The sequence below is a fragment of the Hemiscyllium ocellatum genome, chromosome 11 (genome assembly GCF_020745735.1).
Source record: "Hemiscyllium ocellatum isolate sHemOce1 chromosome 11, sHemOce1.pat.X.cur, whole genome shotgun sequence".
NCBI lineage: Eukaryota > Metazoa > Chordata > Chondrichthyes > Orectolobiformes > Hemiscylliidae > Hemiscyllium > Hemiscyllium ocellatum.
Genome location: NC_083411.1, coordinates 12,580,314 through 12,652,402, shown reverse-complemented (window position 1 = coordinate 12,652,402; position 72,089 = coordinate 12,580,314).

Sequence of the window (72,089 nt, the reverse complement as noted above, 5' to 3'; positions counted from 1 at the left end):
ATCCATGCCTCTCATGGTCTTATATGCTTCTATAAGAGTCCCCTCAGTCTCCTATGCTCTAAAGAAAAATGTCCTAGCTTGTCCAACCTCTCCAAGTAACTCAGACCCTTGAGTCCTGGCAATATCCTTATAAATTTCTTCTGCATTCTTTCCAATTTAATAACATCCTTCCTATAACAAGGTGACCAAAACTGAAAACAATACTCCAAGTGCAGCCTCACCAAAATCCTGTACAACTGCAACATAGCTTTCCAACTTCTATACTCAATGCCCTGACTGACGAAGGCCAGTGTGCCAAAAGCCTTCTTCACTGCTCTGTCTATGCATGACTCCACTTTCAGAGAACTGTGAACCTGAAATCCAAGGTCCCTCTGTTCCACTACACTCCTTAAAATTCAACCAAACACCATGAAACGCCTATCTTGATTTGACTTTCCAAAATGCAAGACCTCACACTTATCTATATTAAACTCTATTTGCCATTTCTTGGTCTACTTCTCCAGCTGATTAAAATCCTGCTGTAATTTCTGAAAACCTTCCTCACTGTCCATGATAATGCTCATTTTAATGTCATCTACAAACTAATTAATCATGCCTTGCACATTCTCATCCAAATCATTGACATAGATTACAAACAGCAATGGGTAAAAAATGAGGTCTGCAGATGCTGGAGATCACAGCTGCAAATGTGTTGCTGGTCAAAGCACAGCAGGCCAGGCAGCATCTCAGGAATAGAGAATTCGACGTTTTGAGCATAAGCCCTTCATCAGGAATGAGAGAGAGTAGCCAAGCAGGCTAAGATAGAGAGGGACTCACTGAAATCCTTGTAGAGGGAGGAAGAGAGCTTCTTCAAGGAAGGCATCCTTGTAAGAGGATTCACAGTAGGTTAAAATCTTCGAGTAAAAAATGAGGTCTGCAGATGCTGGAGATCACAGCTGCAAATGTGTTGCTGGTCAAAGCACAGCAGGCCAGGCAGCATCTCAGGAATAGAGAATTCGACGTTTTGAGCATAAGCCCTTCATCAGGAATGAGAGAGAGTAGCCAAGCAGGCTAAGATAGAGAGGGACTCACTGAAATCCTTGTAGAGGGAGGAAGAGAGCTTCTTCAAGGAAGGCATCCTTGTAAGAGGATTCGCAGTAGGTTAAAATCTTCGAGTAAAAAATGAGGTCTGCAGATGCTGGAGATCACAACAGCTTCCTACCTTAAAGGATACTAGTGAACTAGATAGGTCTTTCTCTTGACAATTGATCTTTTAATTCCAGATGTCCAATAAATTCAAATTCCACCATCTGCCGTAGCAGGATTTGAACACAGGTCCCTGGGTGTCTGAATTCATCGTCTGGTAGTAGGACCAGTAGGCAACTGTTTCCTTTTATACTCAAGGCATGGTGAATGGGATACACTCCATGAAAAATCTATCACTTCATGGGACCAAAGATTGAAACTGATATATTCCAACTGGAGTTAATGTTACAAAGATGAGTCAGATATAAGAGCTTAATTTACAATAATGAGTATACCCAAAAAGTATGAATTGCTGATAACACTGGCAACACCTGTGGAGAGAGAAACAGAATTAACGTTTAAGATTAGTGTCAAATCATCGGTTCTCCTACACCTTTCCAACATTTTAGATTTCCAGCATCTGCTTTATTTTGCTTCTTACTGCAAAAAGCAGGGCTGGCCTCATAGAGATACATGACAGCAATTAGTCTAAGAACTGCTGCAAGAACATTTGTGAAATGTTGGCAGAGTAAACTGGAATGCTACACAAGATCCCTGACAAGACTGCACAACTGTGTTCCAACATACTCATCAAACGTACTTGACATGTTTTTAATTTCAGGAACTTCATTTTCTGCTCAGCCCTGGGCATGTTTGTTGCTCCAGGCAGTATGCTTTGTTGTATATGTTAATCGGTATACTGATTTGAATGAACTATCAAATCATTTGAGAGTAATAATTCACCAGTTTCTTTTCATCACTGAAAATGTTCAAAAAAAAAGGTTGCTCAGTTTTTGAGTTTTAACAAATCCTACTGCTCAGGAAGAAATTGGTGGGACAACATAGAAATGTATGGGTTACGTATTGCACACAAATTGGACTAAACTTTAAATTCATCACTTCTAAGATTCTTATTGTTTTGTCCAAGATGGTCATTATCTTGTTGCTGCTTGTGAAATCTTGCCACACACAAATTGGCTGTCACATTTCCAACATTGCAAACCAACTTGGTCGAACCACCTGTGCTTGTTAAAGTGCTATTTGAACGCAAGTTCCTTCTTACGTTCTAAAGCAGCTCGTTTAGTTATTTAAGCAAAATGCAAGTAGTTGCTTCATAGAACGGAATGTGAAATGGCAAAAGTGAGGCAGGAATGCAAAGTCTTTCAGCTTTTACTCATCAGGATGCCAGAAATAAACTTGAAAACGGTGGCACCACTTTTTACAGCGTGAGAGGAGGGTACTAATTGGTCGGACCATTGGTGGCTTGTATTTGCAACAATAGCAGCCACTGCCAATCTTAGTCCTCAGCGCAAGCAGGTAGATTTTAATGGATCAGGCATGTTGCCATAGGAACACAGCAGAGATTGGCACTCTTCATCACCCCTTTTCTTTCCATGAGAAAGGTGTAATGAATGCATGAATTCCTTTTGCAGATAGAAAACAGGATCCTATTCATTCATGTAAGCAGTTTCTCGTACACACAAATGTACCATACAGCAAGCCCAAATGATAATCTTGAATTGGTTTCTGGTGTAACTCTTAGCAGAGTCCAGTCTATTTAATAAATGAATTCAAGGTATTGGTTTTTCAGGGCTATTGTTTATGATGATGATCAAGAAGCTTTCAGCACAGCAGCAGTAGCCCATTCAGTCTACCCTGTGTTAACTTTTGGAAAGATTCAATCAATTAGCCCCGTACTTTTGTTTTTACCCCATGGATCTGCACCTTACTTTTTTGGTTTTGAAGTAAATATATCTAATTCCTTTTGAAATTCGCTATTGAACCAGCTTCCAAAGCCCTTCAGTTAAATGTTTCATCTGAGAATAAAGAAAGCAGAATTTGTTTTATGCTCATAAATGGAAGAATGATTTTCAAGCTTCTGAGATTGTTTAGAAAGGCAAATATATTTTGGATATAATAGTGCAGTGGAGATGGTGTTGGGATAGCTTCCCTTAAGTCAGAGGAAGTGGTGGATGCAGGTACAGTTACAGCATTTAAAAGACCATTGGATAAGTACACAAATCAGAAAGGTTTGGAGGGATATTGGCCAAATGCAAGCAGGTGTAACTAGTTTGGTTGTCGGCGTGGATGAGTTGGATTGAAGGGTTTGTTTCTGTGCTGTATGACTCTATGATTCTATTCGTCTTGATTACACATCCCATTCCAGCAAGTTGTAAAATTGGGTTCCACATTAAGGAAGTAAGTAGGATTTTGAACCTGCTATATTGTTTGTGTTTTAAAAAGCCTATCCGGACCACAAATTGCTTTCAGACAACTTGAGTGGCTGACCTACCTTTTCTATCCTCTGTGTGATTCCAGTCCTAGTCTCAGTACTTGTTGAAGTGTCATCACAATCACTGTCATGTATATCATGCTGATTCAGGCCCACACTTTGACTGATTGTGAGCTGACAGTTTGAAGTGTCAAAACAATTACTGGGGTTTACATTAGAATATTCAGCTTTGCAAAGAAATGTAATTTGCATTAAAACTGTCAACCAGCCAATAAAAGGTAATGTTGCCATAGCACTCCTGGACCGCAGAGCTCTCTCATCAGCTAAAAATGACAGGTTGTGAGTTTAACCTTAGAGTCACCATGCCTCAGGTGAAAGGAGAGGTTGAGAAGGAGAATCCTTCATCATAACCTTGGCTAGTGTGGGAATTAAACCCATGCTGTTGGTATCACTCTACATTGCATGCCCACCATCCAACAAACTGAGCTAGCAGTCCTAGTCAACGTCATAAATTCAAAAACCTGACGGAACAGCATCCCTGTAGGCTACTTATCCTGGATTTTTATTTTCCCAAAGAAACGGAGGAATCTTATCAAGTGACCATCCCATACCAAAATCAGTTACAGAGCGGGATTAGTGAAGGTTGAGAAACAGATCATCTGAGCATTACATTGATGATTGAACCTCCATTGTTCTTAACTGAGGTGGGAGGAACATAATGTAAGGGACCAGAAAACATTTGCTTTGTAATGTTGGAATTTATTACCAAGAACAAACTAAGCTTCGGGTACTGTTATTGAATTTAAAAGTGCCTTTTTAAAGATGGTTTTAAGCAAGTGTCAACCTAGACAATCAGGCTTTGCGTGCACAAATGGAATTTCTATTTAGCTGTGAGCTCAGATCCTGATGGGAATGATCTAATATCTAATGCAGTCTTAGTCTGTAAAATCGACAAAAGGATCCCTTGCAAAACAGAAGCTGCTGGAAAAGCTCAGCAGGTCTGTCAGCATTGTGGAGAGAAATCAGAGTTAATGTTTCAGATCGAGTCTCCCTTCCTCAGAGCTTCCACAGTTTCCACATTAACATTTTCCTTTTTGTGCATTATTCAATTAATTGTTTTTGATAATTCAATGCCTGAAAGAACTGTTTAAATATTCTGGGCCAGTAGTCATGATGTAAACATGGATGTTCATTGATAGGGCTGAGACAATGCACTTATTATTTCTGCTATCTTATATGAGACATGTAGACAGGAATGACTCCCTTCTCTTTGTCGTATGTATGAAAGTTGCTCTGAATCCTATCATTGTTTTTTCCAAAAATATTCTTTAGTATTACAAGCAGGTTTTATTGCCATGTGAACTCAAGTACAGGATTACAGTGAAAAGTGCACGGAGTTGCCAGTCTTTATTGGTAAAATTTGCGCAAGTATATTTCAATTGAAAATTACAGGAAATGTAGTAAAATTCAACTTTTGAGGGGAAGAGCGTATAGCCTCAAGATAAGAGGTTGCAGATTTGGAACTGAATTGAGATGAAGCTTCTTCATCCAGAGGGTTAAAAATCTATGGAATTCCTTGTCCAGCAAAGTAGCTGATGCTACATCCGTAAACATTTTTAAAGCTAAGATAGTTTTTTTTAAAACAATAAAGGGATGAAGAGATTCAGTGAGAGTGCAGTTAAGTGGAGCTGAGTCTATGAACTCTGGTCTCCAGCATCTGCAGTCCTCACTTTCCTTATGAAAAGGTCAGCCATGATCTTATTTAGTAGAGGAGCAGGCTCAAAGGGTCAGATGGCCCACTCCTGCTCCTAGTTCTTATGTTCAATTCTGATGTGCCTCAATACAATTTCAGTGTTCCTGATATTCATAATGTTCATTTCATAGCTGGTATACCGTCCATGAAGATTTACATGGTTTCCAGCCCCTCAGTGTCAATGGATGGTCTCAGACAGTGATCTTTTCCCCCATTGAGTGAAAATTTAGAAACTTTAATTGATCTACGTTCCATCAGGTTCAACTACCTTCAGATAACGATAGTTTCACTGTAACTAAGTTTGCATGAATAACCTTGAGCTCATCATTCTGATAATTATGAAGAGAGAAGCCAATATTTCTCTAAAGTCCTCGTGAAGAAATGAGTCACATTGCCTTGACATCACTCTGCAAATTATATTTGCACAGACCCAGTTGCAAAGCTATTGATAATTAATGTGCTGAGAACTGAATGGGTTTCAGTTATAGTCTGACATTGTAGTACAGAAGATATAAAATAATGTTGAATCTGCAAAGCAAAAACCCATGACAGTGATAAATGAGTGTGAGTTGCACATAATTTTATAAGAGTGTGAATATTAATAACATTTCTAAAATAAAATATTAACTCAGTCAAATCAACTGATGAGCAACAAAACTTAACAAATTGGTTGCCAACAGAAATGTCTCTCTGGGATAGAGATTGTAATGTAACACGATTCACGAAGGAGTCAAAGATGGTCAAACTTTAGTTGAAACAAGGATTTTACAAGGAATTTATGTAACATTACTGATCTGTTTGAGCTATGAGCTCTGGACTCCATCGCTGATTTCTGTGGAACATTTGTCCAGGTCCAAAACAAATAAATTACAACTGGTATGCACAATCCATGGTCACGAAAGAAAACGAAGGATAGTCATTCAGTAGAAAGGAGCTTGAGTATTGCTAAAACGAAAGGTAAATGCTGAAAAAGCTTTCTGAGTTGGATTCACCAGGACAACATTAGTCTCTGAGAAAAGCCAACATTTACACTGGGAGGAGAGTGCTGAGTTGATGGAGAAAGGCCCTTTATCTACATGTGCACAGTACACTGGCCATGACCAGCCTGCTTGGAGTCAATCCCTGAACTGAGGAGATTCTGTCCCCTGCTTATATTGGGGCTTCCTGATTGGCCCAGGTTTCTGATCCCTATCAGGGATCTCATAATCAACAAGATCAACCTGGTTCCCATCACTGCAGATGACACGTGGACTCTGATTGTTTGAAGCATTGCTTTAGTGAATGGACCAGTTAACACTTCAATCAGGCTTTGTATTTATTTGCAAACCAGATAGATTAACTTTGATTGGCCACATCATGGCTGTCAGTATTTTGTTGAAACACATTCAGAACATATTCATGTTCTTTCTATCTGCAAATATAAGGGCCCCATATATTAATACATGTAGCTTCCAGTCTTGCCAACCAATTGTCACTCTTTTCTGATACAATGGGGTTTCTCCTTAAATCGATATTCTTGTAAATGGTCCTGATGAGCAAGATGTAAAGCTTCAACAAATAGTGTCATTTCCGACATTGATTGGAAAGCTAGTCCAATCCTTCCTCATCCATTGTAATGTCACATTCGATCTGGACTCCAGAATCCAGCATTCTTGCAGGGGAAGCATTAGTTGAAGGATATCATCAAACAAGGCACTCGCTCCACCACAATTAGCTATGCAATGGAAAATGTGGAAATGGGTGAAAAATTATGAGTACAACTGCTTGTGTTTTCCTCGCCCTTTAAGTCTCCTAACGGCAAAATCTGTAAATGCATCTGAAACAGCAACATTTTCATTGAAACCACTTAAATATGCATTCTAAGAGATATGTAGAAAGACATCCACAATTACTGCATGAACTGCGTAAAATTTGAATTGAGACCAAGTTTTCAGGCCAAAAGTAATTGGGATTAACTCTTATACAGGTCTCATTTTTTAAAGGTTTCCATGCAGGCCAGGGAGGAACCCAATAAAGACTGTCATGATGGAATGAATTAAAAACCAACGTCAATAATGATTTTGTATTGAATATCATTCACAATCTGTGATGTGGTGCTGCTGGTGTGGACTGTGGCGGACATGGTTAATAATCACACAACACCAGGTTATAGTCCAACAGGTTTATTTGGAAGCACTAGCTTTCAGAGCACTGCTCCTTCTATTAGCTGCCTGATGAAGGTGCAGCGCTCCGAAAACTTGCACTTCCACATAAACCTGTTGGACTATAACCTGGTGTTGTGTGATTTCCAACTTTGTTCACAATCTGCTCAGCTTTGATAATTTGAATAAGTAAAAACAAAACTTAAACATGGATAGATTTTCAGCAATTACCTGCCAATGTTCATGTTTGTTACTATTCATAAACATACAATGAACTTAATCACGAGGAGCTCCAGGAACACATATTAATTCTGAGTTTTTTGGCTTTGATCCCTAAAACAGTACAGTTGACTTTCATAAGTTATAAGATAATTTAGAGATTTCTATAGACCAATCATCATTGTCTTTTATATGAGATTGATATAGACACGTATAGGATTTTATGTGAGATAGGATCAAACTCAACATCTTACACTGAATATAATGCATATCGAAGGATCCCTACAGTGCAAAAAGAGGCTATTCGACCCATTGAGTCTGCACTGACCCTTTGAAGAGCATCCCATCCTAATGCTGTGTTGCTGTCTGCACATTCCTGGAACTATGGGCAATTTGACATGGCCAACCCACCTAACCTTTAGACTGCAGGAGGATATTGGAATGCCCAGTGGAAACCCATGCAGACATGAGGATAATTACAAGTTCCATGCAGATGGTCACCCAAGGCTGGAATCGAAGTGGGTCTCGGGGGTGCTGTGAAGCAGCAGTGTTAACCACTGAGCCAACATGATGTCCTACTCTACAACAGCAACTTTCATTAATAGAAACCTTACAGGTTTTGCGCCTCTGCTGATCTCCAGCCACCCTGTATACATGGCCCTGCACCTGCCAACCTTTCCCCCTCAGCCTTTGGCGTTTGGGGCGAGCATGCCAAGTGTGGCCATATGCTGTCTCCCCCTTGAAACCACAATATTCCCAATCACGAAGAAGCTCCCTTTCACATGATCTCCTTCCCACTCATGCTTTACCATATTCCACCTTTCCAAATTTGGTTGTCTCCTCCTTCAGAATTGCCACATTCCCTTCTCCCCAGCCTGGAACCCCATACCTTGAATGATAACTTGCTGAGACTGTCTCCCATGGCAGTGCTCCCTTTGTTCCCGAGACCCTTGCTTCTCTCATTTTATGTGGACACGCCTAACAGATTGACCTTGGACTAGCAGCCCAGCTGGATGGTCCCAGATCAGAAGAGCTTAGGGCCCTGACTTGGGGCTGTACATGTACCGAGGAGAAAGTGAGGTCTTCAGATGCTGGAGATCAGAGCTGAAAATGTGTTGCTGGAAAAGTGCAGCAGGTCAGGCAGCATTCAAGAAACAGGAAATTCGACGTTTCAGGCATAAGCCCTTCATCAGGAATGAGGAAAGTGTGTCCAGCAGGCTAAGATAAAAGGTAGGGAGGAGGGACTTGGGGGAGGGGCGATGGAGAAGTGATAGGTGGAAGGAGGTCAAGGTGAGGGTGATTGGCCAGAGTGGGGTGGGGGCGGAGAGGTCAGGAAGAAGATTGCAGGTTAGGAGGGCGGTGCTGAGTTCGAAGGAATCGACTGAGACAAGGTGGGGGGAGGGGAAATGAGGAAACTGGAGAAATCTGAGTTCATCCCTTGAGGTTGGAGGGTTCCCAAGCGGAAGATGAGGCACTTTTCCTCCAACCGTCGTGTTGTTATGTTCTGGTGATGGAGGAGTCCAAGGACCTGCATGTCCTTGGTGGAGTGGGAGGGGAGAGGTCACATCGGGTGCAGCGGATGCAATAGATGATGTGTGTGCAGGTGCAGGTGAATTTGTGGCGGATATGGAAGGATATGTGGCCTCCTTTATATTGGGGAGACAGGCCGCCTACTTGCGGAATGCTTCAGAGAACACCTCTGGGACACCCGGACCAACCAACCCAACCACCCTGTGGCTCAACACTTTAACTTCCTCTCCCACTTCACCAAGGACTGTTTCCACACTGTAAGTAATCTAATCTAATCTAAACTCTGTAAGCAGGGTGAGGAGACGCGTGACCAGGGCCTTTAGGGGAACTGAATCTTGGTGTAATTCATCTATCATGTGCTAATCATCTAGCCAACAAAGTTAAACAGCCCCCATTTTAACAGTACAGAGAGGCAAGAAGTTAAATTTCATTGCAGGGAGGTGCATATACTGACCATGAAGTGCGACACTTCCCTGTTAAACCTGAACCATGCTTTATTCAGAGAAATAAAAGTGCTACAGCTCAAGCATTGAAGCTTTCTGGACTCCAGCAACCAGGGATCCACTCTCACCTCCCCTTGCCCCACCCACCAGAAAATATCCAAAATTATCATTGAAAAGAAAAAAAATGCTCAGGAGAAACAATTTGGCTTCTCATTACTGACACATTTTCACAGCCGAGCAACCACACAAGACTATGTCAATAGCCGAGTCAAATGCTTAACAGTTAATTTGCCCTCAGCAGATTTACAACTAAGACTGGTGTATCCCATAAGAAGTAACATTGCAATAATGTGACCTTGCAATGTGTCATTTTCTGAACAGTGAAAAGCAGTCATTTTCAGAACACTTGAAAATCCATTTCCACCTTGAATTTTTCTCAACACATAGTGGGATAATGTGTTCCAAAAGGCAAGAGGTTACTCAGGCTTTTGAAGGACTGTGATTGGTTTTCTCATGCTAGAATGTTATTAATTTCCAGGGTGATAAGTAAACATTGCAGTAATGCCCTGAAGAGATTGTCTGCTAACAGATTCTAGCAGACAGAGACTTTGATTAATTTATTAGATTTCTGTGAAAAAAGGGAGGTTTTGCTAAAACACTCGTCAGACCACAGCCGGAAGTACATGCACAGTTTTGGGCAGCTTGCCCAAGGGGAGATATACTGGCAATGTGGGCAGGCTAAAAAAGGTTCACAGGGCTGATCCTGGGTATGGATCTTACCAGTGCATCCATAATCACTCCAATTCCACCCTTTAAAATCCTGGGATGCAACCCATTAACTATGGGGTATTTATTTGTATTGGGCAATATTAGTTACCTATTTAGTTTTTATGTTATTGTGTTATTCGCCTCCTCCTCACACTATTTTTTTGTTGAAAGCTATTAGCATCCTCTACTGGGAAAAATTCTGCTAAATCTTTCTTCAATTCCTCTGTCATTTCCTGCCTTCCCAGTAATATTTCCCCCAAATCCTTCTCTGAGGGCCCTCTATATATATATTACTGACTATTTCTTCCTTTTTTGTATATTTAAAGAAGCTCATATTGTTTGCTTTTTTGGTTACTTACTAATTTGCCCTCTTAATTGGCGTCCTTCCCCTTTATATTTTTGTTCAAATCTTTTGTTGGCTAATGAAACATTGCCAATGCTCTGACCTATCGTTATCTTTGCCATATTTTATGTTTTTTTCCAATTTAATGCTCTCTTTAACGTCCTTGGTTAATCACGGTCAGTTCATCCCCTTCCTAGAATAGTTCATCCTCACTGGGATACATATCTGCTGTGCATCACGAACATTTCCGAAACGTCTTATAGTGTTCATCAACCGTCTTTGCTACCATCCTGCTACCCTCCATTTGCAATCTATTTCAGCTAGCTCTGCCCTCATTTCCATGTAATGACCTTATTCACGTTTAGTACAGTTGCATCTGACCCAATTTGCTCACTCTCAAACTGAATGCTGAAATCTACCATGTTTTGGAATCTTTTATTCTGAGATCATTTATTAAACCCCCTGTGTTACACATTACCAGATCCAAAATAGCCAAATACCTGGTTGGATCCACAACATATTTTTCTAGGAAACTATCCCAAATTGTCACAAAGTTGATCCTTTTTCCCTAAAAGTTGTTCTTTTTGTCAAGGACACTGTGTCCTTGGCTTTTTTTTCAGAGGGCTTGTAAACCACTCCCAGTTCCAATTAGACTTGTTTGGTACAGAGATTAAAGGGTATTGAGACGCCTTCTTCTTGATATGTAAACAGATGAGACTTCAGGCCAAAGTGGCCATGTTTTAGAAGTAAGTGAGGACTGCAGATGCTGGAGACCAGAGTTGAAAAATGTGGTGCTGGAAAAACAAGCCAGGCAGCATCCAAGGAGCAGGAGAATCGACGTTCATTCCTGAAGAAGGGTTTATGCCTGAAACATCGATTCTGCTCCTCCTCGGATGCTGCCTGGCCAGCTGTGTTTTTCCAGCGCCACATGTTTTAGAAATGACCTCTATAATGAAAGGGGAGTGGTCAGCTCTCTAGCTGAGCAGTTCAGTCCAGAACAAGTTAGCAGGTCAGCAGTGGACTGTGTGACTAGGGCCACTCTCTCCTTCTGCCCTTTGAACTTCAACATGTAAGCATTTGTACCAGTTTTACTGTTTTTAAAGGGTTTTGCTGATTGGGACTGTTGTTATATTTGGAACAGCAAGGGGTCTGGCCCGAAACATCGAATTTCCTGTTCCTTGGATGCTGCCTGACCTGCTGTGCTTTAACCAGCAACACATTTTCAGCTCTGATCTCCAGCATCTGCAGACCTCACTTTTTACTACAACAGCATAATTAAGTCTAGTTTGGATAGACTAGTTCTGTAGGGGTCATTTATTCTGTTCTTTGTGTTTCATTATGTAATTTAGTGAATAAATTTTTGTCCGTTTTAAAACCAAGTCATCAATCTAGCTACATACTCCTGATAACATTCACTGTACACTTACCGAAACAAATTGCAAATTTATGGTCTGAGTTGCCTGCTCAAGAATGGTATTCTTGAATGGTCTGGCCTAGTCCATAACAAACTGGGGGCTTGTCCAGGATTTTAAACAGTGAAGTAGTAAGTGGTAGTGTTTTTATTTTGGGTATTAGTTTGGTTGGGTAGACAAAGCTTGGGATAGCAGTAGTTCTTTCAGTCACCAAAAGTTGTCTGGAAGTGGATGCGGTGCCTTTGGAAGTTTTGCAAATGGTGAATAAGACCAAGCTGCAATAATTAGCAGGCCAGCTGGGATTGGACATGCCTGCTTCTGTGAGGAAAGGAGAGATAATTACAGCAGTAGCTCAGCATTTAAACTTCTGGAGAAACCATCAGAATCTATAGAGGTGGCGTTAATGCAATTGCAAATGAAGCATCTTGTGTTGGAGGTGAGGGATAAGGGAAGGGCAGCAGAAATGAAACAATTTGAGTTATGATTTGAAACAGAAGAAAAGGAAAATGAAAGAGCAAAAGACGAGAAAGAAGAAGAGAGAGTGCTTGAACTTCAGAAACTGACACTTATAAAGGAAAATCAGCTGAGGATTGGCTTAGTGAGGAAGAGAGTGAGGGAGAGCAAGCCCCTGGTAGTCAGAAGCCCAGTGAGAAACTGTTGAAGTATGTTCAAGCATTGCCTAAATTTGATAAGAAGGATGTGGAAGCCTTTTTAAAATCTCATTTGAAAAGATGGCTAAACAAATGCAGTGACCTGTGGCAATGTGGGTTTTGTTGATGTAAACACCACTTGTTGGTAGGGCTAGTGAGGTATTCACATCACTATCAGAGGAGGTATCTGGGAAGTATGAGGAGGTGAAAAAAACCTATAGACAAGGTTTAAGGAATCTAAAGAGAGACTCTAGTCAAACCTACCTTGAATTTGAAAGGGTCAAAAAGAGAATTTTCAAGAGATGGATAAGAACTTTAAAAATCAAGCAAACCTATGATGGCTTTAGAGTGGTAATTATTTTGGAGGAATTCAAAAATTCGCTGCCTGAAGTAGTGCAAACTCATTTGGAAGAGCAGAGAGTGAAAGCGGCAAGGTTAGTAGCTGAAGTAGCTGAAGATTATGAGTTGGTCCATAATATGATTTGGCTTCCAGAATCAATTTCAGTCCATGAGGGATAGAAACTGGGACAAAGAGAAATCTTCACGTGGAAAAGGAAAGGTAGATCTCAGTGAAGATCATAAGGATAACTTACCACAGGGTAAAAAAGAAACCCTTGAGGGGGACAAAGAAGTTAAAAAACTCCGGTGTTCTCATTGTAATAAAGTGGGCCACATTAAATCACAGTGTTGGTGGGCAAGGAGAAAGCCAGATGTAGGAAAACCAGACAAGCCTGGGAGCTTTGCTGAATGAGCAACAAAATGCACAAGGGAAGTTAGACAATAGCCTCGGAGTGTACAAGATGATCAGAGGTTGGTTGAGGAGGAAGTTCTTAAAAAATATATATACAAAGGTAACGTTTATTCACATAGGCGAGGAGTAGCAGGTAAAAAAGTAACAATATTAAGGGACACAGGATCCTCTCAGTCTGTAAAGCTGAAGGATGAGGAGATATGTACTCGTGAGAGACTATTGCCAGAAAAGACAATAGACAATAGATGCAGGAGTAGGCCATTCTGCCCTTCGAGCCTGCACCACCATTCAATATGATCATGGCTGATCATCCTTAATCAGTATCCTGTTCCTGCCTTATCTCCATAACCCTTGATTCCACTATCCTTGAGAGCTCTCTCCAACTCTTTCTTAAATAAATCCAGAGGCTGGATCTCCACTGCCCTCTGGGGCAGAGCATTCCACACAGTCACCACTCTCTAGGTGAAGAGGTTTCTCCTCATCTCTGTCCTAAATGGTCTACCCTGTATTTTTAAGCTGTGTCCTCTGGTTCGGAGGTACTGTAACCGGAGTTCATGGTGAGACAAAAAATGCTCAGTTCTGTATGGTGAGGTGAGAGAGGCCAGAGAAGAGTGGAGAATTTATGGTTGGAGTACTGGACAACCTCTCAACTCCAGGAATACAATTTGTCCTTGCAAATGATATAGCTGATTCACCTGTTGGCATGCTGCCTACTGTAGTTGAAAAGCCAAGGTCATGTAAGCAACTGAAGAAATGAAGGATGTTTATCCAGATTGTGTGATCATAAGTTCACAGAGACACTAGCTGAAGCAGGAGAGATCAAAAGGCACAGATAAGGATGCTGACATAGCTTTATCTGAGACTTTTTTGATCAGATAAGTGGGACAGAGCAGGAGCAAATAGGTAAACATGCAAATATCTTTAGTTCTGTTATGCTTATTGAATTACAGCAAAAAGATGAGAACTTAAAAACAATTATATCAAAAGGCATTTACAGAGAAGGAAAGTGAATGCATCCCTTTGATTTATTACTTAATAAATGATATCTTAATGAGGAAATGGAGATTATCGCACATTAAAGCAGATGCAAAATGGGCAGAGATTCATCAAATTGTTTTGCCAGTAGGATATAGAAAGGAGGTCCTGTGAGTGGCACATGAACTACCACTTGGTGGTCATATGGGGTGAGGAAAACATGGGCTAAAATACAATGACATGTTTACTGGTCTGGACTACACAAGGATGCAGTTGAATTTTGACAGATATGTCACAAATGTCAGCTAATCAGAAAACCAAAGGCAGTAATAAAACCTGAACCTTTAATACCAAGTCCAGCACTTGAGGAACCTGTCACAAGATTGTTTGCATATGTCTGCTACCTCAAACAAAAAAATGAGAACAAGCATTTATTAACAATAATGGATGTATCATCAAGATTTCTAGAGGCAATCCCATTATGCCACATCACAGGTAAAAGAGTTGTAAAAGACTTACTTATTTTTTTTAACTAGATAGGGTAGGAGCAGGCTAAGACAATGGTTCGGCCGAGGCAGTCAGGTTTGTGGATTTTGGGCAGGAGGTAGAAACAGGCGCTGCGGGGTTGTGGGACTATGAGGTTGGAGACAGTGGATGGGAGATCCCGAGGTGATGAGGTTATGGATGGTCTTGGAGATGATGGTTTGGTGGTGGGAGGTGGGATCATGGTCAAGGGAGCAGTAGGAGGAGGTGCCCGCGAACTGGCGTTTAGCCTCAGCGGTGTAAAGGTCAGTCTGCCAAACTACTACCGCGCCTCCCTTGTCTGCTGGTTTGATAGTGAGGTTGGGGTTGGAACAGAGGGAGTGGAGGGCTGCACGTTCCAAGGGTGAGAGGTTGGAGTGGGTGAGAGGGGTGGAAAAGTTGAGGCGGTTAATGTCGTGGCACCCGCATGGGCCCCAGCTATGCCTGCCTCTTTGTAGGATATGTGGAACAGTCCATCTTCCGCAGCTACACTGGCACCACCCCCCACTTTTTCCTCCACTACATCGATGACCGTATTGGCGCTGCCTCGTGCTCCCACGAGGAGGTTGAACAGTTCATCCACTATACCAACACCTTCCACCCCGACCTCAAATTTACCCGAACCGTCTCAGACTCCTCCCTCCCCTTCCTAGACCTTTCCATTTTTATCATGGGTGACCGAATCAACATGGACATTTACTATAAACCGACCGACTCACACAGCTACCTAGACTACACCTCCTCCCACCCTGCTCCCTGTACAAACACCATCCCATATTCCCAACTCCTTCGTCTCCGCCGCATTTGCTCCCAGGAGGACCAATTCCAATATCGCACAACCCAGATGGCCTCCTTCTTCAAAGACCGCAATTTCCCACCAGACGTGATCGACGATGCCCTCCACCGCATCTCCTCCACTTCCTGCTCCTCTGCCCTTGAGCCCCGCCCCTCCAATCGCCACCAGGACAGAACCCCACTGGTCCTCACCTACCACCCCACCAACCTCCATATACATTGTATCATCCGTCATTTCCGCCACCTCCAAACGGATCCCACCACCAGGGATATATTTCCTTCCCCTCCCCTATCAGTGTTATGAAAAAACCACTCCCTCCGTGACTCCCTCGTCAGGTCCACACCCCCAACCAACCCAACCTGCACTCTCGGCACCTTCCACTGCAACCGCAAGAAAAGCAAAACTTGTGCCCACACCTTCCCCCTTACTTCCCTCCAAAGCCCCAAGGGATCCTTCCATATCCGCCACAAATTCACCTGCACCTCCACACACATCATTTACTGCATCTGCTGCACCCGATGTGGCCTCCTCTATATTGGGGAGACAGGCCGCCTACTTGCGGAACATTTCAGAGAACACCTCTGGGACGCCCAGATCGACCAACCCAACCACCCCGTGGCTCAACACTTCAACTCCCCCTCCCACTCCACCAAGGACCTTGGACTCCTCCATCGCCAGACCACAGCAACACGGCGGTTGGAGGAAGAGCGCCTCATCTTCTGCCTAGGAACCCTCCTACCACAAGGGATGAACTCAGATTTCTCCAATTTTCTCATTTCCCCTCCCACCACCTTGTCTCAGTCAAATCCTTTGAACTCAGCACCGCCTTCCTAACCTGCAATCTTCTTCCTGACCTCTCCGCCCCCACCCCCACTCCAGTCTATCACCCTCACCTTGACTTCCTTCCACTTATCACATCTCCAACGCCCCTCCCCCAAGTCCCTCCTCCCTACCTTTTACCTTAGCCTGCTGGACACATTTTCCTCATTCCTGAGGAAGGGCTCATGCCCGAAACGTCGATTCTCCTGTTCCTTGGATGCTGCCTGACCTGCTGCGCTTTTCCAGCAACACATTTTCACCTCTCTCTCCTTTTGCCCTTCTAACTTCAATCTGTCAGCATTTGTTCAATTTTTATTGTTCTTTCAAGGAGTTTGCTTATTGGGACTGTTGTGTACATTCAAAACAGCATAATTAAGTCTAGTTTGGATAAAGTTCTGCAATGGTCCTTTATACAGTTCTTTGTGTTTCATTGTGTAATTTTGTGAATAAATTTTTGTCTGTTTTAAAACCTATTAGGTAAAAACAATGACTGCAGATGCTGGAAACCAGAGTCTAGATGAGAGTGATGCTGAAAAAGCACAGCAGTTCAGGCAGCATCCGAGGAGCAGGAAAATCGATGTTTCAGTTAAAAGCTCTTCATCACCAATACAGGCAGAGAGCCTGAAGGGTGGAGTGATAAGTGAGAGGAGGGTGTGGGTGGGGAGAAAATAGCATAGGGTACAATAGGTGAGTGGGGGAGGGGCTGAAGGTGATAGGTTGGGGGGAGGGTAAAGTGGATGGGTGGAAAAGAAGATAGGCAGGTATGACAAGTCATGGGGACAGTGCTGAGCTGGAAGTTTGGAACTGGGGTGAGGTGGGGGAAGGGGAAATGAGGAAACTGTTGAAGTCCACATTGATGCCCTGGAATTGAAGTGTTCCGAGGCAGAAGATGAGGCGTTCTTCCTCCAGGCGTCTGGTGGGTGAGGGAGCAGCGGTGAAGGAAGCCGAGGACCTCCATGTCCTCGGCAGAGTGGGAGGGGGAGTTGAAATGTTGGGCCACAGGGCAGTGTGGTTGATTGGTGTGGTGTCCCAGAGATGTTCCCTAAAGCGCTCTGCTAGGAGGTGTGCAGTCTCCCCAATGTAGAGGAGACTGCATTGGGAGCAACGGATACAATAAATGATATTGGTGGATGTGCAGATAAAACTTTGATGGATGTGGAAGGCTCCTTTAGGGCCTTGGATGGAGGTGAGGGAGGAGGTGTGGGCACAGGGTTTGCAATTTCTGCAGTGGCAGGGGAAGATGCCAGGATGGGAGGGTGGGTTGTAGGGCGCGTGGACCTGACCAGGTAGTCACGGATAGTCAACCTCGCTAACTTACTCCAGGCAATTTTCACTGTTCACTTACTGAAATAAATTGCAAAGTTATAGTCTGGGCTGCCTGCTCAAGAATGTTTTGAGTGGTTTGATCTAGACCATAACAAAATGCATTATCTTAAAACTTCTTCATGTCTATCTTTGAAAATTTGGTTTTACTGATCAACATGATGATTAAAGGCAACCATTATCTCCTGATTTATTCTCTGCCCTACAGAATAGTTATCATTAGGGGGCCTAGAGTTTACTTTCCCCAGTACAGGTCGCTCTGCTATAACACGCATTTCGTTAAGGCAAATTTGCTATAACATGATTGATGAATTGGGGACACTGTTTTTATAAAGCAAATTTTTAAAATATGTATTGATTATCACCCAATTCTGCTAAGTGGTGCTGCTATTACACAATTCTTTTATAACACTGGGTTGCACAGGAGCGGAACTATGATATTATCGCAGAACTGACTATCAGTCTGGTTGGTTTGTAAACTCCATCCATATGGATGGAGTCTACATCAATCAATCAAAGATCTTTTAATAGAATCCTTATAGTGTGAAAGCAGGCCATTTGACCGATTGAGTCCACACAGACCCTCTGATGAGCATCCCACCCAGACCCACCACGCATTTCCCATGGCTAATCCACCTCGCCTCAACATCCCTGGACACTATGGGCAATTTAGCATGGCCAATCCACTAGCCTGCACATCTTTGGACTGGGAGGAAACCAGAGTACCTGAAGGAAACCTTCACAGACACAGGGAGAAGGTGCGACCGCACAGACAGTCACCTAAGGCTGGCTACAACCCGGATCCCTGATGCCATGAGGCAGCAGTACTAACCACTGAGCCACTGTACCACCTCAACTCATACTTTTTACATCTCACACTAACACAGCTAGCCCACCACCCTTTCCTTTTGAAAGGTCACATGTCACAGAGTGTCTTATTCAAAGCTTTGAATTCCATGTACCCATGCCTCTGTACGAATCTTACCCACTAACTTCAAATTGTACAAATAGTTCATTCATTTTCTTACATAAATGACACAAATTCAAATAAAGGCAAATTAATACATTATCTTTTGTTCCCTATTTGTCCTTATTTTCTGTTTTCTTTCTGTGCTTGTATATTCTATCTATTCCGATTTCACTCTGGGAATAATTGCCCTAAAATGCTGCTATATGCTTTGGTTTGTAAGCTATGTCCCCACTGTCACCCATCCCTTCAACCCAGACTTCCACTCAGCTGAGGAAATTTAAAGCCCTAGCTTTACAATTCTTCAGGACACTGGGCCCAGCATGGTTCAAGTGAAGCCTGTCCAACCACAACAGTTCCCTTCCACCCCAGTACCGGTGCCAATGTCCCAGTTTGTGGGAAAGTGTTGCACCTCATTATGCACCTTCTGACAGGATAGTACTCCCTCAGCGTGGAACCTTCATACCAAACCAGATTCCATGATGAGATCTTTGGACTGGAGCTTGAACTTTCTAACTCATAAATGAGAGTGACAACCCCACGTCCAAAGCTCACATGGGTATTCTGTTCTTTGCCAAATAAACATAGAATTGGTTTCTTTGGGGAATTCAGGGGACAACATTTTTTAACTATTCATTTTGTGCAAAACTAAATGTGAAGAAATGGCAGTACATTGCTTTTCTGTGAGTTAGTTTCTGTGAAATAATAATAATGGAATCTCTAATTATTACCCACTGAGGCACTGTCGTAATCCTCAAGTCTGCTGTATTGTGCCCAATTTTATTCAGAATATTCTGATTTACATCCAATTAGCTTAGAAAACCTTCAGCTAGCTGGAACATATTACTTTGCTATGCTGGTATCATATACATTCTAGAAATAGGAGATAAATACATGTCTTGCCAATGACACCCACAACTCATGAATGAGTAAAAATAATGTAGATTCTTAATTGGAAGGCATTGATTAAGTTGCAGAGGAGTTGTCATTGGAAAATACATTTCAAAATAGGTCGGTAATGGTTCATACATTTTAGAAGAAAGAATAAGGATGTCATATACTCCTTGGATAATAAATGTGGAACAGAGAGATCTTGGGGTACAGGTGAACAAATCATTAAAAATTGCGATACTGGTAAATAAAACCATAAAAACATCATAAAGCACAGGATTTCCAGATGCTTAGGAGAAAAAAAAAACTGAGCAGTTATGTAAAATTTGCACAGAATTTTGATGAGGTCACAATTGGAATATTGAAAGAAGTCTGATCTCTATCAAAAAGGAAGATTCAGAGGTAGCAGATTGGATGCAAATAAAAAATCTGATCCCACAACTAAGCAGTTATAGCTATCATGAAAAACTGTTAAGGCACCTTTGTCTAAAATAGACAAGTTTGGGGGGTAGGTTAATGTTGACCTTTAGGGTGATAAAAGGGACTGATGGTGTTAATATGTAGAAAAGGTGTTTCCATTTGTGGATGGTCTAAAACCAGAAAACCTATACATAGTCACGAATGAATCAAAGAGAATATTCAAAACAAAGAGAGGTTTAGGCTCCCTTGAATGTAAAAGATGGTGAGGTGATTTGATTGAGATGTTTCAGATCATTAAGTAAATGAAAGAGAAATTATTTTTCTCTAATTTGAGAGTCTGAAACAAGATGACATAACTTTAAAATTACAGCAAGATTTTCTTAGGAGTAATGTCAGGAAGCACTCCTTCAGATAAAAGGTTGTGGAAATTTGAGACTCTCTCCCCTTGAAAGGCAAAATTAAGGTTTGTCAGTTTTATTGGGCAAGGGTAAGATTCACAAAAGCAAGGCAAACGTCAAGGTGCAGATCAGCCATAATCTAACTGAAAAGCAAAACAGACTCAGCAGTTTAAATGACCTGCTCCTGTGACACTGAATTGTCCTGAGTTTAGAAAGTTTGACACAAAGCTCGATAAACATTATTTATCGCCAGCAAGTGACAATGCAATTCAACAAACTAAGATTTCTTTGTACATATACAATTTGTAAAGACAGAATCACTTTGTATCCCTTTCACCATGAAGCCAAGACTAACTTGTGAACTTTTAATGGATTTCCAGTTAATAATCAATGGAAAACATACAGGTTAAGCCAAAAAGTCAAAGAGATCCCTTAAAAGCATCTATTAAAAGGATTCAAGAATCATCACACATGGGGCAGAGCTTTGATTGGCCTACTGATAGGTTTTTTTAAAGAATAGCAATTGAATTTCAAAAAGCAACTGCTTTGCAAACTTTTTTTGAAGCTTTATGCCCTGTTTTGTGTTATCTGTCTAGTACATTAATGTCCTTTCGGGAAATAAATCTGATATCCTTCTCTAATCTGACCTACATTTGGTTCCAGATCCGTAGCAATGTGGTTGACTCTTAACTGCCTTCTGGGAATTTAGAGATGGGCAATAAATGCTGGCCCGGCCAACAGTGTCCACATCCCATGGATAAATAATTTTTAAAAATGTTGTTTTAGTCGATTAGAGCATCACCACTAAAATGACTTCACAGGGCTAAGGGAAAGGGGAAAGGGAAAGTGGCCCAGAGTGTGCTGTGAATCTAATCAAAACCCTTTGCTGAAATAACTCAAGATGAGCTCTGACAATTCTTAACACTTCAATGTTCTATTGATTCATAAGTTTACTTCAGATCGATTGGGTTGTAAATAGATGTTAGTAATGGTAAACATCAGAATTACATATTCTAACAATCAGATTGCACTTCAACACACACACACACACACACACTAGCTTTAGTGCAGTGGAAGTAAATCTTGCCTTTGGCCAGAAGTCACGGGTCAAGTCCCATTCCAGAAGTTTATGCCTCTAACATCAGGCTGACACTGCTCTGCAATAATGATGGAGTACTGTGACAATCAGAGGTTCTGTTTCTCAAATGCAAAGTTAAATTGATTCCTTATCTCCTCCCCTATTGACACCCTTAAGAGAATCATAGAATCCTTATAATATAGAAGCAGACCATTCAGCCCTTTGAGTCCTTACCTATCCTTAGAGTGGTGCTGGAAAAACACAGCAGTTCAGGCAGCACCCGAGGAGCAGGAAAATCGATGTTTCGGGCAAAAGCCCTTCATCAGGAATAGAGGCAGAGTGCCTGCAGGATGGAGAGGTGCAGGATCTATTCCTGATGAAGGGTTTTTGCCCGAAACATCGATTTTCCTGCTCCTCGGATGCTGCCTGAACTGCTGTGCTTTTCCAGCACCACTCTAATCTAGAATCTGGTTTCCAGCATCTGCAGTCATTGTTTTTACCCTGAAGAGCATCTCACCCAGACCTCCCCACCTCACCCTATCCCTGTACTTCCTATGGCTAATCTAAATAGCCCACACATCCCTGAATACTATGGGCTAGTTAGCATGGCTAATCTACCTAACTTAGATGTCTTCAGACTGTGTGAGCAAACTAAAGCATTCAGAAGAAACCCACACAGACATGGGGAGAATGTGCAAACTCCACACAGAAAGTCGCCCAAGGCTGGAATTGAACCTTGGCACTGTGAGGTAGCAGTGCCAACCACTGAACCAACCCAAGGGTACTTCTCAGCATTCCGACCAATGCAATATTGATCCCTCAAACTGGATCACTAAAGCAGAGGATTTTATCCAATTGCTTCTTGGGGGGATCTTGTTAGGCATAACTCAGCTGTCATGTTTCTGATGTTACAACATTGAAAATCAAAAGTGTTTTTGTCAATACAAAATTCCTTGGCTTTACAAGGAGTATACTTTTTGTGTTAATCCAGAAGAAACCCCTTTAAATCTGTAATATTCCACTTAGTTGAGAGTTATTGTCCATCCATATGGAAAGCTTTGAATTGATAGAATGCATGCTTTTATGATATATATTCTGAGATAATGTGTTGAAGATATTATCATTTTTGGGATTTCTACTCTTTTTCAAACAAAAGGGAGAAAACTGGGTTTTGGCGAGGTTTGTGAAGGTAATTTTCTAAGAGTGTCAGAAAGTCATTTGTGCAGTGACCTCAATATGCCTTTTTTGAGAAAGCATATGAATCAACGCCCTCACACACCCCTGTAAAGTTGATGGGTACAGTGTTTATACTAGTAGGTTTATGACACATACAGCAAATACAATTAAGACAATTAGTTTAGATCTTACTGAAGGACAAAAGGATCAAGATCTCATTCAGTAGAACCCAGCATTCAGTTCAGAAAAACACAGTATTTTCTCCTTTCAAGAGATCACAGCTTTTCAATTCGGCTCTGGTGAACTAGTCACCCCAAAAGAAGTGCTGTCTAGTCTGTGAAGTGTCGAAGCCAAGAGAATTTGGATACAACTTATTGAGTTGTTAGAACTAAGCATGCTTCAGCATTCAGAATTCATGCTCACAGACTCAGAAAGGAGCCATAAAAGTGCCTCCATCCTCCAAGATATAGAAACTGGAGAAGTCAGCTAAATAAATGTTTAAAAGTGACAATGAGTGACATTTCTCTGGAATTAAGACTACAGACAGGGTTTTGGGGGTTAAACTTTGTTTTCAAAAGCAAATACAAGAATTTCTGGGAAAACTCAAGCAGATTTTTCAACAATTTCTGTTTTTGTTTTTGTTTCTGATTTCTAGCATCTATAATTCTTTCATTTATTTAAAAAAAACTTTTGTTTGATGTTTACTTTAAGACCTTTCAAATTGTCTTCTACACATAAAGTTCTGTTTGTTTTCTTTTTCTTCCTTTTGTAGTTGTGGTTAAAGAACATTTATGGTCTCTTGAGAATGTAGCTAAACACAGATTACTAACTGACAAAAAAAAACATCCAACAAGTTGAGGCTAGTGAATCCTGGAATTCTTTATCTGAAAAAGTTGTGGAAGTTAGATGACTGAAAGTATTTCAAGAGGCAATAGATACACTTTTGAAAGACCAGGCCTGTGAGGAATTGACAAGAAAGAAAAGTTGAGGTCAAGGTCAGGTCAACTGTATTTTTATGGAATGTTGGGCACACCTGAAGGATTGAATAGTCTCCTCCTGTCATTTATATTGTTTTGTTTCCAAGACAGGTTTTATTCTGAGATCTTACTTGCCAATATTACAGTCAGCTGGTATCATAACAATAAAGTAATGCCACATAGTTCAACATAAATAGATATGATGCTGGTGAGGATTTGAGAAAGTGTCACACATTATAGAAACAGAAGAATTTTCTACCATTCCTTTCTATCTGATCCATGAGATCAATAGCAATGTGGTTATCCCTTATTGTGAAAGAGTTATTGAGGATAGTGCCTGCATTAGAAAGAAATGTCCTCACACTCTTCTCATTTTCTTGTTGATGATATTTCAGTTTTGCAATCACCAACTCACTGACCAGTGGAAATAAGACCATAGCAGAATTCGGCCCTGTCGTTCGATCTTTTCTCAACTCCATTCTCCTTTATTTTGCCCCTGTAAGCTTTCATCCTGTTATTAATCAAGGACCTATCTGTCTCTGTCTTAAAGACAAAGTCAGAAGGCACATGACACCAGGTTATAGTCCAACAGGTCTATTTTACATCACAAGCTTTTGGAGGGACACTCCTGCAACATAGAGTCATTGAGATGTACAGCAAGGAAACAGACCCTTCGGCCCAACCCAATCTAGTCCCACCCGCCAGCACCCGGCCCATATCCCTCCAAAACCTTCCTATTCATATAACCATCCAAATGCCTCTTAAATGTTGCAATTGTACTAGCCTCCACCACATCCTCTGGCAGCTCATCCCACACACATATCACCCTCTGTGTGAAAACGTTGCCTCTCAGGTCTCTTTTATATCTTTCCCCTCTCACCCTAAACCTATGCCCTCTGGTTCTGGACTCCCCAACCCGAGGGAAAAGACTTTGCCTATTTACCCTATCCATGCCCCTCATAATTTTGTAAATCTCTATAAGGTCACCCCTCAATCTCCGACACTGCAGGGAAAACCCCTAGTCTGTTCAGCCTCTCACTACAGCTCAAATCCTCTAACCTTGGTAACATCTTTGTAAATCTTTTCTGAACCCTTTTAAGTTTCACAACTTCTTTCCGATAGGAAGGAGACCAGAATTACATGCAATATTCCAACAGTGTCCTGTACAGCTGCCACATGACCTCCCAACTCCTGTATTCAATACTCTGACCAATAAAGGAAAGCATACCAAATGCCTTCTTCACTATCCTATCTACCTGTGACTCCACTTTCAAGGAGCTATGAACCTGCACTCCAAGGTCTCTTTGTTCAGCAGCACTCCCTAGGACCTTACCAGTAAGTATATAAGTCCTGCTAAGATTTGCTTTCCCAAAATGCAGCACCTTGCATTTATCTGAATTAAACTCCATCTGCCACTTCTCAGCCCATTGGCCCATCTGGTCAAGATCCTGTTGTAATCTGAGGTAACCCTCTTCGCTGTCCACTACACCTCCAATTTTGATGTCATCTGCAAACTTACTAACTGTACCTCTTATGCTCGCATCCAAATCATTTATGTAAATGACAAAAAGTAGAGGACCCAGCACCGATCCTTGTGGCACTCCACTGGTCACAGGCCTCCAGTCTGAAAAACAACCCTCCACCACTATCCTCTGTCTTCTACCTTTCAGCCAGTTCTGTATCCAAATGGCTAGTTCTCCCTGTATTCCATGAGATCTAACCTTGCTAATCAGTCTCCCATGGGGAACCTTGTCGAACACCTTACTGAAGTCCATATAGATCACATCTACCACTCTGCCCTCATCAATCCTTTTTGTTACTTCAAACATTCAATCAAGTTTGTGAGACATGATTTCCCATGCACAAAGCCATGCTGACTCTTCCTAATCAGTCCTTGCCTTTCTAAATACATGTACATCCTGTCCTTCAAGATTCCCTCCAACAACTTGTCCACCACCATCAGGCTCACTGGTCTATAGTTCCCTGGCTTGTCCTTACCACTCTTCTTAAACAGTGGTACCACGTTAGCCAACCTCCAGTCTTCCATCACCTCACCTGTGACTATCGAAGATACAAATATCTCAGCAGGAGGCCCAGCAATCACTTCTCTAGCTTCCCACAGAGTTCTCGGGTACACCTGATCAGGTCCTTGGGATTTATCCACCTTTATGTGTTTCAAGACATCTAGCACTTCCTCCTCTGTAATATGGACATTCAGCAAGATGTCACCATCTATTTCCCTACCGTCTGTATCTTCCATATCCTTTCCCACAGTAAATACTGATGCAAAATACTCATTTAGTATCTCCCCCATTTTCTGCGGCTCCACACAAAGGCCGCCTTGCTGATCTTAGAAGGGCCCTATTCTCTCCCAAGTTACCCTTTTGTCCTTAATGTATTTGTAAAAACTCTTTGGATTCTCCTTAATTCTATTTGCCAAAGCTATCTCATGTCCCCTTTTTGCCCTCCTGATTTCCCTCTCCAGTACACTCCTACTTCCTTTATACTCTTCTAAGGATTCAATCGATCTATCCTGTCTCTACCTCACATATGCGTCTTTCTTTTTCTTAACCAAACCCTCAATTTCTTTAATCATCCAGCAGTCCCTATACCTACCAGTCTTTCCTTTCACCCTAACAGGAATATACTGTCTCTGGATTCTCATTATCTCATTTCTGAAGGCTTCCCATTCCCAGCCGTCCCTTTACCTGCGAACATCTGCCCCCAACCAGCTTTCGAAAATTCTTTCCTAATACCGTCAAAGTTGGCCTTTCTCCAGTTTAGAACTTCAACTTTTAGATTTGGTTTATCCTTTCCATCATTATTTTAAATTTAATAGAACTATGGTTGCTGGCCCCAAAGTGCTCCCCCACTGACACCAACAGATTAAGTCTTTCGTATTCCCCCTCATCCTTTAAGTTTTATCGAGTACAGTCCCAGAGTCTTCAACTGACAAGCCCTTCATCCCCACGATCATGCTTGTTAATCTTCTCTGGACACTGCTGCAAGGCCACAGATCCTTTCTACAATATGGGGCCCAAAATTGCTTGCAATATTCCAAATGTGGCTGACTGGAGCCTTATACAGCCTCAGCAGTGAATCCTGCTTTTGTATTCTAGTCCTATCCAAATGAATGCTAACATTGCATTTGCCTTCCTAACCACCAACTGAACCTGCTTATTAATAAGTTTGCCCCAATTAACATTGTTTAAAACCTCATTGTTTTGAACACCTCTCTCTTAATGTTCTTTGTCCTCGTAAGGTATCACAAGAGAATAAATGATATATCCCTTATGCCACACCTTCTCTGCATATTTGGGACTCCGCATCACTGTGTTCCAGCAAAGTGTTTATTGCTGCTTTTACTTCTTAGTAATTGACATGCAAATTCATTAGCCTTTAGTCATTTTCTGACACAGTTATGCATTCTGCAGTCAGATTAATGTAACTCTAGAGATTTATCCCACTTAATGCTTAATTCGTTGTTTCAGAAATATTAAAGAATCATTATTACAGAGGCATCAACTATTTGACCCAGAGAGGTTATAATCATAGAAGCAAGAATGCAGATTCCCCCACCTTCCACACACACACACACACACACACACACACACTCCTTATTTCTACTTACTCAATTCCTCTTCTAAATGTGGCATGCACAGTCACTCATGTCTCCTTGGTATACATTTCTCCAAAGCCTGCATTGGTATGTGAAGGTAGCCATACTTTGGTCTCACTGGAAGAATCCTTTGAAGTAAACAAGATATAGTTTTATTATAGAGGAGAACCTTGTCTCAAGTCTGACTCTTTCAAGATCTTTAACTACTCTCCCTTTCAACTTTCATAATTTCTAAAACTCTCAGACCCATTTACAACACCCATCAGACAAGATTGTTGAGCACTAAGAAAATTGCCACTTTGTCCGTAGGCATGCCTGCAAAGTAGATAAATTGAGCAGTCTGCTTGTATCATTTTCCAAATTGTGAACAAGATGTATTGCTCTTATTTGAAATGTTGCACGCCAGGTTCTGCTACGACACCTGGATGGATCCATCTCAAGATAGCAATTGGCAGACATGAAATAATAAATGCTAATCTGCTACTTCCAAATTTCAGCAGGAACTTTCCATGTTTCCACACATGTCAAATACTGTGTTGCCATGGTCACATCATCTGCCCATAACAAGAATTAATAGGAATTATTAAGAATTTACCATTCAAAGCTGCATGGAATGGATATTTCAATTTAACAATTGGACTGTAGAAGAACCTTATGACTTATCTCGTGGTTTCTGCATGGACAGAGACAGGTATGTATGTCAGAACTTATCTGTGGAAAGTGAGACATTTCTGGACAATCCACCCACAATTTCAATGGAAGAGACTGAAATGGCAATGGCTGCCAGACGTTGGAAAACTTTGATTTTATTAAACCGCAGGAAAACAGAGAAAAGAACAAGAAAATAAGCTGAATTTGCTTCTGGGATATAAACATGCTCTCTTTGTGATCGGTAGATCATGAGAGACACTGGGAGTAGTGAGCTTAATCTGACTGTTAGACTCCTCCATGTCCCTTTCTATCAGCGACTTCCCAAGCAGCTGATCTTGACTGAGCCACTTACCCACCACCTCAAACTGAGACCCCAACTTCCTTCCTTACCCTTTGTGCCCTGTCACTGCAGCTTGGTGCTCCTCACCATTGTACATGGTCCCCCCTTTTGTGGCCCCACAACCGTAGAAGGACCAAGCTGTAATGATGGAGCACAGATGGTATGAAACCCCCTCTCTCAACATTCTCCTGTCCTCCTGTGCACTTCTGGCTCTCTCGCCTTATATATCAAGATACCTCTTCCTCTTTGTCTTTGTTTATTCCATATTCCAGAATGCTGTCTACCATTCCCAACATTGATCATCTCCACATGCCTATCCCTACAGTGCCTCCTGTTCACTGTTCTGCCCATGCCGCCCCCATGCCCCCCAACTTTTCCAACAATCCATAAGACCATAAGAAATGGAACAAAAGGAGGCCATTGGGTCTCTTAAGCCTGCTGGACCATTCGGTGGGATCATGGCTTTCCAACATACCTCACATGCATTCTCCTGCCCTTTCATTGTATTCTTTGATTCTCCTAACAATCAAGAATTGTTCAATGCCATTCCACTAATGGCCAGGAACTGGGACCCCTTTGAGTAGCAGCAGTCCCTTTGACTCAAGGGAGGACTGCTCTCCTTTGACATTGAAGCATGACCACTTTGTTGAAGTGTGTGAAGTGTTTGCCATGCGGGCAGCTGGTGCATGTTATAGGAGTGAGACTGAAGTAGCTCGGTACGGTACAGGAAAGTACCCACCACAGCTTCTTTCTGATCACTGCTGACTGGCAAAACAAGCGGCCTGGCTTCGTCCCTGCTCAAAACAACAAGGTGAGCCTTCAAGCTGTGTCAGAGACCTCACGAAGGCAAGGTCAGGTTGTTGTGAGCAGCCAACTGGTCATGAAGTAAGACAGAGAGCCAGCAGTGCCGAGATGCAGTTTTGTCCAATCAGTGGACCAGCACTCATTGGACCAGTTGTGAAATGGGACCATGAAGAGATCATATCCAGCTGATTCCAAAGGAATTGCAGGAAAATTGAAAATTCCATTGATATTTTTCTTGTTTCTAGAATCCTCCCAAAAAGCTCCCAAAAGACAAGGATTTTTCAGGGTTTTGACTCATTGAACTTCATAGTTACCCAAGGAGCATGGGAGGATTAAATGCCCACTCTAACTCTTCGGTATCAACTTAATTTATTCCCCCAACTCACATTGCCCACTACTTTCCAACTACACCTGCTCCCCACAACTGCTACTGCATGACCCAAATCCCCCATCCACCAATAGGAACCTCCCTCTCTGCTGGATCCAGATCTGATACCCCTATTCCCTGACTGGATCCAATGTCACTAGATCGTGCATCTTCCCCACCACCCCCTAACAACACTGGAGTCCAATGCAGCACCATCTCCTGCCAGGTCCAATCCTACGCAACCCGACTCCCACAACCCCAATCTGGCCTGAACCTATCAGTCCGGAAGGCACACTCCAACTTTCTAAGCCCCAAACACTCATCCACTGACCTGATCCCATCTCAACCAATAGCACTCAATCCCTGCCTGCCCACCCCCATGCTCCAATCTGTCCCAACCCAACCCAACTCCATTGTTCTGACCTGACACATGCCCTTACCAGCCTGACCCGAACATCAAAGTCAACAGATCCCATCCCAATATGACCCAACAATGCACCAGTGCTGAACATACCTCCCACCTCCACAAGCTATCTTTAGTGCTCATCTATTTAATTTGGCACCCTACCCCTATTGCACACCTGGCACTCTACACCCTCACCCACCTGGCGTATTACACCTGCACCTACCTGGCACTGAATCCCCTCACCCCATTTGCATCCAGCCACCCCTCAATCAACTCTCACCCTACCCAACTCGCTGATCTTACATACCCAGACATTCATTGTAGCTTTCCAATCGGACATGTAAACTCAGGATCTGAAACTCAAGTGTTGTAGAAGGCAACATGGCTTCAAGCATGAGCATTACCTTTGCTGAATTCGAGAATTGCTGATCTATAACAGGAGAGCTCCATCCGGGAACCTTCAGTGCAGAAGTCATTAAAAGGTAAGTGGGCATATTTTAATTTGAATAATGTCAGATATCTTGTTTTATCAAGCAATATTGATATTATATATGACAATATTTTAGCAGAGCTTCCTGTTCAGCCCTACTTTAGTTCCAACCTTCTGGCAGAGTTTCAGTAGAAACATAAGAACTAGGAGCAGGAGTAGGCCATCTGGCCCATCGAGCCTTTTCCACCATTCAATAGGAACATGGTTGATCGTTTTGTGAATTTAGCTCCACTTACCCACCCATTCGCCATGACCTTGAATTCCTTTACTGTTCAAAAATCCAAACATCTTTGCCTTAAAAACATTCAGTGAGGTAGCCTTAACTGCTTCACTGGGCAGGGAATTCCACAGATTCACATCCCTTTCGATAAAGGAGTTCCTCCTCAACTCAGTCCTCAATCTGCTCCCCCTTATTTTTGGGCTATGCGCCTTAGTTCTGGTTTCACCCACCAGTGGAAACAATCTCCCTGCTTCTATCTTATCTATTCCCTTCATAATTTTATTTGTTTCTATCACAACACCCTTATTCTTCTATTCGGATGAATATAGTCCCCGTACACTCAATCTCTCTTCTTAAGTTCAACTCTGGAATCAATCCAGTGAACCTTCTCTGCATCCCCTCCAATACCAGTACATCCTCTTCCCGGTAAGAAGACTGAAACTGTACACAATACTTCACATTTGTATTTGAAATTCTCTCTCTCTAGCTGGCTGAGGGATGGAGCAGCGGTTCCAAAAGCTTGTGGTTTCAAATAAGCCAGTTGGACTAAAACCCGGTGTTGTGTGATTTTTTGACTTCATGTTTTATTCCTTCTCCAATCATTCTGTGACTTTTTAAATATAATGCAGAGACCAGAATTACTCACCAAATGGTTTTATGCAAGTTTAATATAACCTAACTTTCTGTCTTTCGCAATGACCCCTAGTGGTTTATAAAATTTGATACAAGGGATTTTTTTTTAAACACGCGGCTGGTTTAACCTTCCTATGTCAAAACATGAAATATTTACGCAACACAAATTCCAAAGCACTCTCAGTTAAGTGCAACATTGGTGAAGTCACTTGCAAACAGATATTCTATCTAACAATGTCTCGTGTGTACCTATTAGCAAAAAACCCCTAGGACATTGTATACTGTGACTAAATGTTACGACATATCAATTTGCAGGTCACTCACTGGTTACAATCTTTGTTCAAAAATTGACCTTGCTGAATAAGGACCAAAAAATACAATTGTTTGTCTGTTTTTTTCTAGTGCAACTATACAGATAAATATAGATGCTTTGAAATGCCATAACATTTTTGAAATCTTAGAAAACAGTGATAAATAATGGTACACATGTTGGCAGTTTGATAAAATGCAGCACACAAGATGTATTAGGTGGCCCCAGTGTTTCATGCATTAATTTATGGCCTCAGACTCGTCAAGTCAGAGTAGATCTTGTGCAGCGTTAATGCTTTAAAAGTGGTGGTTGCTGTGAGTGAGTGTTGATAGTGTCAGCTCAATTGCCCCTACACCGAGACAGTGCACTGAACTGTACCTTTCATGACCTCAGGAGCTATCTAAGTTCTTCACGGCCATTGGCGTGATATTGGAAAAGTGTTTTCAACACAGGAAAATGGGCAGCCAATCGCGCACAGTTAGCTCCAACAAACAACAATCAGATAAATGCCTAGGTATTCTATTTAAATACAGTCAGTTTTGCTACAGTGCGTTTTTCATTAATGCGAATTGGCTGTCATGCAATTGGGGGAATAGGGAAGGCTGTTTCTAAAATGTGAACTTTTAAAGTGTGTCTTGGCTATATTGTGATTCTATTGCCAACACCTCCTGTGTTATTTGTATTGTGCAATTCTTGTGTAGTGCAGGGTTGCACAAAACCGCAACCATGATTGGATTCCTTACAGTGTGGAAACAGGCCCTTCAGCCCAACAAGTCCACACCGACCTGCCGAACTGCAACCCACCCAGACCCATTCCCCTTCATCTAATACTACGGGCAATTTAGCGTGGCCAATCCACCTAACCTGCACGTTTCTGGACTGTGGGAGGAAACCGGAGCACCCGGAGGAAACCCACGCAGATACTGGGAGAATGTGCAAACTCCACACAGTCAGTCGCCTGAGGCGGAAATTGAACTCGGGTCTTTGGCGCTGTGAGACAGCAGTGCTAACCACTGTGCCACCGTGCCACCCACAGCATAGTTCTATAACTTTCACATTATAGAAAAAATGCCTGTATCTAAATGGAGGGCAGTTAGCTCCAGTGGCTGTTGCTTAGAGCTAATAAATTCAATATTCATTAGCTGACTCTTTTTCTAGAGTAGTGCCCATTGTTAACCAACCAACAGGATGGGAGGCATCCTTCTCTCTCCCAAAATTTATTCACTGTTTGTTGCCAAAACAGTCTGTAGAGCCTCTTAGTCATTATTGTGGTGTCTGAACTTTTACACATCATTGCAAAGAAAATGCAAGAAGTACCTCAAACAAATGCTGTTCTTCTCCAGTACTGATTATCAAGATAATGGATTAAATTTTAACCTGGTCATCCCGGGTAGATTGGCAGAATCTACGGTGGGTCAAGAACCCACCAATGTCTCCAGCAACCTATGCAACAGCTCTTTTACTGAGCCCTGACGTTCCCAGAGGCTAAGACTAGTAATAACTGGAGATGAACTGGTCCTACTGGTCGTCCATTTTGAAGTGTGGACAAGGAGCCAGACCCATTTGCACGTTTTATTGACTTTTTCCTTCTGAGTAAGATTAGATTTCTGGGTTGCTCTCCTAATCGCAGAGGCTGAGCAGGAAGAACATCGGATCTATGGAAAGAAGGATTTTGGCTCTCTTCCTGGTGGGTCAGAAAGGTTCAATTGGTCCTGACCTCTGCAGCTACAGGATTTGAGAGGAGTGCTTGGGAAGGTTGATCCTCCAGCACAGGGGCAAGATGACCTCTCCCCAGAAACCAACTTTAGATTTGTAGCTTTTTAACTTTAGAGTCCTTGTATCCGTGAGTTTCCAATATGAGGAGTACCTGCTCAGCTGGTTTAATTAGTGCTCATCAGGTATATGTTTGTGGAGTAGAGGAGTGAAGTTGACATCCACAAACAGAAGCAAATGAAAAGGCAAGGAGCTTGTTTCTCAATTTCTTCAGGCTTGCTGGGGAGAGATTAAAACAAAGCCACCAAATGATGCTTGTTCCCTCTAGCAGCACGGTGGCACAGTGGTTAGCACTGCTGCCTCACAGCGCCAGAGACCTGGGTTCAATTCCCGCCTCAGGCGACTGACTGTGTGGAGTTTGCACATTCTGCGTGTGTTTCCTCCGGGTGCTCTGGTTTCCTCCCACAGTCCAAAAATGTGTGGGTCAGGTGAATTGGCCATACTAAATTGCCCATAGTGTTAGGTAAGGGGTAAGTGTATGGGTGGGTTGCGCTTCGGCGGGTCGGTGTGGACTTGTTGGGCCGAAGACCCTGTTTCCACACTGTAAGTAATCTAATCTAACCCAGCCTGGCAGATCACTTTAGGAACTCATTGTGACCTCCCTGCTGAGGTGGGCCGGTACAATGTGAATCACTTTTACCTCGCAGCACCAGGGGTCCAGGATCAAGTCCAGACTTAGGTAAGTGTCTATGTGGAGTTCTCCCCATGTCTGCATGGGCTTCCGCTGGGGACTATGGTTTCCTCTCACGGTACAAAAATGTACAGGTTAGGTGGATTGACCATGCTAAATTGTCCACAGAGTCCAGGATGTTCAGGTGTGGTGGTCATGCTGTGGAGGTGCAGGTGTTGGACTGGGATGGACAAAGTTAAAAATCACACAACACCAGGTTATTCTCCAACAGGTTTATTTGGAAGCACTAGTTTTCAGAGCACTGCTCCCTCATCAGGTGGGTTAGCCATTGCAAATGCAGGATTATAAGGATAGGGTGGGCTGCTGTTTGGAGGGTCAGTGCAGATTTGATGGGCTGAATGGCCTCTTTCTGCATTGTAGGGAGTCTATGTCTCTGAGATATTATCCTCAAACACATAATTACCAGTGGCATGGTTCACCCTGGCCCTCTGGTAGCTATTCTTCCAGCAGAAACCCTGACCTCCCTCATGGCACTGCCGAGCACAAGGGCTTCCAGGTTATAATTGGCCAGAATCCCTTAATAGATGAGACGTTTGCCCTTGGGGAACAACCTGCTACTGGTCTTACAGTTGTCTGATAGTCTTGAGGTTCAGTCTATCCTCCTTAGAAGAGGCAGCGAGTATTCCTCATCAGCTGGCTAGCCAGCAGGTGAAAGCCCCAACATCACAACAGGATTTTACTCTCCCAGTGGGTTTCTGTGCTAACGAATGACAAAACAGCTGCCAGGGTAATATCTAAGCCAGAATTTATTGCCCACCCCCTCATCAACGGTGAGACAATGGTGATGGTTAAACAATTGACATGACAACAAGTAAGGTTGGATCAACAGCTTTGCCAGTTGTATCAGTTTAGTAATTTTTTCCTGACAGCAATTATTAAGACACCCCTGTGTGAGGCCCAAATGTTTAGCTGGGCATATTGACAAATATGTCTCATTGCATTACAGCTCTTATCATCAATAACTTTTAAACACTGGCCCTTGAGTAACGGTTAAGAATATTTAAAGAAACCCTGGTAGTTAATGCTTGTGGTTGGGAAACATTGGGATTTGTTTCAAAAGTATTCCGAGGGTTAGGAATTCAAATTCCCCTTCAATGAATTGGGAAACTGAATTCGGAAAATCTGGCAAAATGGTACTGAGTAATTTGACCACGAAAGCTGCTGTAAAAATATATTTGGTCCTTCAACCTGCACCTGATCTGCATTTAGATGTGACACCAATAAGCTCATTATTGTAATTGGGAATAAGCCTTCTAAAAACACAACTATGTATTTTGGACAATGTACCACATTACAATGGTCGAACATTATTTAAATGAATGATCATCAATACCTGCTATTTTCTTTGGTTTGCCACTGAAGGAAAAAGAGGCTGTGACTAGAATGAGATTATATCAAGGATTTTGCAGTGGAGATGAATTATTGTTTAAATTCTAATAATGTCAAGATTGAACATCTGCATTCATAAAGGGAATAATTGACTCTTGAAACTCATGAACTGTTGGAAAATAAGGAGGTAAAGGACCTTGACAATGGCTAAAAGAGAAGTGAGAGAGAGAGTAATGATTGAAAATACATGTCTGCAATAGTGCCATTAACTGTTTGAAAGAGGCAGAGATTTGCAGTAATGGGTTTCTCTTCTCTTCAGTACAATGCTGCCTCCAATGAAATCATTAAAATAAATTGTTGCTGTGAACTTGATTAACTAGCATCTGAACCCAAAGTCTTGGTAAGGTTGCAGGTGCCCAAGCAGCACTGTAGTTCCTCAGCACATGGACTGCAATGGCTGAAGAGGCACCAACACTTTCTCAAAGGATGAGTAACAAATGCTGGCCTAGCCAACAACCAAAGAAAAGACATTTACTGGAATGGTACTAGGGATGAGAAACTCAATCATTTGGAGACAGTGGAGAAGCTGGGATTGTTTTCTCTGATGGTTTATGAATTTATGAATGGTTCTGATTTTGGATTGGATAAGGAGCTATTCTTCAAATGGGAGAATTGTCAGTAATCAGAGGACAGTGATTTAAAATGGTGAGCATCAGAAGTGACATGGCGAAATAATTACTTTCACACGGTGAGTTATTGTGGTTTGGATTTATGGTGACTGAAAGGCTAGTGGAAGCAAATACAATTATGATATTCAAAAATAGACTGGATGTACACTTGAAGGGAAATATGTCCATTGCAATGAACAGGAATGGGATTAAAAAAGATGAAGTATTTATGATTGGTATTGTATAAGGTAATGGCTCTGAAGATCTTAATGAAGGAAGCTTACACTAAGCTCCACCTAATCAGATGATGTTATATCGTCTTAAAGGGGGCGATTGGAAGAATTTTTGAGAAGATTTTGAGAAGATGGGAAGAATAACCTGGGATCTCAAAGAAGATTGATGCATCATCCATGTCCCCCAATGGTCTCAGTACCAATTTCTGACTAGCTAACATATGTTGTACCTAGCTGCTGTCATGTAATAAACTACAATGCTGTTAAGACAAGACCGTCTCCTTGTTAAGGCACACTAGTAGTTTTTCCTCTATGATTGAAAACTAAATAGGCTCCAGTCAAGGAAAGGGAGACTGTGGCTGTAAAGAAGATCACTAAATCAATCCAGAACCTAAAGTGTTAAATTTAAAGCAAGCCCGAAGCCAGAGGCAAGATCTCAGATTGTGGAACAGGCAGAGGGGATAACCTGAGTGACTGTGTGTCTGTGAGGTTATTCATATCAAGCTAGACCTCTTGAAAAAGTAGGTTATTGTGATCCATCAACAATTTCTTTCTCTATAAGTTCTAACAATAAACAATGGCAGTGTGATTTGGGAAGGCTGCAATGACAAAGGTATTAAAGCTGAAATAAAATATAAAGAACACGCATTGCAACAACTTGTGTTGACTGAGTGGAGATTTGAGGTCGTTGTGATTGTCCTCTTAAATGCTGAAGCAAACACAAATTGTTTAATCAAGAAGGAAAAATGGACTGTGGGTAATTTTGCCTTTATATATTTGTTTGAATATTCAATTATTTTATCAGATAAATTTAAAGAATGCATGCAAAATTAAGACAGAAATGTCGCATTATAGCTGTACTTAATTTTTATATCCTCTATGATAGAGAATTTACTATGATAGTGTAATCCAAAATCGATTATTGTAATAAATATTCAGAAATAGGCATTAAATATTTGTAATCAAGTACTTTTTTTTCAAATTGTGGAGGTGCCTGTGTTGGACTGAGATGGACAAAGTTAGAAATCGCATGACACCAGGCTATTGTTGCACAGGTTCGTTTGAAATCAGAAGCTTCCGAAGCGCTGCCCCTTCATCAGGTGAAATTGCTGGTGTCATGTGACTTCTATTTTCTCATGAACTCACAAGCAAATAACAACATTCAGTCTTTGACCAATGTGTGCGGGGGGTTTCCTGACACAGCATGTAGACATGCCAATAAGGGGCAAGGCCACATTGGATTTGGTATTGGGTCATGAACCCCGCCAGGGGTTAGATTTGGAGGTAGGTGACTGGTGATTGTGACCACAATTTGGTTATGTTTACTTTAGTGATGGAAAGGGATAGGTGTATACCATAGGACATGAGTTAAATCTGGGGGAAAGGCAATTATAATTTGATTAGGTAAGATTTAGGATGCATAGGATGAGGAAGGAAACTGCAGGGGTGGGCACAATTGAAATGTGAAGCTTATTAGGGAACAGCTACTGCAGGTCCTTGATAAGTATGTACTAGTCAGGCAGGGAAGAGGTTGTCGAGCACGGAAGCCATAGTTTATGAAGGAAGTTGAATCTGTCTTCAAGAGGAAGAAGAAGGCTTATGTTATGATGAGACATGAAGGCTCATTTAGGGCACTTGAGAGTTACAAGTTAGTCAAGAAAGACTGAAAGACAGACCTAAGAAGAACAAGGAGGGGACATGAGAAGCCATTGGCGGATAGGATCAAGGAAAACCCTAAAGCTTCCTAATGGTATATCAGGAATAAAAGAATGACTAGAGTAAGATTAGGGCTAATCAAGCACAGTTGTGGGATGATTTGGAGATGCCGGTGTTGGACTGGGGTGGACAAAGTTAAAAATCACACAACACCAGGTTATAGTCCACCAGGTCTAATTGGAAGCACACTAGCTTTCAGAGCGACGCTCCTTCATCAGGTGATAGTGGAGGGCTCGATCGTAACACAGAATTTATAGCAAAAATTTACAGTGTGATGTAACTGAAATTATACATTGAAAAATTGATTGTTAAGCCTTTCATCTGTTAGAATACAGTGGTAGTTTCACTTCTTTCACGTGTAAATCACAAAACCTTTTTTTTAAAGTTGCATTCTCAGGTTAGCTGTTAACAATGGTGATAGCTCAATAATATGTTGAAGGTGTTGGCCCCCTGTGTTCTCTGTCTATGCCATGATGTTTAGACTGATTCTAATCTAAAATGTGAGAGAACTGAGTTTTATATAAATTCATGCAGTTTTTGAGCTCAGAGTTCTATATGAATGCATGCAGTTTTTGAGCAAAGTACAATGTAACTCTGCAAGTACAAATTCACCCCACAAAATATATGTGTGCATGTGGGTCTTTGTCTGTCTGTGTGTGTCTGTCTGGGGTGGGGGTTGTGAGTGTGAGAAAGTGTGTGTGTGTGTGTGTGTGTGTGTGTTTAGTGAGTGCAGACTGTCTTAAATCTGTGAGGGGGTGCATGTGTGAGTGTGGGAGTGTGTGTGTCTATAAGTGTGTGTCTGGGTGTCTGTGTGCACGTCTGTGTGTACTTGTGTCCGTGTGTATGTGAGAGTGTGTGTGTGTAGTGCAATGGTGATCACCTGTAATGTGACATGAACCCAAGGTCCCGGTTGAGGCCCTCCCTATGGGTACCGAACTTAGCTATCAGCCTCTTCTCGGCCACTTTTCTCTGCTGCCTATCCTGAAGTCCACCTTGGAGGATGGTCACCCGAAGGTCCGAGGCTGAATGTCCTGGACCACTGAAGTGTTCCCCAACTGGGAGGGAACCCTCCTGTCTGTTGACTGTTGTGCGGAGCCCATTCATCCGTTGTTGTAGCCTTTGCTCGGTTTCCCCAATGTACCATGCAAACATATAAGATAGACAACATTGGCAGACTCACATGAGTACCTGCCATGTACAAGCTATCACCATTGTTAACAGCTAACCTGAGAATGCAACTTTAAAAAAAAGGTTAAAAATCACACAACACCAGGTTATAGTCCAGCAGGTTTAATTGGAAGCACACTAGCTTTCGGAGCGACGCTCCTTCACCAGGTGATAGTGAGGGCTCGATCGTACCGATCGTTACGATTGAACCCTCCACTATCACCTGATGAAGGAGCGTCGCTCCGAAAGCAAGTGTGCTTCCAATTAAACCTGTTGGACTATAACTTGGTGTTGCGTGATTTTTAACAGTTGTGGGAAGTTGTCTGTGGAGTCAGAGGAGATGGGGAAGTGCTAAAAGAATACGTTTTAATCAGTATTTACACTAGAAAAAGACTAAATGGGATTGGCGTGCATAAAGAGGAAGTGTTAGCAATTCTGGAAAGTGTAAAAATAGATAATCTCTTGGGCTGGATGGGACTTATCCTAGGATTCTCTGAGAAATTAGGGAGGAGATTGCCAAGCCTTTGGCTTTGATCATTATGTCATCATTGTCTACAGGAATAGTGCCAAAAGACTGGATGATAGCAAATGTTGTTCCCTTGTTCAAGAAGCGAAGTAGAGACAATCCTGGAAATTATAGACCAGTGAGCCTTACTTCAGTTGTGGGTAAAGTGTTTGAAAAGGTTATAAGAAATTGGATTTATAATCATCTCAAGAGGAATAAGTTGACTAGGGCTAGTCAACACAGTTTTGTGAAGGGTAAGTCTTGCATCACAAACCTTATTGAGCTCTTTGAGAAGGTGACCAAACAGGTGGGTGAGGGTAAAGCAGTGTACATGGATATCAAGAAGGCTCCCTCAAGTTTGATAAGGTTCCCAATGGTAGGCTATTGCACAAAATACGGAGGCAAGGGATTGGGGATGATATCGCAGTTTGGATCAGAAATTGGCTAGCTGAAAGAAGACAGAGGGTTGTGGTTGATGGGAAATATTCATCCTGGAGTTCAGTTACTGATGAGGTACCACAAGGATGTGTTTTGGGTCCACTGTTGTTTGTCATTTATATAAATGATCTGGATGAGGATATAGAAGGATGAATTAGTAAATTTGCAGATAACACTAAGGTCAGTAGAGTTGAGGATATGGACGAAGGATGTTGTAGGTTAAAGTGAGACATAGATAACTGCAGAGCTAGGTTGAGAGGTGGCAAATAGAGTTTAATGCAGAAAAGTGTGAGGTGATTCACTTTGGAAAGAGCAACAGGAATACAGAGTATTGGGCTAATGGTAAGATTCGTGGTAGTGTAGATGAGCAGAGAGATTTCAGTGTCCAGGTACATAAATCCTTGAAAGTTGCCACCCAAACTGATAGGGTTGTTAAGAAGGAAAGCCATGTGTTAGGTTTTATTGGTAGGGGGATTGAGTTTTGGAACAATGAGATCGTGCTGCAGCTGTACAAATCTCTGGTGTGGCCACATTTGGAGTATTGGTCACCACATTATAGGAAGGATGTGGAAGCTTTGGAAAGGGTGCAGAGGAGATTTACGAGGATGTTGCCTGGTATGGAGGGAAGGTCTTATGAGAAAAGGCTGAGGGACTTCAGGCTGTGTTCATTAGAGAGAAGAAGGTTGAGAGGCAACTTAATTGAGAGATATAAGATAATCAAAGGGTTAGATAGGTTGGCCAGTGGGAGCCTTTTTCTGAGGATGACGACAGATAGCACAAGGAGGGCATAGCTTTAAATTGAGGGATGATAGATATGGCTCAGATGTTAGAGATAGTTTCTTTACTCAGAGAGTGGGAGGAGCGTGGAACACAGTGCCTGCAATAGTTGTAGACTTGCCAACTTTAAGGGCATTTAAGTGGTCATTGGATAGGCATATGGCCGAGAATGACATAATGTAGGTTAGGCAGGCTTCAGATTTATTTGACAGGTCGGCACAACATCGAGGGCCAAAGGGCCAGTACTACACTGTAATGTTCTATGATCTTCTATGTTCTATAATTCTTAAAATAGGGATTAACCGTGCTGATATCGGTTTATCGAGACATGATGTTACTGCTATAAATTACCTGCAAATGTAAAGTTTTGCCAATCTGAAAGCATCTAAGAGGGAAAGAATAGTATTATTTGGATCCCATCCAGAGCTATTTATCTCAGCTGAGTTTTAAGCTGACAACAAATTCAAGCAGATAGATTGACCTTGCTGGGATTTGAGTGCTTATAGCACAAATACCAGATGATATCACGAGTGGTGCTTAATGCCACTCGATAAAACAGTGAAATGAAGCAAATGGAGAAATTTCTACAGTAGCAAAGAATGTAAGAACTTTATCACTTTAAGAACTACTCATAGAGACAGCAAGCAGGTAACAAAAACTTGAACAAACAAACCCCTGGAAAGACCTAGAAAGTGTGTTTGCTTCAGATCTGGTAAGAAGTGCAGACTAAGAGGTGAGGCTAGAAAGTCCTCAAAGACTGGTTATAAAACAAGAACAGAAATTGCCAGTCAAACTCAGCAGGCCTGGAAACATCTGTGGGAAGAAAGCAGAGTTAACGTTTTGAGTCCAATGACTCTTCATCAGAAAAGCATTGTCAGACGAGGGGAAATACTTTTAATTAATGGGCAGAAATCAGACTGAGAAAACTAGAAGTAAATAAGTGAATATTTACATCTCACAATGTCACAGTAAGTGAATACCAAAAGACATGGCTACATGAAAGAAACAAAGGGTCATTGATCAAAGTAGCGGCAATGGGAACATCACAAAGCAGAATCAAAAAGACAAAGAGACATTTCAAAGTTAAAGAAGGCAGAGTCCACCAGAAGAAATTAACAACAAGACTTCAGAGGCCATGATAGAACTGACTTGAAGGTAAAAGACAGAGGGTGATAGTGGAGCATTCTTTTCAGATTGAAGGCCTGTGACCAGTGGTGTGACCCAAGGATTGGTGCTGAGTCGACTGCTTTTCTTCATTATTATAAATGATTTGGATGTGAACATTAGAGGTAAGGTTAGCACTTTTGCAGATGACACCAAAACTGGAGGTGTAATGGACAGTGAAGAAAGTTACCTCAGATTACAATGGGATATTGATCAGATGGGCCAAAGGGCCAAGGAGTGGCAGATGAATTTAATTTGGATAAGTATGCCTGGGTGGGACATATACACTTGATAGTGAGGGCTTGTGGAGTGTTGCTGAACAAAGAGACCTTGAAATGCAGGTCTGTAGTCCCTTGAAAGTAGAGTCGCAGGTAGATGGGGTGGTGAAGAAGGCATTTGGTATACTTGCCTTTATTGGTCAGTGCTTTAAGTCATATTGTGGCAGTACAGGACATTGGTTGGGCCACTTTGGAATACTGTGCTCAATTCTCGTCTCCCTGCTATAGAAAAGATGTTGTGAAACTTGGAAGGGTTGAGAAAAGATTGACGTGGATGTTGCCAGGGTGGGAGGGTTTGAGCTTTGGGAGAGGCTGAATAAGTTGGGGGGCTGTTTTCCCTGGAGTATCCCAGGCTGAAAGGTGACCTTCTCGAGATTTATAAAATCATGAGGGGCATGGGTAGGGTGAATAGTTAAGGTCTTTTTCCAGGGGTGGGGGAGTCCAAAACTAGAGGGCATAGGTTTAAGATGAGAGGAAAAAGATATAAAAAGGACCTAAAGGACAATGTTTTCACACAGAGGGTGGTGCATGTATGGAGCAAGCTGCCAGAGGAAGTGGTACAATTGCAACATTTAAAAGGCATCTGGATGGGTATATGAATTGGAAGGGTTTGGAGGGATTATGGACCCATTGCTGGCAAATGGGATGAGATTATCTTAGGATATCATCATGCACAACTTGAACCAAAGGATCTGTTTCCATGCTGTATAACTGGAAGACTCTATGGCTGTATAAATGAGAGATCCATAATTTAAACCAGGATTCTTGTTGGCAGGATTTATTAAGAATGCTTAATTTGTAGAAGTCATGGAAAAGGACATTCATTGGGCTGCAAAAGGTTGGAAATCATCCATTTGTTCCCCAGAATGTGAGCAACCTCTATTTTGCTATAGAAATTTTGAAGTCTTGATTTTGATCATAGAGTTATGGGAAAATACCCAACAAATAGTAAAGTTATACAGCAATATAATATAACAAAATTAAAAAGCTTTCAAACAAAATCAATACAGCGTTGCTCTACTACATTGTTTAAATTGTTTATAACAAGGAAAGTAAAACAACATTGCTACTCACAAAATTAAAAGTCTTCAAGACAAATAGGTTACAGCAGCATTGAGATATTGTAGCAATTGAAAGCTTTAAAGTAAGATGAATCAAAAATTACATTAGAAAGATATAGTAAGAAATAATACTGTCTTCAGGATTTAATATCTTAGATGGGTCAAATAGAAGTCAGAATTTGATATCTTGGGTACAATAGTTCTTAAGATACAAAAATACAAAATCACAAGCAGGACAAATAAGCACATTAATGTAGTCAAATGACCTACAACTGAAAATATTACAAATTGTATGATGTAAGTTTGTGATTTTCATATATTATAATATATCATATTTTAGAGTTTGAAGATGAGTTAGTAGCATTTGGGTTTTGGTCTGTGCACCTGAATATTTGTGGATTTATGTAGCCATGATGATTACTGTGAGAGATGTTCTGGGGATTTGTTGACATTAGGAGAATTTCTGAATGAACAAAGTAAACAGTGTAGCATATTAGACTTTCAGTTTAAAGATTCTGAAATTGTTTTCTGGCTTAGGGGCTTGGAAGAAAGCTTTCGTATTATCGGTTTATGGCAGTTTTCAGGAGTATTGGCTGAAACTGAATGTTTAGATCAAGTATTCCTGAGAAAGTGAATTTGTGTGGCACTGAATAATGGGACGTGATCTCAATGTAAGGAGTTTAATTTAAAATTTCCCAACCAGAAGCGTTTAGTTAAAATCTTGAAGCTTAGAATATCTAGACTCAACTGCATGAAGGTGCTTGGAAGAAGGTACCAGATTTTCAAGACTGGGAAGTTAAATCATGAATGATGTGGGATAGAGAAGAGAATTTTCTCTGATGTTTGAGTTTTATAATGGGATGTTTTGGGATTAATTGTTTGTACTTTTGCCAAGTGTTTTGAAATCTTTAAATTTGTGTTACAAGTAAATAGTTTGGTATATTCTATTTTATGAGATTAGATTACTTACAGTGTGGAAACAGGCCCTTTTGGCCCAACAAGTCCACACTGACCCGCCGAAGCGCAACCCACCCTTACCCCTACATTTACCTCTTACCTAACACTAGGAGCAATTTAGCATGGCCAATTCACCTGACCTGCACATCTTTGGACTGTGGGAGGAAACTGGAGCACCCGGAGGGTGCTCACACAGACACGGGGAGAACGTGCAAACTCCACACAGTCAGTCGCCTGAGTCAGGAATTGAACCCGGGTCTCAGCGCTGTGAGGCAGCAGTGCTAACCACTGTGCCACCATGCCGCCCATGAACAATCGTCATTTGTTTTGTATAATAAACTTCAACTTAATTTTTAAACCCAAATCTGCATCATTGCTTTTCATTTAATAGAATCCCCACAGCATAGAAACAGGCCATTTGGCCCAACAAGTCCACACCAACCCTCTGAAGAGCATCACATCCAGACCCGTACCCTGAGCCCTGCATTTCCCATGGATAACGCGTCTAACCTACACATCCCTGAACACTATGGGTAATTTAGTATGGCTAATCATCCTAACTTGCACAACTTTGGACTGTGAGAGGAAACTAGAGCACCTGGTGGAAACCCAGACAGACACAGGGAGAATGTGCAAATTCCACATGGACAATCACCCGGGTCTGGAATTGAACCTAGGTCCCTGGCGCCGTGAGGCAGCAGCAGTAACCATTGAGACACTGTGTCACTCCTTCAGTGAAAACCCACCTTGTTAAAACCAAGACTAAAACATCATATACTAAGACAGATTTTCATTTTAATAAAATTCTGGTTTTCTTTCACTGAAGGAAGCATTGGCAATTCATTGTTTTATTTTCTCGCAAACTTCATTTTAATTACATGTGATAGCCACACTCTAAAAGAAAAAATATGTTGTGGCTTTACAAGGATGTTAAAAAGGAAGAGGAACCATTTCCCTCCTCAGTGGATCATAAGAAGCATTTTACCTGCAAAATTTGCATTTCACCCAGCATAGAAATGGAAAGCAGAGCATGTTTTTTTTGTTGAATTACACCAATTCTAGTCATTGACATAAATAAGCAGAAAATAAGCAACTGCAAATGCTGAAAATGGATGCAAATGTGAACTTATCTCATCTGTTTACAGATGTTGATGAACAATTTGTGCATATCCTACAATGTTTTGTTTGCTCCTCTCTCCATAGGATTGTTCGAACTTTCCAGGCCAAATTAAACAGCTTTGTCAGACAATTAGATCCTCCCAAAATGAAGTAAAAAAAAATTGGCAGCACAATAATTTCTGGAAACGTATCAGTTTCTAAACTAACATGCATACCAGAAAATTTTTCATTATACAAGTAGAGGCAGAATCACTTTCTGTTAAATATTAAATTATAATCATGCATGAATATTTATCAAATGCAGCCATCTCATTATGTAAATGAATGTACTCACAGCTGATACCAAATATCATGAGAGCATGTTCCCTTCATAGCAGAAAATGAACAGGACAGCAAAACAACATTCTGGCAAACACTTTCACCTTTTAGACTGAAGCAGCAAAAGGAAAAGTGCTCCATTATGGCTTCTAATGTTGTAAATTATATGTGGTTCAGTAAATTATTTCCAAATTAGGATGCTAATAATGTGACAGCAACAAATGGATTCTTAATCAAAGAAAATGTGGGCAATCATAGCATTATATTAACCAGATTTCCAGCAGGCCACAGTTAATGAGATAGAGAACAAAAAAAATGTTTATTTTAATAGTTAACTTTAAAGCATTCAGTAGCAAGGCATAAATTCAAATGACTGAGAAGACTGCCATTAATTCAAAGTTGCTTGTATCTGTTCCAGAAATTGCCATGGTAGCCCAGTCAATCTGTGTCAAGGAGAGAAGAAAATACTGACGAATCTTATCAACAACTTCTGACAGGCAATCCATGAGTACTGTCAGGCACAACTATGAGATTGACATGTCAAGTTCATTCAGCCAATCTTTTCTTTTAGGGATATTTGAAAGCCTATGTTGAAAGCAAATGCATGTTACAGCCTTCTAAATGTTTTTGAAATCATAATTATGTGTCGATTTTTTTTTTACTTGAGCATTCAGCATCTTAGACAACAGTCCTTCCTCAACTGACTCTGAAGATGCAATGGAGGAGCCGTAGGTTGTGCAAGACATACCTTAGGAAAACAACAAATGAACATTTGATTGCATCGGACCACAACATATTTCAACGGATTGCAATTTGATGAGAGACTAAGAAAATTGCGCCAATAAGGAGTCGAAAGGAGGATGTAGACAGGTTAGACAAGTGGGCAAAAGCTTGTCAGATGGAATATAATGCAGGAGAAAATGAGGACTGCAGATGCTGGAGATCAGAGTTAAAAAGTGTATTGTTGGAAAAGCACAGTAGGTCTGGCAGTATCCAAGGAGCACGAGAGTTAACATTTTGGGCATTAGTCCTTTATCAGCAATATAATGTAACAAAATGCGAGGTTATGTACTTTGGCAAGAAGACTAAAGGAGCTGAGTATTATTTAAATAGAGAAAGACTACAGAAAGCTATGACAGAGAAGCAAAAAACCAATATACATGTTCAGCAGGTACTGGGGAAACAGAATGGAATGTGGGACTGCCTTTTAAAGGGAGTCGAATATGAAAATAGGGAGATCTTGCTAAAACTATACAAAGTGCTGTTTAGACCAGAACTGGAGTAATGGGAACAGTTTTAGTCCCCTTATGAAATGAAAGATATACTGGCACAATCGTATAAAGTGCTGGCGAAGCTCTATAGGTCTGGCACAACTGCTGAGTTTCTCCAGCAGTTCCTGTTTTTGTTTTGGATTTACAGCATCTGTAGCTCTTCGTTTTTTTCTTAAAGATATACCAGCATTTGAAGCAGCCAAGAGAAGGTTAACTGGACTGATCACAGGCTTGGAGGGATTGTCTTATAATGAAAGGGTGGGTAGGTTAAGGATTAGAAGTCTGAGAGGTGAATTTATGCAAACACACAGGACTTCTCAGGGACTTGACAGTGTAGATGAGAAAAGAGTGTTTCCCCTTGTGGGATACTCAATGACCAGAGGGCATCATCTCAGAATAAGGGCTGCACATTTACGTCTTATAGGTTTATATGCTCTAGAGGTTGGAAGAATAGCGAGTGATCGAAATGTAATATTAAAATTTCTGAAAGGTCTCAATAGGGTAAACACTAAAAGTTATCTCCTCATGCTGGAGTATCTAGAACATTCCTGATGAAGGGCTTTTGCCCAAAATGTTGTTTTTCCTGCTCCTTGGATGTGCTTTTCCAGCACCACTCTAATCTTGACTATATCTAGAACATGGAGCACTGTCTCAGGATAAAACATCAATCATTTAGGACTGTACAAAGAAAAAAAAAATCATCTTCACTCATAGGGTTATGAATCTTCAGAATTCTCCACCCCAGAAGTTTTCAGGTGGGTATTAACTAGGTTCTGATACAGAGATATTTTGGTCTATCAGAGAAGGAAGGAGTTAAGGGAATGGGCAAGAAAGAGCAGTTCAGGCAGAAGATTGGGCAGGATTGGTGAAACAGATTCAAAGGACTATATGTGGCCTCGATATGCCACTATTTCTTATGCTGTTATGCTCATTTCTCATCACATGCTTCAACAGAGCCTTGGCAAAGGAGGAAAATGTACTATAAGTTTCCTTGTACGTTAAGCATAATTCAGAAAATTGTTTCCAAGTTATGTTAATTTCCATGAATCTATAATCAGAGGAAATTTGCTTCCTGGGAGTATAAAAATTAGAAACAGGAGCAGGCTAATTGGCATTCTAGAACAATGTGTCGAACTAGAGACTAGGCTGTTTTGGATCTGGTGGTCTGGAATGAGTCAGGTTTAATAAATTAGTTCATAGTCAAAGGTCCTCTACAAAACAGTAACTGTAACATGGTAGACCCCTGTAGCCAGGGCAATAACATTTCTGCCTCTATCTTACTAATCAATGATGTGGAAGAGCCAGTGTTAGACTGGTGTGGACAAAGTTAAAAATCACACAACACCAGGTTATAGTCCAACATGTTTATTTGGAAGCACTAGCTTTCGGAACGCTGCTCCTTCATCAGGTAGCTATGAAGCAGGATCAAAAGGCACAGAATGTATAGCAAAATGTTACAATGTCATGCAACTGAAATGATATATTGAACAAACCTAGATTGCTGTTAAATCTTTCATCTTTTAGAATGGGTTGCAGGTTTCGGTTCATTAATATGTAAATCGCAGAGCTTCTTTTAAGTCAAATTCTCGAGATAACTTAAGGTTTTATATAAAAAAAGTGACATCTCAGCTCAGGCAATGAATTAAAGGTCTGAGGTTAGAGTCTGTCTGTATCCCAATCTAATGTAAGGCTGGTTCTATTTCCAAAGTGGAATTTATAAAATATTACATATATTCACTGCCTGCACTGACTGCCTGCAGATTGTGCATTTTTTGAGCAAAATAGAATGTATCTGCAAATATAGTTCTGCAAATGCAAATTCACCCCATAGTCTTATAGATATGTGTGCGTATAAGAAAGAGAGAGTGTGAGTTTGTGCATGCGAGTGTGTGCGTGTGACTGTGAGTGCACGTGAGAGAACTTGTTTTCATCTGAAAGCTGTACAGGAAAGAAATATCAAGACTTTCAGATTAAAGTAGAAAAAGGTTGAGAAATGATAGATCTAAATGAGCATTAATATCCAGCTTTCCATGGCTCCAAACTGCCTGCATGTGTTTCAGTGGCTATACTTATTTGGTATTGCCGCCCAGACACTCGGCCATAATGCAAGGAAGAAAGCTGCAGAATCTTTATTGGCATCATCTGTCAGACAACTAACAAGTAATGTTGAAGATAATTGTCAATAGGTCCACTCAATTTATCTGTCAATCCTTTTTTTGCTGCCTCTTAAACGCATCTACTGAAAGCATTTCTCCTCACAGGAAATTGCCATCTTAAGGACAGTAATTCCGCAAGTCATTCAAGATGAAGATATTCCACAGCAAAGAATCTCATCTCTATTTATAACACCATAGAGAAGTTGCTGTGGCTTTTTATGTACACATAGATAAACAAAATAAATATTTTAGCTTCAGCAATCTATTATCTTTCTGATAAACATCTTAAGAACATGATTGTATAAACAGCCAACTAACCTCAAGCAAAAGAGATGATTTGTAGCATCGTTTTAAAATCAATTGGCACCTGTCCTTTTGTAGCATTCAGGCAAAATATCTGGTTTCAAGTGTTTTTGCACATTTTAGATTGCATTTGATGTAATCCTGTCCCACTACAAAAACAATCAAATACAATAAAAAGTCAGGGAGTTGAGTAACCTCACAAAACTCTTATGTTTTATTCATTCATGGTGTGTGGGTGTCATTGGCTAAGCCAGAATTTATTGGTTGTCCCTCCAAGCCCACTCACCATCCTAACTTGGAAATATAGGAGAAAGTGAGGACTGCAGATGCTGGAGATCAGAGTCAAAATGACAATTCTACTGCACCTCGGATGCTGCCTGACCGGCTGTGCCTTTCCAGCACCACACTTTTGACTTAGAAATATAGTGTCCTTTGCTTCAATGTGGCCGGTCCTTGGAACATTCTACTTAATGGTTTTGTGGATCTAACAACATCAGCAAGGTGGCTCATCCTCACCTTGTCAATCATAACTGGAGATGGGCAGTAAATGCTGGCCGAGTCAGTGACACCTATATCCCCTATTTTTAAGCAGTGCCTTGGAGAAAGTAAGTGGTGAGCTGCCTTCCTGGACTGCAGTTCTTCGGCTTTAGATGTGCCCACAGTGCTGATCGGAATGGAATTCCAGGAGTTTGACCCAGCTACAGTGAGGGAACAGTGACATAGTTTCAAGCCAGATGATAAGTGGCTTGGAGGGGCATGGCAACTGCTTGTGTTCCTGCGCAAATTTTCTTTCTCGTTTACGGGTGTGTTGAAGAAATCTTGCTAAGTTCCTGTAATGCATTTTGCACATAGTGCCACCACTGTATCCCAGAGGTTTAAGGGAGTTAATGTTGTGGGGCTGAATAGGGTGCAAATCAAATGGCTGCTTTGTTTTGGATCATGTCAATCATCTTAGGGGTGGCACAGTGGCCTGTTTCCACACTGTAAGGAACCTGTGATTCTGAGATCAGTCACAGTGGGTGGCATGGTAGTACAGTGGTTAGCACGGCTACCTCACAGTGCCGGAGACCCGGGCTCAATTCCCGCCTCAGGCAACTGTCTGTGTGGAGTTTGCACGTTCTCCCCATGTCTGCGTGGGTTTCCTCCGGGTGCTCCAGTTTGCTCCTACAGTCCAAAAATGTGCAGGTTAGGTGAATTGGCCACGCTAAAATTGCCCATAATATTAGGTGAAGAGTTAGTGTAGGGGAAGGGGTCTGGGTGGGTTGCGCTTTGGAGGGTCAGTGTGGACTTGTTGGGCAGAAGGGCCTGTTTCTACACTGTAAGTGATCTAATCTTGAATGCTTTTGGAGCTGCACTCATTAAGGTAAATGGAGAGTGTTCTGTCTTGTGCCTTGTAGATGGTGGTCAGGCATTGGAAAAACAGGAGTGAGTTACTTCACTGCAGAATTCATAACCTCTGACATACACTTGCAACCAGCGCATTTAAGTAGCTTGTCCAGTTCACTCTGGGCAATGATAATCCCCAGGATGCAGGAATGCTTAGATTGGAAATCTTGCTGGAACTTGTACGGTGTGAATGTTCCCAGTCACTTTTCAGCCCAAGCCTAGATGTTGCTCAGGTCTTGGTGCATATGAACACAGACTGCTTCTGTATCAGAAGAGACATGAATGGTGGTGAACATCATGAAATCATCTGTGAAGATACTCACTGATAAACTCATGATGGAGTGAAGGTCACTTGGTGAAACAGCTGAAGATTATTGGACCATGGCATTTCCCGAAGAAACTGCTGCCTAAAGGTCCTACAGCTGCAATTACCGACCTCCAAAAACTGCAACCATCTTTCTTTGTGCTAGAAATGACTCCAACCAATGGAGAGATCATAGAACATAGAACATTACAGCGCAGTACAGGCCCTTCGACCCTCAATGTTGCGCTGCCCTGTCAAACTACTCTGAAGCCCATCCCACCTACACTATTCCATGTATGTCCATTTGCCTGTCCAATGATGACTTAAATGCACTTAAACTTGGCAAATCTACTACCATTGCAGGCAAAGCATTCCATAACCTTATTACTCTCTGAGTAAAGAAACTACTTCTGATATCTGTCTTATACCTATCTCCCCTCACTTTAAAGTTGTGTCCCCTCGTGTTTGCCGTCCCCATACTTGGAAAAAGGCTCTCCCTGTCCACCCTATCAATGGGCAGCACGGTGGCACAGTGGTTAGCACTGCTGCTTCACAGTGCCTGAGACCTGGGTTCAATTCCCGACTCAGGCGACTGACTGTGTGGAGTCTGCACGTTCTCCCGTGTCTGCGTGGGTTTCCTCCGGGTGCTCCGGTTTCCTCCCACAGTCCAAAGATGTGCGGGTCAGGTGAATTGGCCATGCTAAATTGCCCGTAGTGTTAGGTAAGAGGTAAATGTGGGGGGATGGGTGGGTTGCGCTTCGGTGGGTCGGTGTGGACTTGTTGGGCAGAAGGGCCTGTTTCCACACTGTAAGTCTAATCTAAAAAAAAACCCTCTGATTATCTTGTCTGTCTCTATTAAATCACCTCTCAACCTTCTTCTCTCTAACAAGAACAGCCTTTCTTCATAAGACATTCCTTCCATACCAGGCAACATCCTAGTAAATCTCCTCTACATCCTTTCCAAAGCTTCCACATTCTTCTTATAATGCGGTGACCAGAACTGTACACAATACTCCAAGTGTGGCCGTACCAGAGCTTTGTACAGCTGCAGCATAACCTCCTGGTTCCAGAACTCAATCCCTCTATTAATAAAGGCCAAAACATTGTATGCTTTCTTAACAACCCTGTCAATCTGGGTGGCAACTTTCAGGGATCTGTGTACATGGACATTGAGATCTCTCTGCTCATCTGTACTCCCAAGAATCTTACCATTAGCCCAGTACTTTGCATTCCGATTACTCTGTCCAAAGTGTATCACCTCACACTTGGCCATATTAAACTCCATTTGCCACCTCTCAGCCCAGCTCTGCATCCTATCTATGTCTCTCTGCAACCTACTACATCCTTTGTCACTATCCACAACTCCACTGACCTTAGTGTCATCCGCAAATTTACTAACCCATCCTTCTAAGCCCTCATCTAGGTTTTTTTGTAAAAATGACGAACAGCAGTGGGCCCAACACCGACCCTTGCGGTACGCCACTAGTAACTGGACACCAAGATGAACATGTTCCATCAACTGCAACCCTCTGTTTTCTTTCAGCAAGCCAATTACTGATCCAAACTGCTATGTCTCCCACAATCTCATTCCTCTGCATTTTGTATAATAGCCTACTGTGGGGAACCTTATCAAACGGCATGCTGAAATCCATATACACCACATCAACCTGTTTACTCTCATCTACCTGTTTGGTCACTTTGTCAAAAAACTCAATAAGATTCGTTAGGCATGACCTACCCTTCACAAAACTGTGCTGACTGTCCCCGCTCAGATTATTCTTTTCTAGATGGTTATAAATCCTATCTCTTATAACCTTTTCCAATACTTTACCAACAACTGAAGTGAGGCTCACTGATGTGTAATTACTAGGGTTGTCTCTACTACCCTTTTTGAACAAGGGAACCATATTTGCTATCCTCCAGTCTCAGGCACTATTCCTATAGACAATAATGATTTGAAGATCAATGCCAAAGGTTTGGCAATCTCTTCCCTTGCTTCCCAGAGGATCCTAGGATAGATCCCATCGACCCGGGGACTTGCTGGGGCTTTTTGTTATCACATTCAGAAAAATGTTTTCACATCGTTTTCACCTTACTTCTGGAATTCAGTTCTTTTACCCATGTTTAAACTCAGGCTGTAATGAGGTCAGGGTTTATCCTTTATAAGTGCTACATGTTAAGACTATCATCAACCCTTGCTACCACTCTGATGATCTTGAATGGACTGATATGGCAGTAATTAGCTGGATTAAATTTGTTCACCATTTTACATACAGGACATATCTGGGAGAATTTCCATATTGTCAGGTAGATGCTGGTGTTGTAGCTGCATTGGAAAAGTTTGGCTAGGAGTGCAGCAAGTTCTGGCACACACGTCTTCAGAACTATTACCAGAATTATGTCAATGCCAATCTGCTTTACAATTTGTAGGAGTTTTCAGCCATTGTTTGATATCACGAGAATTAAATCAGGTTAGCTGAAGACTGGTAACTCTGATGTTGGAAGCTCTGTAGGAGGCTGGGAAGAATCATGTACTCAGCACTGGTTAACCTCATATGGTTGAAAATAAGGATGTTTGTAGAGCCTCTATGTCCGATTAGTTGTTTAATTGTCTACTGGATGTGGTAGAACTGCAGAGCTTAAATCTGATCTGTTGACCCTATGACTGCTTAGATATTTCCATTGCGTGATGCTTCTGCACTTGAGCATTCGAGTCGATCTGCATTGTTCGTTATGTCGAGTGCTTCTTTTTGCCTGATATCCTGTAAGGTTCATTGAACCACGTTCCACCTCTGTCCTAACTGAAATTAATTTAATGTTTCTGTAAAATCAACTTCAAGTTAAGCATATAGGTAACGTTCTCATATGTGAATCCTTGATTTTGACCAGGGACCACCATTAACACATATAAAATCAAATACACAAATTCAGTATTTATCTGAATTTATAAAATCCTCAGTGGTGAACAGAATACCACAGAATCCCTACAGTGTGGATACAAGCCATCCTACCCAACAAGTCAACACTGACCCTCTGAACAGAATCCCACCCTGATCCTATCCCCAAACCTGGCAACTTTCCCACGTCTAATGCACCTAACGTACACATCCCTGAAAACTATGGACAATTTAACCTGGCCAATCCACATTGCATGCACACTTTAAGACTGTGGGAAGAAACTGGAACCCCTGGCAGCAAACATGGGGAGAATGTACAAACTCCACACAGACAGTTGCCTGAGTCTGGAATCAAATCTGGGTGTCAGGCACTGTAAGGCAGCAGTGCCTCCCACCAGAAGTAATCAGTGTTTGTGTACATTTAGATGTTGCAGCTCATTGTCCTTGGAGTAACTGCAAGTAGGTCAGAGTATCCCCACATAATAATGACCCACTTGCCATGAATGTCCATTTGCTATTTTCAATTACAAATGTTGGCATTAAACCTTGTTGGCATTTATTCTAATTTGAATTCGGACTTGTAGCCATTAGAGTATATAAAAGGCCGGTCAGAAGCATATTTCATTCAAATAATTAATTCAGTAGTTCAGGAGATAGTAATGGGAAAGCCCAGCAGGAGGAGGAAAGACCAGCTCACAAGACAACCAAAAATTCCTTGGTTTTAATTGAAAGCCGTTACCAGAGGCATTTTAGGATCAGAATTCAATTGGCATTTTTTTTATATTAATCAGATTTCTCTGCAGTCATCTTGCTTGGAATCTGAAGCATCATTAATAATTCGCCAATTTCCTTCCAAGCATCACAGAGTATTAAGCTGGAAAATGCTGTTTTTTGTCCAGGACCCTCTCTTCACTCCACAGCTTCCAAACAGACATCATTAAAAATTATTAATATGAGGGATTCAGCTAAGAATTGGCAAGATAGTTAAATCTAAAGAGAGAGAACATTACTTGAGAACTATTGAATTGGCTTGAACTATGATATGGAGGTGCCAGTTTTGGACTGAGGTGGACAAAGTTAAAAATCACACAACACCAGGTCATAGTTCAACAGGTTTATTTGGAAGCACCAGCTTTTGGAGTGCTGCCCCTTTCTGATGAAGGATCAGTGCTCTGAAAGCTAGTGCTTCTGAATAAACTTGTTGGACTATAACCTTGCGTTGTGTGATTTTTAACTTTGGCTTGAACCAGTCATTCTGGCAGTAAGTTCCTGATCCTAATAATTTCTTGAGTAAAAAGAAAACTCATCCCTTACATTTGGTGTAGAGCTAAACATTGCGTTAAATAGACCAGCCTGTAGACTGGACGAAGACTGGGCGAGGAAAGTTCTCAGACACTGAAGGAAGGCAGAAATGGTTAAGGAATCCAGCAGGTCAGTTAGTTAGCAAATGTCAACTCCAATAATAGCAGCCTATGCCTTGAATGGCATATGTGAGGGTGGTGAGAACATTGAATTCTCTGCCATTCAAAGCAGTTGATGCCAAAACATTGAAAGCTTTCAAGAAGGAGTTTTGTACAGTTCTTAGAGTTAAAAGAATCAAAGGATATGGGGAGAAAGCAGGAACAGGGTAGTGAGTTGGTTGATGGAGCAGTTTTGAAAGGCTGAATAGTCGATTGCTGTTCCTATTTTCTGTCCTTTCATTAGAGGTTAACAACCTTTGGCACTTTTCTAGACTAAAGAAGAGGAACAGGTCAATGGGAGTGGAAGAAATAAGCTAGCTGCAGTGTTCAACGGTTTGATTGTACTGTATTTGATTATATCAGTGGGTTACTGATCAATTCTCGCTGTGCTTAATTGGTTAAATTTGGATGTAGAGCAGTGAGAGTGCGGACCGGGGGCTGCCACGTGAATAGGTGGAGCAAAGGCTTAACAGAGGTAGACGTGGACACAGCGATTGCTGGACAAGTGAGCTGATATATTTGGGCCATAGCTAAACCCGAAACATTACACCTTCAGTGTCTCCCAGCCGTCCTCCTCCTCCTCTAACAAATACTAAAGACTATGTATGAAGGGTTGGTAAGGTAAAGCTGTTTTCTTTCATTTATTCACTTTCTCTTGGTAATTTAGAGCAGCGGAGATGGAGGCTAAGGCAGTTGCATGCTCCTCCTGCAGGATGTGGGAGGTAGGGATCACCACTGGTGTTCCTGGTGTCTCTATCACCCCCTAACCCTCCCAAATGATCCGAAGTGCATCCAACTCCAGCTCCTCACAGACTGCGTTATGGAACTAGAGATGGAGCTGGATGAGCTTTGGATCATTCAGGAGGCTGATGGGTGTTAAAGAAGAGTGATAGGAAGGGAGTTACACCTAGGTTACAGGATGAAGGTAGCTGGGTAAGAGTCAGGAGAAGGAAAGGAAATAGGCAGACAGTGTAAGGACCCCCTTGTGGTCATTCCCCTCAATGATAAGTCTGCCATTTTAAATACTGATGGGAGGGTGACCTACCGGGGAAAAGCCATGCTGGCCAGGCTGCTGGCACTGACCTTGCCTCTGTGGCTCAGAGGGAAGGGAGAAAAATAGGAGAGTGACAGTGATAGGAGATTCAATGGTGAGAGGAACAGACAGGAGATTCGTGGGCATGAGCGTGACTCCTGGATGATACCTTACCTCCCAGGTACCAGGGTCAGAAATGTTTCAGATCGAGTCGACAGGATTCTTACGGGGGAAAGCGAGGAGCCAAAGGCATGGTACACATTGGCACCAATGACATAGATAGGGAAAGGGAGGAGGACCTGAAATAGAATATAGGGAGTTAGAATGTACATTTGCTCGCTGAGCTGGAAGGTTTGTTTTCAGACCTTTCATCACCACACTATGTAACATCATCAGTGAGCCTCCCAATGAAGCAAAGGTGGCATGGCCCGCTTTCTATTTATGTGTTTAGGTTTCTTTGATTGGTGATGCCATTTCCTGTGGTGATGTCATTTCCTGTTCTTTTCCTCAGGGAGTGGTAAATTGGATCCAAGTCAATGTGTTTGTTGATAGAGTTCTGGTTGAAATGCCATACTTCTAGGAATTCTCTGTTTGGCTTGTCCTAGGATGAATGTATTGTCCCAGTTGAAATGGTGTCCTTCCTCATCTGTATGTAAAGATACTACTGAGAGTAGGTCATTTCTTTTTTTTTGTGGCTCGTTGATGACATTTTTTTTGCAAATGACATTAGTTTTGCTTGTTGTCTGTATAGCATCTTTCAAGTTCATTAGCTCCAGTTTTATTTTGTTGGTGGGTTTGTGGGCTACCATGATGCCAACAGGTCTGAGTAGTGTTTTGTCTGCTTGTTTGGGTTTGTTGCTGAGAAATCAGCAGACTGTGTTTATTGGGTATCAATTCTTTTCAAATACACTATAGGTGATTTTCCTCTGCTCTACATAGTTCACCTATGCAGTGTGTGGTGATTCATTGAAATAAAGTTCTAATGCAACTTCATTTGTGAATGTTGGGATAATTGCTTCTGTAGTTCAGTATTTGATCAATATGTGTTGTTTTCCTGGAGACACTGGTTTGCAGTTCCTCATTGGCTCTTCACTCTACCGTGACATCTAGGAATGACAGTTGTTGTACCTAGTGTGGTGACGAAAGTCTGAAAGCGAACATTCCACTCAGCGAGCAAACCTACATCCAGAACCTCAACCTGATCTACAAATCTTCACAAAGCTCGCTAATAGGGAGTTAGGTTGGAAGTTAGAAGGCACAATGACCAGAGTGGTAATGTCAGGATTGTTACCAGTGTCACGGGCTAGTGAGGCTAGGAATAGAGAACAATGATGAACATGCGGCTGCAGGTCTGGTGTAGGAGGAAGGATTTCAGATATGTGGATCATGGGGATACCTTCTGGGAGGGACCTGTTTAAGAAGGGCATGTTGCACCTGAACTGGAGGGGCACCTATGTCTTGGGCGGAAGGTTTGCTCGAGCTTTTTAGATGATTTTAAACTAGATTGACAGGGGGATAGGAACATAAGCTACAGATCAGATGATGGAGTAGGTAGTGAACAGCCAGATGCAATGTGCAGAGAGTCTGTAAGGAGGGAAAGGCACTTGATAGGGCAATAATGCAGTCAGTATGCTGGGTTGAAGTGTGCCCATTTTAATACAAAAAAGTATCAGAAATAAGGATGATGAACTTAGAGCATGGATCAGTACTTGGAACTGTGATGTTGTGGCCATTACAGAGACTTGGGTATCGCAGGGGCAGGGATGGTTGTTACAAGTTCCAGGGTTTAGATGTTTCAAAAGGAATAGGGAGGGAGGTAAAAGAGGTGGAGGAGTGGCATTGCTAATCAGGGATAGTATCACAGCTGCAGAAAGGGAGGGTGTCGAGGAGGATTTGTCTATAGGGTCAGTATGCGTGGAAATCAAAAACAAGAAAGAAGCAGTCACTTTATTGGGAGTTATCTACAGATCCGCCAATAGATCAGAGACACAGAGGAGTAGATTGGGAGGCAGATTTTGAAAAGGCGCAGAAGTAACAAGATTGTTGTCATGGGTGACTTTAACTTCCCTAATACTGATTGTAACCTCCTTAGTTCAAATAGTTTGAATGGAGCAGCTTTTGTCAGGTGTGACCAGGAAGGGTTCCTGACTCAATATGTAGATAGGAGAAAGTGAGGACTGCAGATGCTGGAGATCAGAACTGAAAATGTGTTGCTGCAAAAGCGCAGCCGGTCAGGCAGCATCCAAGGAGCAGGACAGTCGACGTTTCAGGCATGAGCCCTTAATCCTGAAGAAGGGCTCATGCCCGAAATGTCGACTCTCCTGCTCCTTGGATGCTGCCTGACCTGCTGCGCTTTTCCAGCAATACATTTTCAGCTTAATATGTAGATAGGCCGACTAGAGGGGTGGCCATGTTGCATTTGGTGTTTGGCAACGAACCATAGCAGGTGTTAGATCTCTTGGCGGGAGAGCATTTTAGTGACAGTGATAACAGCTCAGTGACTTTAACTACGCTCATGGAGAGGGATAGGAGCAGATGGTCTGGGAAAGTAGTTAATTGGGGAGGGGGAATTACAATGCTATTAAGCAGGAACTGGGGTACCTAAATTTAGAACAAATGTTTTTAGGGAAATGTACAACAGAAATGTGGAGGTTGATTCAGTAGCACCTGCTGATAGTGCTGGATAGGTTTGTCCCACAGAGGCAAGGAAGGGATGGTAGGATGAAAAAACCTTCAGTAACAAGGGATGTGGAATATCTAGTCACGAAGAAGAATGAAGCTCACTAAAGGTTGAGGAAGCAAGGATCAGACAGGGCTTTAGAGGGTTGCAAGATAGCTAGGAAGGAACTGAAGTATGGACTTAGGAAAGCTAGAAGGGGTCTTGAAAAAGCTTTAGCAGGTAGGATTAAGGAAAACCCAAAGGTATTCTACACTTATGTGAATAACAAGAGGATGGCAAGAGTGAGGGTAGGGCTAATCAGAGATAGTGGAGGGAACGTGCGCCTGGAGTCGGAGGAGGTAGGGGAGGTCCTTAATGAATACTTTGCTTCAGTATTCACAACTGAATGGGACCTTGACATTTGTGAGGACAACGTGAAACAGAATGATACACTTGAGCAGTTTGATGTTAGGAAAGAGGATGTGCTGAAAATTTTGAAAAACATAAGGATAGATAAATTCCATGGACCAGACTGGATATAACCAAGGTTACTACAAGAAAAGAGATTGCTGCGCCTTTGGCGATGATCTTTGTGTCCTCCCTGTCCACTGGAGTAGTCCCAATGATTGGAGGGTGGCAAAGTGATTGCCTTGTTCAAGAAAGCGAATAGGGATAATCCTGGGAATTACAGGCCAATCAGACTTACATCAGTGGTGGGCAAAACATTGGAGAGGATTCTGAGACAGGATTTATGATTACTTGGAGAACCATAGATTGATGAGAGATAGCCAGCATGGCTTTGTGAGGGGCTGGTCATGCCTCACAAGCCTTATTGAATTATTTGCAAATGTGACAAAAGACGTTGATGAAGGTAGAGCAATGGATGTTCATGGATTTTAGCAAGGCATTTGATAAGGTTTCCCATGGTAGGCTCATTCAGAAAGTAAGGAGGCAGGCTGTACACGAAAATCTGGTTGTCTGTATACAGACTTGGCTGGCTCATAGAAGACAGAGGGCGATGGTAAATGGAAAGTATTCAGCCTGGATCTCAGTGACCAGTAGAGTTCTGCAGGGGTCTGTTCTGAGATCTCTACTCTTTGTGATTTATATAAATGACTTGGATGAGCAAGTGGAAGGGTGGGTTTGTAAGTTTGCCAATGTCACAAAGGCTGGTGGACTTGTTGATAGAGCGGAGGGTTGTTGTAAGTTGCAACGGGTCATTGAAGACAGAAACAGGGAATATGTTACGTGGAACAAAGAAATGGCAGAAGAATTCAATTGGTACTTTGGCTCTGTGTTCACTGGGGAAAACACAAGCAATTTCCCTGAGGACCTAAAGTGAAGGAAATTTATGTTTGCCAGGAATTGGTGTTGGAGAGCCTGTTAGGTCTGAAGGTTGATAAATCCCTGGGGCCCGATGGTCTACATCCCAGGGTACTGAAGGAGGTGGCTTGAGAAATTGTGGATGCATTGGTGATTATTTCCAGAGTTCAATAGATTCGGGATCAGTTCCTGCGGATTGGAGGGAGGCTAATGTTGTACCACTTTTTAAGAAAGGTGGGAGAGAGAAAGCAGGAAATTATAGACCAGTTAATCTAACCTCAGTGGTGGGAAAGATGCTGGAGTCTATTATAAAGGATGAAATTACAACACATCTTGATAGTAGTAACAGGATAGGTCAGAGTCAGCATGGATTTATGAAGGGAAAATCGTGCTTGACTAATCTTCTGGAATTTTTTGAGGATGTAACTCTGAAGATGGACAAGGGAGATCCAGTAGATGTAGTGTACCCGGACTTTCAGAAAGCTTTTGATAAACTCCCACATAGGAGGTTAGTGAGCAAAATTAGGACGCATGGTATTGGGGGCAAAGTACTAACTTGAGTCGAAAATTGGTTGGCTGACAGGAAACAAAGAGTAGTGATAAATTGCTCCATTTTGGAATGGCAGGCAGTGACCAGTAGGGTACCACAAGGATCAGTGCTGGAACCGCAGCTTTTTTACAATATATATTAATGATATAGAAGATGTTTAGTAATAACATTAGCAAATTTGCTGATGATTCTAAACTGGGTGGCAGGGTGAAATGTGAGGAGGATGTTAGGAGATTACAGGGTGACCTGTACAGGTTAGGTAAGTGGTCAGATGCATGGCAGATGAAGTTTAATGTGGATAAATGTATGGTTATTCACTTTGGTGGCAAGAACAGGAAGGCAGATTACTACCTAAATGGAATCAATTTAGGTAAAGGGGCAGTACAAAGAGATCTGGGTGTCCTTGTACACCAGTCAATGAAGGTAAGCATGTAGGTACAGCAGGTAGTGAAGAAGGCTAATAGCATGCTGGCCTTCATAACAAGAGTGATTGAGTATAGAAGCAAAGAGGTTCTTCTGCAGCTGTACAGGGCCCTGGTGAGACCACACCTGGAATATTGTGTGCAGTTCTGGTCTCCAAATTTGAGGAAAGACATTCTGGCTATTGAGGGAGTGCAGCGAGGTCAATTCCTGGAATGGCGGGACTACCTTACACTGAAAGACTGGAGCAACTGAGCTTGTATACCCTTGAGTTTAGAAGACTGAGAGGGGATCTGATTGAGACATATAAGATTATTAAAGGATTGGACACTCTGAAGACAGGAAACATGTTTCCGCTGATGGGTGAGTACCGAACCAGAGGACACAGCTTAAAAATACGGGGTAGACCATTTAGGACAGAGATGAGGAGAAATGTCTTCACCCAGAGAGTGGTGGCTGTGTGGAATGCTCTGTCCCAGAGGGCAGTGGAGGCCCAGTCTCTGAATTCATTTAAGAAAGAGTTGGATAGAGCTCTCAAGGATAGTGGAATCAAGTGTTACGGAGATAAGGCAGGAACAGGATACTGATTAAGGATGATCAGCCATGATCATATTGAATGGTGGTGCAGACTCAAAGGGCAGAATGGCCTACTCCTGCACTTATTGTCTATTGTCTACTGTCTATGGTCAGGATGCAGAACTCAGGATGCAAGCTGGTAAGTGGCAGATGGAGTTCAACCTGGAAAAGTATGAAATGATTCACTTTGAAAGGTCGAATCTGAATGTCGAATTCAGGGTTAAAGGCAGGACTCTTGGCAGTGTGGAGACACAGAGAGATCTTGGAGTCCATGTCCATAGATCCCTCAAAGTTGACACCCAAGTTGATAGCTGAAAATGTGTTGCTGGAAAACGCAGCGGGTCAGGCAGCATCCAAGGAGCAGGAGAATCAACGTTTTGGGCATGAGCCCTTCTTCAGGAATGAGGAAGGTGTGCCAAGCATGCCAAGATAAAAGGTAGGGAGGATGGACTTAGGAGAGGGGCGTTGGAAATGTGATAGGAGGAAGGAGGAAAAGGTGAGGGTGATAGGTCACAGTGGGGGTAGGGGTGGGGGCAGAGAGGTCAGGAAGAAGATTGTAAGTTAGGAAGGTGGTGCTGAGTTCAAGGGTTGGGACTGACCCAATTTGATAGGTTGTTAAGAAGGCGTATGGTGTGTTGGCTTTCTTTAGGAGGGGGATTGTGTTTCAGAGCTGTGAGGTTATGCTGCAACTTCATAGAACCCTGGTTGGACCACACTTGAAATATTGTGTTCTATTCCTGATGAAGGATTTTTGCCCAAAACGTCGAATTTCCTGCTTCTCGGATGCTGCCTGACCTGCTATACTTTCCCAACACCGTTCTGACCTAAACTCTGGTTTCCAGCATCTGCAGTCCTCACTTTTGCCTATATTCTGTTCAGTTCTGGTCACCACATTATGGGAAGCATGTGGAAGCTTTCGAGAGGTGCAAAGGAGATTCACCAGGATGTTGTCTGGACTGGAGAGCATGTCTGATGAAGTAAAATTGAGGAAGCTTGGGCTTTTCTCATTGGAGCCAAGAAGGGTAAGAGGTGACTTGCTAGAGGTGTACAAGATGTTGAGAAACACAGATAGATTGGATAGCCACAGACTTTTTTCCCCATAGTTTAAATGTCTTTCATGAGGGGACATAATTTCGAGTTGATTGGAGGAAGGTTTAGGGGAGATGTCAGTGGGAGGTTCTTTACACAGAGAGTGGTGAGTGCGCGGAATGCACTGCCAGTGGCAGTAGTAGATTCAGACACATTAAGGACATTTAAGCAACTCTTGGATCAACACAAGGAAGATAGGACAATGAAGGTATGTAGTTTAGTCTGATCTTAGAGTCGGATGAAAGGCTGCTATAACATTGAGGGCCAAAAGGTCCGTACTGTGTTGTACTGTTTTATGTTCTTTGTTCTAGACTCAGAGCAAATTAAACATTCCAGTAAATCCTAGAAGCTGCAGTGGCATAAGCATGAGTTTTTAAGCAAGATAATAAGCCAGGAAATTTGTGAATACAGACATAATGATGTTCCAAATCACGAGGACTGGACAGAAGAAATAGGGAGGAACTCCCCACTTCAGAAAAAGATCATGAATTAGAGGGCATTTAAAGAATTGACAAAAGAAGTGACGTTCATGAGAGAAATACATTTTCACACCAAGGCTGGCTATGGTTTAGAATTCTGGATCAGTAGTGCTAGAAGAGCACAGCAGTTCAGGCAGCATCCAACGAGCAGTGAAATCGCTGCTCATTGGATGCTGCCTGAACTGCTGTGCTCTTCCAGCACCACTGATCCAGAATCTGGTTTCCAGCATCTGCAGTCATTGTTTTTACCTATGGTTTAGAATTTACCGTCTGAGAATATTGTAGAGCCAGATTCAATGGAATTTTCAATAAGGAACTAAATTCTTATCTGAAAACAAAGAATGTGTTCGGGTTGCAAGGCAAAAGTGGGGGAATGTCAGTAGCTGATTAGCTCATTTGGAAACATAATGGGTCAAGAAGTCTCTTTATGCCTTTTAACAATTCTGTGATTTTAATACTCTTGTGAATAAATCTGCTGCATACTGGAAACTAATGTCAACCCAGTATTTCTTTGAGACATATAAAATAAACAACACTGGTAATATTTGTGGAAGCAATGAGGTGAATTCACTAAGCCCACACAAAAGACAAGAAAACATTATGAAGAATTCTATCTTTACAGAATTAATACATTGGACGGTAAGACTTGCATCCATCATTTCCATCTAAATTGGCACAGCAATATTAAATTGCTGAGGCTGGGACGCTCAATAGTCTTTGTAATAAACCAAACTGGTGTACTGATACAGAATGTTATATGGCTTTGACCCACTTTGCTTTCTTCATTGGCGCACTAGAGTTTGTTTGTGGAGAGTGGCAGTAGTCATATGACAATGATATGATATTACTGAAGCCATCTGAATGAGAGTTTGATGGATGCTGGTGTTATCATCCTTGAAATTAGTTCAGGGAAAATCGATTACATGGGGTATTTGCTTGTATTTATCCCAAAGCAAAATTGGCCTGCTTTTATAAATGCCAGTTTATGATCATATTACAATTTTGACATAAATTTGCAAATTTAAATGCCACTTCTTGTACAGAATATACAGGAATAATTATAGGTTATCCACCTGACATCACACTTGTCTCTGAGTTGGAAAGAAGGGAATGGTGAAACGGATGAGTAAAACGCTTTGGTTGGATTTGTCATGTAAACTTTGAAACTCCAATACATTTGCTTCCAAGTATTACTTTTTAAAAATGCAATTGCCTAATGTATAAGGCACAGTTCACAGACATGAACAAATAGACTGACACTCCCAGTGCAGCACTGATGGAGCACTGTATGAGCAAAAGTGCTATCAGTCACTGATAGCATGTAAATGAAGTAAAATGCTGATGAAACTTAAAACATCTGGTAACATCTGGTATGGCAAACAGAGTTAATGTTTCAAGTCCGATATAACTCTCCTTCAGAATCATACTGAACATTAAACATTAATTCTGTTTCTCCCTTCACAGACCTGCTGAGTTTCTCCAGTTCTTTCTGTTTTTATTTCTGATTTCCTTGATTTGAGTTGGAAGCGATGTGAAACATCCTATTTGATTATTTGAAGTAGAGGAGTAGCATTTTCCCTAGTCTCCCAAAATATATTTAGCAAAGATAGCAAGTGTCTTGAACATCTAAAGCTTTGGTTTAGTGCACTGCTGTCTGAAGTCTCTGTGTAGCGCTGACATTTGAGGTTGGAGATCAATGATTCGGTTCATTGATTGGTGCGCGTAGAACCTGAGAGGAGTCCCATGTGTGGCTCAGAGGCAATACTGGCTGTGGTTTTGGTTGGAAAACCAACAAGAGCCCCATCTCTTGCCCCCTTTAGGGAAGGTTGCCCAATTAAATGCCCATCAGCCACTTAAGAATTTTTAAAAATCTCCAAGGGAACAACATCAAATAAAATTACTTTTCTTGTTATAAGGATGACCAATTATCTACATCAAGTTTTTAAACCAAGTTTCTTAATAAACACATGAATTTGTTTATTATCAACATAAATTTTATTCAATAAGCTGCAATCTACACGATCAGTAATATAAAAATTCAATGCTTATCCCTGTGAATATCCTTCAAACACTTACACAACACACAACATATCTAAGGAAAAGAAAGAAAAATTGATTTCTCTGCAAAGGTTGGTTTTCTGAAAAAAAAAATTTGACCAAGGGCTTTTTCTTGAAAGTAAAAGGACGAATCCAAAAATATTCTGGGATCTGTTGCTCTGATGTGGTCAAGTCAGTATCACACCCAGTTGTCTCTGAGCTCTTGTAGGCTCTTGAGGAAATACAATTTTGAGGTAATTTTTTTTCAATAGCTAATCCAAAAGAAAAATAAGCTTCACTGTGAATTGATGAGCCACCATGCCACCCACACTGAGCCACCATGCCACCTACACTGAGCCACCATGCACCCATACTGAGCCACCATGCCACCCACACTGAGCCACCATGCCACCCATACTGAGCCACCATGCCACCCACACTGAGCCATCAGATCTTCAAATTCTTGGTACCTGACTCTTCAGTTCTTGAGGCAGCACATCAAGATTCCTCTGATGCTCTTCCAGATTAGAGAGAGCAGAATTCTTCACCTAGTCTTGTAGTAAAGCCAGCTTGAAGAACACATCAAAATTACTTCTGTTTACACAGCTCACTTAGCAGCATACAGAGTAATGAATGTATTTTTTGTTTGCAGAAATATTAAAAGATTAACCAGGAAGCATGTTCTTAGCAAACTTCCCCTCAACTCAGTATGTTCTCAGCAAACTTCCTTCCAAATCAGCCTCTTTGTAGCAAGGTTCCCTCCAAATAAACCAGATAAAATAAAATCCTTTCAGCAATGATTGAAATGAGGTTGGCTGGTGGACCTCATGGAGTATAAATTTCCTGATTGGGGCTGTTAACCTGCTCCAGTCAGGGAACTCTGGCTGACAGATGTAAGCAGGACTGTCAGGGGTTCTGCTCACTCGAGGAGTCAGCTCCGTGCTAGCTGGGTCAGTGTCATGTATTATGCACTTGAAAATAAAGGGTGACTTGGTGAGGGAATACTGGCCTTCATGGAGTTATTTCATGATCTCAGTCACTGTTTAACAGCCCCAGAAAGATCTACAACAAAGCAAGCAGTTACTGCCAATCATTTATATATCAATGAAGCCTTGTTGAAAAGAAAATGGGCCACAATTAACTTTCAAAAGCTACCTTTCAACAAACTACTTCTGGTATGTCCACAATAAACTCTCTTTTCCACAACCTTCCAATACTTTGTTCCTCCAAGCAATTTTAAATATAAAACCACATTGTGGCATTATGGACCACCTGTAAATGTATTAGATGAAGATATGCCTTTTTCCTCTTCGGCGATGTTCACCATCAGGGGTTCACCTCAAAGACTGAAGCAGATTAACATGTTAATATAAAGTGCTATTCCACTTTTCCAAAGATAGAGCCTATGTAACAGGCACAAAGATAACTGAAGAAACTTCACAACTCAGGCAATATCTGTGGAGAGAGATACAGAGTCAATGCTCATGCCTTAATTTGATGAGATTACTTACAGTGTGGAATCAGGCCCTTCGGTCCAACAAGTCCACACCAATCCGACGAAGTGCAACTCACCCAGACCCATTCCCCTACAGCTACCACTATAGGCAATTTAGCATGGCCAGATCACCTAACCCAAAACCTTATTTTGGACTGTGGGAGGAAACCCACGCAGACACGAGGAGAATGTGCAAACTCCACACAGCAGTGTGAGGCAGCAGTGCTAACCACTGTACCACCATGCCGCCCACTGTGACTGATCTCAGAATCACAGATTCCTTACAGTGTGGAAACAGACCATTTGGCTGAACAAGTCCACCCTACCCTCCTAAGTGTATCCCATCCAGACCCATCCTCCTACCCTATTACTCTACATTTCCCCGGCTAATGCACCTAACTCCTGTACACATCCCTGAACACTATGGACAATTTAGTATGGCCAATTCACCTAGCCTGTACATCTTTGGACTGTGGGAGGAAATCAGAGCACCCAAAGGAAACCCATGCAGACACAGAAAGAAGGTGCAAACTTCACACAGTCACCTGAGGCCGGAATTCAATCTGTGTTCCTGGTGCTGTGAGGCAGAAGTGCTAATGGTTGAGCCACCATGTTACCCACACAGCCACCATGCCATCAATACTGAGCCATCAGAACTTCAGATTCTCAGTACCTGACTCTTCCGTTCTTGAGGCAATATATCAAGATTCATTTGATACTCTTCCAGATCAGAGAGAATAGAATTCTTCACTTGGTCTCACAGTAAAGCTAGCTTGAAGAACTCATCAAAATTGCTTCTGTTTACACATTTCACCCAGTACAATCATACTGAGTGATAATTGTACTAGGAACAGCAAGTTCAGTATATGCAGGAACATTCTTCAACAATACTGAAGTGTGAGGTCCACATTGTTCTTTCTTGTAAGAGCCCAGAGAATTCTTCATCTGCACCTCGTGTTTCAGAGACATTGTCAAAAATGACATGCAGAAAACTCAAAGTTCTTCTTATCTCATCTTTCCGTGCAGAAATGTTTGTGGTGACTCCAGATAAAATTCAACAGTCCTGATTGTGAATCTTCCACAGAAAGCAGTAATCTCTGTGGAGATTGTCATTGGTTCATCACAGTCCTTGTGAGTCTTTTGAAGAAGTAAATCAGCATTCTGCAGTTTTCATGATAATTCATTTATGTCCCCATCATAGAATTGAAAATAAGTGCAGAAATCTCAAGCTCTTATCCTTCTATTCCAATCAAATGGTGTCCAGTCAATGGAAGTACTTTCCTCATGAACAGCACTGTTGGGAACACATATATATTTGTGGATCGCAAGAGATAGATCATGAAGACTTGCAATTGACTTAACATGTACCTTTTCAGAATGCAAAATTCAAAAGGTCAGAAAAACGGGTTTCTCAGCTGTTTATAAAGATAATGACTGACTTTGTGGAGAATACAAACCAAAGCTTCTTTTTTCAGAAGAGATAAAGCTAAAGTTTTATGACATTTTTGGTCTATACATGCTAGACAAATGGACCGCGTTTGGAAAGAAGCCTTATGCTGAAAATTGCCTAGTAACAGCCTTTGGACTTGTGGTTTCTGTTTTGTTGGTTTATAATAGATGTTATTCTTCAGATTACTAAAGTAATCTCATAAAAATCTGTTTTGTTCTGGATGGCAACAATAAAGAGAAACAACATGATTGTCAAACACGATTTTCCATTCTCTAATCCATGATGACTATGCTCAGACAGATCATTTTTATCCAAATATTTAATTACCACATCTTTGATGCTAGACTCTTGCATTTTCCCTTCTACTGATAGCTCGGTAATTCTCTGCCTCCTGTTTTCCACCCTTCGTGAGTTATCATATGCAAACTTCCGATTCTCAGGAATCATTCCAAAATTTAGAACCTTGGAAGATGACTATCAATACATCACTTATCTCTATAGTAACATTCTTCAGTATTCTGGGATGTAGACTACCTTATCCTGAGTACTTATCAAGCTTGAGCCCCATTAATTTCTCTATTGCGGCCTTCTGACTGACACGAATTTCCTTCAAAACCTCAATATCATCAATCAATTGGTTTCTAGTTTGGAAAACATCTTGTATCTTCCTCAATGTAAACAGGCACAAAATAATCATTTTGTTTCTCTGTCATTTCTCTATTCCCCATGATAAATTCTTTGGACACTATTTTTAATGATATTCTTCTTTTGCACAACTATGGAAGTTTTTACAGTCAATTTTCATACTGTTTTGCTGGATTGTATTTGTATTCCTTTCTATTCCTTTGCTTATCAGTTAATTGGATCTCCTTTGCTATATTCTAAACTCTTTGCAATCCTTAGGTTTATTATTATTTATTATTTTTACTGTTACACTTTTATTTTAGCATAATCCTTAACTAGCCTTTGTTACCCGTGCTTGACATTTTTGAGTTTTGACATTTTGAAGGTAAAGATGTTTGCTCTAAACCATGTCAGAGTTCTTTCGACTGTTTGTTGCCTGAAAGACAGAGCTTTCAAGGTATTTTCCCAATCCAACTCAGTCAACCTATGCCGTATGCTTGCACCATTTCAAATTTAATACCCTTCCTTCGGATTGAGCTACCTCATGTTTAAACAGAATGCAAAATTCAAAAATGTTGTAGTCATTCATCTCTAAATATCATTTCACAACAGGGTTATTTAATAGTTCTTGTACATTACGTAATACTAGATCTCAAATAGACTCTCCTTCAGTTGGTTCTTCGATATTCTATGCTGAAAAATCATCATAAATACATCCTTCACTGCTTTAGTTGATCACAGTCATAGATTCATCGAATCTGCAGCATAGAGACAGGCCCTTTGGCCCAATTTGCCCATGCCATCCCATTTTCAAAATTAAACTAATCCGATCTGCCTGCCTTTGGTCCCTAATCACTACATAACGATCCCCCATCGATGTACCTGCCTCAATGTTTCTTAAATGACTTGATAAAGATGGGAACAGAGTTGTGAGGTGACAACACGGACAGAAAATAAAAGAGAAATGGGAGATGGGACACAAACTGAAGGCTTTTTGAGCAGACAGGGAATTATGAGCAAAATCAACATGGGAGTCAGGGAGGGAAGCAAGCAGTCAGGAGTTACTTGGGAATACAGTTGAAACACAGTAAGTGGGTGTCACTAATAAGTTGAATTCTTAAGAATTTATGAGGAAATAGGACAAAAATACAAAAAAAATGCAATTTAGGATTTGAGCAGGGAGATCCTTTTTAGATGACTTGGGCTTGTTGACATTGTATTGACATTTTTCTGATTACACTTCCATAACATCACTCAACTTTAAAAGATGTAAATAAATCTGTATTGTTCTTGCTATAATTAAAATTTCCCACAGTGTCAACACCATCTTAGTCAGAAACACACTCGTGGTGGTCAAATTTTTGAGTTATGCTTTGAAAGCAGGAAATGTACGATGATTATTTAGCCTCCAAAGTCTTCAGGGACATAAATAGGCAGTTCAATCTGACTGTTACATATCAGTCATGTAGTGTGCAGCATAAATATGAGGGAGCAGAGAGAACGGTGGTTTCCAGGAAAATCATGCTGTTGGAGCAATTGAGTAAATTGTTCAGTAACTCTGACAGAATTGAACAGATGTTTCCGGAAAGTGGTGTGATATTAAAAATTGATTTATGGGTCTCAGATGATTTAAGGAGTTTGCACAGCTACTGGTTGATGCCTACTGTTCAACAAGGCTCTGAGATTTCAGTCTTTGTTCAGCATGTATGTTTTCAAATTGTGGTTTCTGGACTTATGGGGGCTTGTTTAGATGGTAGGGCCTACTTAGGAATCTCAAAGGGTCATAGAATTGTATAACACGGAAACAAACCTTATGTCCAACTCATTCATGCTGACAAGATATCCTAAATTGAGTTTGATGACTTGCTTGCTGAGCTGGTAAGTTTGTTTGCAGATGTTTTTCCACCATTCTAAATAACATCATCAGTGCGCCTCAGTGAAGCATTGGTGTTCTGTTTCTTTGCTATTTATGGGCATGGGTCTGCTGGGGTTGGTGGTGTCAGTTCTCGTTTTGTTGCTGGTTCTGTTTCTTAGTGGTAGTTTTTTGGGTTCCAATTCTACACATTGTTTAATGGGGTTCAGAGTTGAGTGTCAGGCTTTCAGGAATTCATGTGTGTGTCTTTGTTCAGCTTATCCTAGAATAGCTCAGTTGTCTCAGTCAAATTGGTGGTCTTCATTGTCCATGTCTATGGATACAAGTGGTAGCTGGTCTTTTCTCTTGGTGGCTTCTTGGTATTTGTGTACCCTGATGACGAATTTCCTTCCTGTTTGCATGATATAATGCCTTTGGCAGTCTTTACATGGTAATTTGTATATAATGTTGGTTCTGTTGGTTGTGGGTATGGGATCCTTTATACTTGTTAGTAGCTGTTGTAGTGTGGTGATTGGTTTGTGGGCTACCATGATACACAGGGGTTGGAATAGTCTGGTGGTCATCTCTGTTATATCCTTAATGTATAACAGTGTGGCCAGTGCGTCTGGACATGTTGTGTCTTCCTGTTGTGATCTGGCATGGAGGTATCAGTGGACAATGTTTTTGGGTACCAAATATTTCTGAAGATGTCATGTAGGTGTTCTTCTTCAGCTTCGCACAGCTCTGGGGTGCTGCAGTGTGCTGTGGCTCTCTTGAACAAGATTCTGATGCAGCTCGGTTTGTTGGTGTTGGAACGGTTGCTGCTGTAGTTGAGTACTTGGTCTGTGTAGCTGGCCTTCCTGTATACACTGGTCTGCTACT